Below are 66,907 nucleotides of genomic sequence, written 5' to 3' on the forward strand. Positions count from 1 at the left end.
AAAATACCAAAAACTTCTGGTAAATTTAACAACCTAAACATTGTTTTTACCATTGGCGAAACTGTAACAAAACAAATATTCATGCACTTTCAATTTTCTAAAATAGACAAGCTCCACATTTTCAAAACAAAACCGAGATCCCTTTTCGATGTGTAAAACCTGCTTAGAAATAGGGAAGGGAACTTAGAACAATTACTTGAGAAAGAAGTAACAGTCTTTTCTTTTTATTTCGTCATGATGTTCAATACTGAATATAAACATCTTTCTCTTCATCCGAAAGAAGGGTAAAAATAAACCTTAACAACGTCAGTTACTGATAGTGAAAGGTCCTCGATCATCGTCTTGAATCTTTATAATGTATCTAGAAAATCAAGGGAGAAAGAACTAAATGATAAACTCACAAGGAACACAACTTACTTGCACCAAAAGATAGAAAAATAGCATCATACTAATGCAATATAGCCCACCAAGATCTGCGAGGAAGCCCACTGCAAGTTGAACAAAACAATATTGCATTAATATGTACAAGTAGAGACTCGTACCAACACACCAAATATCAAAAGTGAAGTTGTCTAAGCATGGTGAGAAATCATAACATAGAATACGAGGACAATAATCAATGTAGCAGATAATAAAAAATACCAGACCGAATCACATATACACAAGCAAAGCAAATTACTCACCGGCACCGACTATATTTTGATTTTCAGACTCAATGATGTAAGAAGAAAGATAATTGACATATAATGTAGTGTTGATTAGTCCATTATTAGCATTCTCGAGTGAGGCCTGGAGCTGAGAGGACTCCCGCAAAATCGACCCCGGACGAATTCATGAAACAGGGGTTGAATTAGCCTCAGATCTTTTGCACTGCGGTATAGACGGGGAAATAAATTGAATATCAATATGTTTGTGTCCGCCCCTCTGAAAGTAACAGGGCTATTGTCAGAGTTGCTTCCATTCTTCATTGTGCCACTAACAAAACTCACATGATCACTCCTGATATGATCTTGCGAAGTTACATTGAACTGAAAACCTACGGCACTTGCAGGGCTGTTCGGGAGATCGACAAACTGCCATGAAACAGACAAAAAATCTTGATGGAGTCGGCAATTGCTGCACTTGAGAGTTATGGTTGGCCCCAAACTTGTATTGTGACATGAAAAGTTGAGAAAATCCGAAATAGGGGAAACTTTGTCTTGAATGAAGCCGGAACTTCCGGTGAGTAAAGTAGTAGGATGCCGCAAATTCGAGCAGCTCATACTAGAAACAGTGGTCATGTTAAATTCCATGTCATTCCTGAACAGAGCTAGGTCAGGTTCATTTGTCGCTCTCACGTTATGCACTTCAATTGTTCTCTTTGCGATGATCTGGTAAAGCAACCTAATATAAATCATGGAAAGGATGGGACAAACAAATCAAAGTATATTCATATATCGAAAGGGTTCTAAGAAAACATTCATGAGAATTTGAAAATCAAATGCTTGCGTCGAGAACATTATCCTCACTCACGCAGCAAACAGTCCAGTGAAAAGTATCCAGCTGGCGATCGAGAAAGTTCCACCAAGTTCCGTTTTCCGCTTCACAACCAACTTCTGGTCATCCTATATAAATGAATTAAACAAGTCAAAGCATTTGCAAGTTTATGCATCATGAAAGTACAGAAAAAAAACCATCCGTTATGAGAAAACATGTACTTTTCTTCTAGTTTCTGAAATCATAATCATTCCTTGGACATGAATTTCAAATTTGTCAATGATACACCCAATTCCAAAGTATGCAAAAGTTAATTACGTCGACAATACACATTAACGAGGGCTTGCTAATTAGCTAAGGAAAACCAATCCCGGCATCACCCCAATTTTCAAGACAATCAAAATCTCAACCAACTTAGTCACTTGAGCATGCTGCATAGTATACACGAATGTTGCTTCATCAACCCTAAATTTTTGTTGAAAGACCCATATCCAGCACATATTTGTATACATGAAAACACATTCACAAAATCGAATATGCACATGTATAACACATGCTTGTATCAGTCACTTACATACAAACATACAAATAACATTACTACATATACGAATTCACATGGAGCGTGGAAAAGAAAAGAAAAGAACCATTAACAATTGTCACTACAGACTTCTACACTAAAAGCCTCAAACTTTCAGCTTAAAAATCTAAAGTTGGAATTCTACAGACGCGAGTTGCCCTTTTAAAGGTTATAATGCATTAAAAGGACTAACCAGCCAATGCCTTGTAGCAAAGCAAACATCCAAGCGACTAATCCACCACCTAATCTTAAACCAAACATTTCTGCCATCACCAAGCTTTGTAAACCTCAAGAAGAAGCAAAAGAGGAGCCATGAAAGCAGCATCACTAGAGTAGCTTCCAAGAACACAGCTTGGGATTGAGTGAACTTCTTAATCGAATCAAAAGATATAAAGGTCTTGGGGAAAGAGAAAGCGTAGTAGTCAATCCCTGAATCAGTTTTGATAGCTGAACTTCCATCATAGGTGATGCATCTGTTGGATGAAACGTTGAGAAATCGACCGACTTGGCAGGCACAATGGCTGCCGTTGTACAAGATTGAGTTTTGGGGACAGCTAGACATTCCTACAGCTTCCAATTAGCATGTGCTGTCTGGAAATGAATGGTTTTGATATGGAGTTTTCAAGTTGATTGGGGTTTTCTGACAAAGATTTGGGGCAAAGTAAATGGTCGGAACTTGTTGTCTGGAAAGTTAAGGTGTTTGAAATCGTTTGTCTGTTTTTTCGGTTAAGAGAATCAAAGATGGAAGCTTTGAAGGGAAGAAGCTGCAGAAAAGAAACGAATGTTCGACACCATGTCCATGTGATGGAAGATTCAAAGGAAGACGAACCGGAAAAGTCTTCCTTTTCCCATTATATATTATATTATTTATATTTATATTCTTTTATGAAAGATATTATCAACAATTTGCTTTTGGAAAGCTTTTCTTCTCGAGAAAGGAAAAATAATTAAATCATCACGGGTGTCGGCCAAATTGGTTGCGTGGATTATTAGACATAATAAGGCCCATTGAACTCGTGATACGGGCGTGATAAATTCTATAAAATATAAGTTTTTAATAGATTTTGTCAAGTGAGTTTTGCCGAATAAATTTAATATATATTGAGAGACTCGTCACTCTAACATGATGATTTTAATAAAAAAATTATGTTTTGAAAATTTTTAAAAGAAAAGTAAAAAGAAAAAAATAATATTTTAATACCCACGGAACTCATCACACTGGTGTGACGAGTTTCAACGTGTATAAATTTGAATTTTTTGACCGTTAGATTGACCGATGTTCAACGTTCGAAATTATTTTAAAATTTCAACGAAAAAAATATGTTTTCCCTTTAAGTTGTGCACATCATCTTCAATCTCTTACACAACACACTTTTTTCATCTTCAATATCTTACACAACAAACTTCTTTCATCTAACCAAAAATATTTCAAACAATGAGCAACAAATTCTTCACAGTTATCCATTATGATGGTGAAATTCTACAAACTGATGTTTGTGTTGTGTTTAAGTCAGACATGCACATCAATATGATATTCCCTATAAATGTATCTTATCGCCAAATGAAGCAAAATATTGAGAGAAAATTTGGAGTTTCTGTTTCATGTTTAAGTTATCAGCACCTGATCTCCTCAAATCTAACGACATATGAAAAAGTTTAATTTGATGATGATTGACGTGTTACTGTTATGGTTGGACTTCATCAATCATCAAATAATAATATGGTGGAGATGTACGTCGAAACCACGAATGTAACTGATATTCTGACGTCATCAGTACCAGCTCGAAGAAGAGAAGAAATAGGACCCTCTGAACCACATGCAAGTTATGGTGATGATAACCTTGTTGGACGGTTCAGTGAAAACCTTGTTGAATTTAGCGAGGATGATGTAGATATTGTTCTGTTGGTAGACGATGACGACACACCATTAGTCGATGAGTCTGATTTTTTTGAGGCTGCTTCAGAGAGACAAGGTTTGGATTGTGAGGCTGATGTATGGGAGGCAGTTGTTTCACGATGTCAATGATTACAGAATACTCCAAATGTTTGGGCAAGGATAAACCCTCAACCTGAAATGTCTCACCATGATTTACCTTGGTATTATCATGCGGTTGCAATGCATGACATTAACTACGATGCTATGCGGAATCTATTAGGATCATCGGCTCACCCCATGGCGCAGTGGAAACAAAAATTTGACGGTCTTACCAGCAATCCAAATATGATAAACCGAAATCGAGAGGAAATTATGCGAATACTTATAGTGGGTTCCTTGAAATACAGCAAGGACAGCAACAACTAATGGTGGTGTCAATCGGTTCGAATCGTAAGCCTCCACGAAATCATGTCTCGGCCTCTACTCAGTTCACCCGATTGAGAGCAATATTTGCCTTTCCCAAAACTGTTTTGAGAAAAACGGCTGAAGATCATGTGTAAAAAAATGGCTGCTAGACCTTAACCTCCTTTTATATATCCAAGTTACCCTAACATATTAGGGATTTTTTATTTCAAATTAATTAAATATTTATTTAATTAATTTAAATTAAATATTCGGGATTATTAAGACATATATATATATATATCAAATATACATATATTAACTCTAGATATATTTTAGTAACATACAACAAATTACATCTTTGCTCATTTCAATCCTAGGGTGTGACCCTGTAGGTTCTTGTAACGTTAGTAGTATCTATTAGAACAATTCTAATATTACATACAATGAGTGATATCTAGCAATATATCATTGTCACCTAAGTTACAAGAAAATATGATTCGACATATCATCTTCGTGGTTAACTATTTGATGTATTACATCATTTTGTCCTTTATATCTAGAATAGGCACAAGTCTTGGAATAGTCACACTTATATAGCTCATATATTGTTTCTTGATATCTAGAGTAGACTTTAATTAACGAATAATTTGTGATATCTCATATCAATTTATATATGAGCATGGCCAATCATTTCTAGTCTCACTCAATCAAGAGGTATGTGATATATTTTCTATTATGTAGGAAGGACAAATCCTATCTTAATCATACACACCCACTACATATATTGAGATATATTTGATAACAGTCTTTATAGAGCAACCAGTTACGGATCATGTTTAACTGCATCAAAACATACAATAATATATGTTGAGATAGTATTGATCTCAAGTCTGAGGATCATACATATAGTCATCGCCATGAACAATGTTATGACTATAACATAATAATCCAAGACATATGCTCATGGTGGGTCAATCCAATACATTGTTCTCTAACAGTATAATCATGTATCAATTCTGACATCACTATGTCAATGACAACTCGTTGTCATCAATCAATAACATGTTAGTCTTAAGCGTATTATTATTGTACATACCCATATTAATACTTGACTAGGAATCTTTTAATAATAACAATTATGTTATTATATGGACTTTATTATCTTCTAGTTTATGTTAAATACATATATATAACTAAAAATAATATGATGAGCTAAGTTTTGATATAACAATTAAGGTAAAATGTTTTTGGACTTGAATTGAATTTATTTAAAGTTTTCAAAATAATTCAAAGTCCATTTTAAATTGGAATTGAGCAAAAATTGATTTTTGTACAAGTAATGTCGATACTGTTCTTTGCAATATCGATACCACATGAACGGTACCGATATTGTTCTTATGGTATCGATGTCATATGCAAAAGTAGTACTGATACCATCAAGGTAGTATCGATACTACCATGAAGGCTCAAATTCCAGAATTAAAAAATAGTACCGATACCAAGAAAGGGTATCGATACCATAGTGCAAAGTAGTATCGATACTCCTGAGACAGTATTGATACTACAAGGCTCCAACGGCTAGTAATGACTATTTAATTTGAATTTAACAAAGGTAGTATCGATACCCCATAGTGAAGTATCAATACTTCTAGTTCTGGGTAGCCTTATTTTGCTGAAAATTAATCCCCAACGGCTAGATACGACTTCAAACTCATTTTAAGCAATAAAAACAAGCTAAGGACACTTGAAGAAGGTAGAGAACACCTATCCAAGCAATCAAACACAAGAGAAGAGTATTTCATTCTTAGTTTTCTATTCTCTTGTAAATATTTTGTTCTTGTGAGCTAAATTCTTGTACACACCTACCTTAGAGAGGTTTTCTTGTTTATATTTCCTTTCATTATAAAGGTGTTTTGGTTTTAGCTAAGCCTGCTAAAAGCTAGGGAAAATGTTCTAGTTTAGCTCTTGAAAAACTAGGGAGTTGTAAAGGTTACTATTGATCATTGAAAAAGAAAGAACAAATTAGTGAATTTGTTAGAAAATCCTTGGTGAGAAGCTAAGGTAGTGGATGTAGACTTGGTTGAGAAGTCAAACCACTATAAATCGCTGTGCAAATTTTCTATCTTTCAATCTTCTTACTCCTTAAACACAAGAACCGACTCGACCCCTCTTGGCGAACATTTTAAGTTGTCGACTCAAGCTTTTGCAAATCCCAACATAATAGTGGCAATGCCTTTATTCAATAAGATCGGTAAATAAAATGTATCATTACAATCATCATATGATTGGTCTTTGGGCATACTCTAACAGAATCCTGAAATAGTTGATATGCCAGAGTTATGTGCTACCCACTAGGGTTCTTCAGACGAGCGGTCATTTGAGTTGGCTATTGGGTCTCAGTTTGAAACAAAAAAGAGGCACAACTAGCAATCAAGGAGTATTGCATCAAAGCTCATCTTCAATTCTATGTCGCAGAGTCGAATTAAAAGACTTATTTCGTAAGGTGTATACACCATGATGTTGGCTGTAAATGGAGGATACGAGTATCATACCTACAACGGAAGATGTTGTGGGAAGTCACAAGGTTCAATGCAGAGCATGCATGTACCATGACCTCATTGACACAAGACCACAAACATTTAGATTCATATGCCATATGCTCTTATGTGAAGTTGTTGGTGGAAAAAAATCCAAGAGTGCATGTTTCTGTGTTAGTAACATCCATTCCGAATACATTTGGTTATATTCCGACTTATTACAAGGCATGGATGGCTAAACAGAAATCAATTACCTTGTTGTATGGTGATTGAGATCAGTCATATAATGAGCTACCACGTCTGCTGCAAGCAATGAAGTTTTTCCTCCCTGAAACCATTGTTAGGTACTATACTCATCCTGTAGTCACGCTTGAGGGAGACGATATCCCTGGGAAGAGAATTTTTGGTGGCTTGTTCTAGGCGTTTAAGCTGGTTATTGAAGGGTTTAGATTTTGCAAACAAATGATTCAAGTCTATGGCACATTTCTGTATGGGCTCTACAGACACGTCTTGATGATAGTCATTGCATAAGATGGAGACAGAAATATTTTACCCATTGTCTTCGCCATTTTTAAAAATGAATCAGATGAAACTTGGAATTTCTTTCTCTCCAACTTAAGTTCTCATGTTGTCACTCAAAAAGGGGTTTATATGATCTCAGATCAGTTGCTTGTCTTGTTAAGCATAATTGGTAGATCTGAAAATAGATGGACTCCACCGCACGCATATCCTGCATATTGTATACGTCATATTGCGTCGAATGCAATAAAGAGGTTTAAGCAGAAAAATATCAAAAAAGAGATTATCAACATGGGTAAGTACCTTAGTATTTGTCATTAATTATTTATGTTTCATTAATTTTTTTCAATAACATTTAATTTACTACTTTTTAGAGTATGCTTTACTCCAACCAAACTTCCATGCATGGCTTAAAAATTTGAGAAGATACGGAGATAAAGTGTATGATGTTAAGGGTCGACGTTATGGCCATATGACTACCAACCTTGTTGAATGTATCAACTCAGTGCTGAAAGGGACTTGACATATCCCGATAGCACATATTGTTAGAGAGACTTACTTTAGGTTGGGTAAAGTATGGGCAGACAAAAGTGCACAAATTGATGCCATGATCAGCGATGGGAGAAATTAGGCTCCAGATTTAGAGAAGACAATGCAAAAGAATCAAATACACGCGACATCAATGTTTGTCCACAATTTTTCCAGACTTGATTCTGATTTCGTTTTCCAATCACTAGTTCTACCACATAAGGGAGGTAATTCTACAACATACACTGGTAATCTGAATAGATGATGGTGTGATTGTGGTCGATTTCAAGCTTTTAGGTTCCCATGCGCTCACGCTGTTGTTTCATATATGCACATCAATGTTGACCCATACTCATATGCTGATGACTGTTATAGCTTGCACACTATGTGCAACATTTACAGTTGTGACTTCAAATACCTCCCAAATGAAGCATAATGGCATATATGTACAATTTCTGAGGAATGGTTGCCAAATCCTCAATTGCGTAGGAAGTTACAGGGTCGACCTGAATCTAACCGAATTCATACCGATATGAATGATCCTCAAAGAGAGACATACTAACCCAAACTTTGTGGCCACTGCAGAGGTGAAGGTCATAACAGAAAACATTGTCCACATCTTCCAAAATATCGAGTTGGATGCCAAAATAGGCATTAAAAAATATTATGTATTGTAAAACCCCTATTTCCAAACTATTAGTAAAATTTGTTCTTTCTTTTTCAAGGATCAAGAGTAACCTTTGGAAAACCCCTAGTTATTCAATGATTATCGATACGAACTTTGTAATTTTTAAATAAATCTAGCCGTTTAAGACCGTTGGGCTGGACAATATCAATACTCCTCTTTATGGTATCGAGACTACTGTGTAAAGTAGTATCGATACCTATTTTGCATTTTGGAATTTGACCTGTTTGGAAAATACCGGTAGTATCAATACTACCAAGTGAGTATCGATACTTCTTTTACCTTTGGTATAAGTACCAAATGAACAATATCGATACTGTTATTTAATTGAAAATGGAGAAGACAAATTTATAATTGACAATTTAAAATTTAAATTTAAAACTTCTTTAAAGTTTTTAAATTGAGAATTTACTCAAAATTAATCATTTTGATAACTATAACTTCCCATTTTAATTATAATTAAAAATTTTGAATTTTAATGAGAAAATAATTAATTAATAAAGACAACGTCATACATAAACTAAAACCATACAAATCAATATTTGAACATATGTCATTTTTTATTTTTTACATCTCTCTATAATTCGATCTTCCTTCATCTTCTTCTTCTCAATTTCTATACTTCTTTTAATTTTTTCTTCCCTCTCAACTAGTCGTTTGTTACGTCGCTTCGGTAAATCTTCATACTTCTTCTTCTTCTCCTCTTTCATTTTCATTTTATTCTTCTTATGCTCCTCAAATATGTACTTTATTGCCTCCTTTTCCCATTCTTCATCTGAATAATAGCTTGAATCCGAATAGTCGATAGTCGATCTTCGAGTCGATGTTCTGAAACCCATAAATACTGTTAGCCAAATCAATCCCAATTTTTTCTCACGACCACATATTTGATATTCTCAATTTTTTGTCACTTCTCATACATCATAATCTTCACCCTAAGCCCCTAATTATACTAAAATTTTTAAAATAGCCGTTGGAACTTGTCATACTGACGTGACGAGTTCTAGTTATTTAAAAAAATATTGTTCCACAACGGTTACCCCAACGGTTTAATTTTTAAATTTATACCCGTTGGAACTCGTCACACCGGCGTGACGAGTTCCATGTAGTTTTTTTTTCAAATTTGTAAAGAATTTCTAAAAATTTGATATTATTTTTAACTTTGAAATTTTAAAAATTTACATATTATTGTTTTTAATTTTATTAACTACACTAAATATCAATGAAATTTAAACAATTATAAAAATTTTATAATTTTATAAAATTACACTTTATTTAATTATAATTTAAAAAATCAACAAATTTATTACTTAGCAAAGAATTTTTTATACAATTAAATATTGATTACAAAAACTTAAATAAATAACTTTATTACTTATATTTGTGCAATTCTTGCCGATGTCAAGGCGTGGTAGATGGTAATGACGTGGTGCTCGTTGTTTTCGTCGTGGTCGTCCACCTTTTTCATTTTCCTCTTCTTCCGATTCCGGTGCGCCGAACATTACTCCACCACTTTGATATACATCTTCGGGTGAAAATGATGGAGTACTCAAGGTATTTGATGTCATCGCCTCAAATTGAGATTGTCTGTGATGAAGAAGATGATCTCATGGACCTCTTTCTTCCGGTTCTAAGGAAAATTATTGTGAAGGTGGCACTTGATCCCACCCACTTCCTTCCCACGCCACTCGACTCTCCATCAATGGTTGATATGCACCATATCCACTATAACTTTCTTACGATGGATAATAATTGGCGGAAGCATAAGATGAAGATGATGATTTTTTCCATAATTTTCCTTCATTATTTCCCACTCGGACTGCTCCTCCGGCGTTGTCAAATATGGTTTCCCATTTTGCTTCATAATTTTGGAGGTTGGGAGAAACATTGAAATCAAAATCTTCGAGTTGTACCTCAAAACTATTAGGCAATCATAAATGTCTATTTTTCCATTGATGTATGAATGTAACATGCTTCCTCGGCCAATCTTCGGTATAATTCCTACGCGCATCTATTTTATGCAAATCGTCGATGTTATATATTGACATTTCTATCGGTTTGTGAAACCCAAACTATCGCAAAACTCTATCGACGGCATGGATCTCAACAATTGTGAAATGAAGCAATGGTGTTATGGCACACCATGTCTTCGCTCCTTCAAAGAAAATTGGCGGTAGACACCGTTGGATATTCAACTCATAATAAGGCATCCAATTAAGCTATCAAAAGTATTATGTTAGTATAATTAAACAATTAATATTACAATTTCAAAGTTAATGAAAAAATATTAAAATTTATTGCATGTCTACCGGCGATATCAATCCTCATCGAATATCTACTTTGGTTGCACCCGATAACATTATATAAGTTATTCAGTGTCGCCATCTAAAAAAATTACGTTATTTATTGTCATTTTCAAAATATTTAAATAAATATTATAAAATATGAAAACTTTAAATATATGAATTTACCTTGCGACGAGAGGAAACTCCATAGGAGCGAATGTAATAGGCGTCATAAACGGGAGACGATACCACGCCCATGATTGGAGCAAAACTAAACAACCCGCTACATCCATTTTTTTCCTCTAACGACTATGGTAGCCTTACATAGTTCACGACACAAAAACGCCAAAATTACATAACCCCAACTATATTGGCGACATACAACAAAATCCTCCATTACTGGAAGATATTGGGTGTGCACCAAATTGCCCGATTTATCCGGTAGCAAAATCCCTTCAATCAACGTCATAAGATATGCTCGAGTTGCATATATCACCTCTTACTCCGTTGATTGTTCACCTACTCTAAATTCTCTTTCCAACCACGTCATCCGTACCCGCAACCCATCAATGACATCGGTTGGAGACTCCTTTCCTAATAAATTTGAAATAATATCATTTACCTTATAAGTGTTGTGAAGCACCAATGGCATACCATTAATCGGAACGTCAAGTTGATACGCGACATCTTCCAAAGTTATTGTCACTTCACCACAAGGTAAATGTATGCTTTTCGGGTCTCCAACTCTCAATCAACGCTGATATCAGTTCTATCATCACCTTAAATCCGTGAAGAAATGTCACACCATATAATCCAGATTGTGAAAGATATATCATCATCCGCTCATATGGCTCTTCATTCGTCATTCCTCGATGACGAATAACTCGTTCTTTTCGCTACAATTTGAAAATCAATTATTTAATACAATTACATAAATAATTATTATTAATAATATCATTTCGTTAAAACTACAATGAAATAAAACAAATTAAATTTACCATTGTCAACTCTATCGACGAAATATGAACATCATTAAGACGTAACATTTCTTCTCTTGAGGATATTTCAACACAAAATCTTCAACACAAAAGTTTTTGTTCTCAATAAAATATTTGATTACAAGTGAAAAATCAATTCAACTCAAACATCTATTTATACTACTCTACTCAACGACTAGTTTTTCAAATTGAAAATAGTCTTTGAAACACGTCACACCGGTGAGACGAGTTCCATTGAAGTTTTTAAAAATTCGACCGTTGAACAACGGTCAATCCAACGATTAAAAAAGTCAAATTTATACCCGTTGGAACTCATCATACCGGCGTGACGAGTTCCGTGGGCATTAAAATATTATTTTTCTTTTACTTTTCTTTTAAAAATTTTGGAAAAAAATATTTTTTATTGGGGCTCGTCACACCGGGGTGATGAGTTATTCATTATATATTAAATTTATTCTGGCTGCGGGACACACCTGACACGGCCCATTAAAAATTATATCTCATGGAACTCGTCTCGTCACGCCAGCATGACGAGTTTCATGGACACTGTTGTAATTGTCGTAAATCCCAAATTAAAAGTTAGGGTGCCTTACTGTGGATTATTTGACCAATTTTGCCACGGGTGTCTTTATTTTTCTTTTTCTTTTTTATAAATAAATATATATTAAGGTAATTGGCCACTAACATCCATAGCTGGTGTGTTTTCTCAGAGTGAGGGAGGGCTAAGTATAGATGACTGCGTTTGATTTTGGTAGCTAATGAGGTGGAAAAGGCAAGAAAGAGAGGAATATAGATGTTTGAAAAAAAACTTGAATTATTTTTTTTAGATAAATTAAATTATAAATTTATTATTTAAGGATCTATCTAATATTTTAGTGGCAGTTTAGAGACAAAATTAAATATTAATCATTTTGTAAACGTTTGCAATTCAACGGATACGACAATGCAATGATCATTTTACTCAAATCAATAATGTTAATGTCTATTTTATTACAAAGCTGTCCTAATATCTGATAAAAATTGACTTTAGCCATGTCAGGTTGGGACCAATCAAGATGACCATCCCTAACCACTAATTTGATAAAATTATTGTTTCATATCCCCCTTATAATTATAAAACTTTAGAAAGTAAAATGCAACATTTCTTCTCTGTCTCTTTGGTTTAAAAAAATTCATCCAGTTCCAAAATTTTAGCTAACAAAATGGTTGAGGGCTGAAAGCAGTACAATTAATTTTAATTTTACTTCTAAATATATTTCTCTTAAAAGATATAATTATAAATTTATTAGCAGTTAACTAAGGTTAATTATTTGTCAAAACTCATAATCCTAATTATAATTATTAATATCATTTTAGCAGTTTATTTTTGAAATCATTTAGTCTTAATGATTCAGTTAATTAACAGTTACATTGATTAACAATTATAGTTAATAGTTACAAGTTAATCTAAACGCCCCTACTGTCAATGGCCAACTGGACTGGTAAACTACTATAATCAGTGGTAAATCTAAAAAATTATCGATTAAATTAATATAAATACAATTAAAAATTATTTAACATAATTAGTATATATTAAATTTTAATTTAAAATATAATAAAACTAGTATGTATATTTATGTTGAATCTAGAAACAAACATTTTGATTAGACTAATATAACTCTTTTAATATAACTTTTTTATATTTATGATAAGTAAAAATTAATATATGTTTAAAGATAACTTTTAATTATTTGATATTAAATATTTATATGATATTTATGATGTTCAAACTCAAAACATAAAAAAATAAAAATAATTTCTTTACTATACGTAAATATGCATGTTACATAAAATCAATATTGGCTCCCAATAACTTAATAATATGCTACTAAAACAATGTTCATACCCAATTTGTAACCCATTCATATAAATTCATTTGTTATTTATTATTTTAATTTTTATGATATTATTTTGTGAAATCTTTAAAATATAAAATTTATATGTTAATTAATTTGTTAAAGTTTATTATTATCAGAGAAAATTAGTTTAAAAACTATGCTGACAATTGTCCCCTCAAACAATATAATTTTTAGAAGAGTAAGGTTTTGTCTTATATAGGTATTGGAAATACAAACTCAAATAATGCAGATATGTTATGGAAAAATATGGCAAATTCCATCAGAGAGGTGGGCAAAAACACCAATGGGTTGTCGACAGGAAATGTCAAGGAACATAAAGAATCGTGGTGGTGGAACGACGAAGTCCAAACTAAGGTGAAGACAAAGCAAATTTGCTTCAAGGAGTTTCTACAATGCAATGAAGACGAAGAAAGATCGAGAGTTAAACAAAGATACAAGGAGGCAAAGCGGGAAGCCAAGAAAACAGTGGCTAAATCGAAGGATAAGGCATACAAGGAAATGTACAAGAGATTAGACACCAAGGAAGGACAAAACGGAATCTTCAGGCTTGCGAAATCCAGAGAAAATAGGAAAAAAGATCTAGGTAGCATTAGGTTTATTAAGGACAATAATGGTGTTCTTTTAGTGAAAGATCATGATATTAAGAGGGTTTGGGGTAGTTACTTCTTTGGATTGTTTAATGACGGTGCCTCTCACGATATAGATAGTACCGTTGATGGGTCAACCAACCATCATACTACGGCTAATGACTGCACTACAAGTAGGATTGGGTTTGAGGAAGTCAAAATGGCTCTTCGAAAGATGGGGAGGGACAAAGCTGTCGGTCCAGATCAAATTCCCATCATTGTGTGGTTGACCCTAGGAGAAGAGGGAGTTAAGTGGTTGACCAATATCTTTAATATTATTTTAGAGACTACCAAGATGCCAGAGGAGTGGAGAGAGTTTATGGTGATACCAATATATAAGAATAAAGGAGATCCTCAATGTTGTGGCAACTACAGAGGTATTAAACTACTCAGCCATACCATGAAGCTATGGGAAAGGGTGATAGAGGCTAGGTTGAGACAGGTTACTAGGGTTTCGGAAAACCAATTTGGCTTTATGCCAGAAAGGTCTACTACGGAGGCGATTCATCTACTTCGACGGCTTATGGAGAAATATAGAGAAAAAATAGAGATCTTCACATGGCGTTCATTGACCTTGAGAATGCGTATGATAACATTCCCCGCGATACGATCTGGAAGACCTTGGAAACGATACGGATCCCAACTACGTATATTTGGGCGATTCGTGATATGTATTGTAGATCTACTACATACGTCAAGACTACAATTGGCGACACCGAGGCATTCCCGGTGGAAATAGGACTCCACCAGGGGTCGGCTCTCAGCCCTTACATCTTTGCCTTGATTATGGATGACATCTATTGTGCGACACCAGACGGTGTCCCATGGTGTACGCTTTTCGCTGACGACATTGTCCTAGTTGCTGAAATAAAAATTGAGCTGAATAGTAGACTGGCTACCTGGAAGACTGATTTGGAAGAAAAAGGTCTAAGGATCAATATTGAAAAGACATAATATTTATGTTCAAACTTCAGTGGGAACCAAAACGATGAAGATGTAGAAATATGCATAGAATGATATGTTCTCTCTTCAAAGGATTGTTTCAAGTACCTAGGGTCTATGATACATAAAGATGAGGGTGTAGATGATGACGTTACATACCGTATAAAGACGGGATGGCTAAAGTGGAAGGATGCTACTGGAGTTTTGTGTGACAAGAAGGTGCCTCTAAAACTTAAGGAAAAATTTTATAGAATGGCAATAAGACCAGCGCTGCTGTATGGATCAGAATGTTGGGCAATTAAGAAGGATCACGTAAGGAGGATGGAGGCCGCAGAAATGAGAATGCTTCGATGGGCATGTGGTAGGACTCTGTGGGACATGACACCAAACTCTGCTATTAGGATGTCCTTGGGGGTGGTGCATGTATCCGAAAAATTGAGAGAGGGAAGACTACAGTGGTTTGGACATGTGCTTAGGCGTCAACCGTTGGATGCGGTCATGAGGGTAGAGTCGATTACAGTCGACGGTTCCAGAAGGAGAGGACGACCAAGGCGGAAGTGAGAAGACTGCTTGAGATCTGATTTGAAGGATTTGGCCCTTACCGAGGACATGACCTCTGATAGCAAAGTATGGAGACTTAAGACCAGGGTAGCAGAGTAGTGTGGGTCACAACCATAGGGTGTAACATCTCTGTCTTCTTTTTAATGCCTTCATAGTAATTTCCATGACTTCTACTTTTTATACGTTTCTGTCATTGAAATTTATGAAGGCTAAGAAACTAGGGTCACGGAGTACTGTTGCCTTAACTTAGCTTTTAACCATTTGACTTTATTTCTTCTCTTAACTTGCTATCGTTGATTTCTGTGTATCATTCTCTTCATGTTTTCCCTCTTTAAATTTAGTCGGGTCTTACGTTTCTGTTTATATGCAGAGATTTTTACGCAGAGATTTATTTGCAGGGATTTATTTATATATTTATTTATTTATACATGCATTGCATTTTATATTTACTTTTAATTTTCTAACTGCCGGAGGTCTTCCACGGAAGCTGTTCTCAACCTGGCGTTGGGGGCAGCCTACTGCCCTACCTCCCCCTTACCCCAATGCATATGGGAATAGGGTTTTGTTGTTGTTGTTGAGAAGAGTAAATTACGTTTTCTATTATTCAACTTTGCATGTGTTATTGTTTTATCATTAAATTTTAATGTTTTTAATATTTTAATTTGATTATTCAACTTCTAAAATATTTTCATTAGTGGATTTAATTGAACCCTTCAAGTCTGGATGATATATGTATATTACATATTAAGAAATATATGTATATTATATACGATTATAAAAAAATTAAATTAGAATAAAATAGTATCATGAGATTAAATATTTTCAATAAAATTTAAACAAGATTGCCTCTAAATATTTTAAAAAAAAGTTTGAGTTTTAAGAAATGATTCGTTAATTCAAATAACTCAATTATTTTTACTCGACTCGATCGAATATTCACCTCTTAAAAGAAATAATGAGATGAATTCGTTGATATTTTGAATGAAAACTCTTAAATTTTTATCACAAAGATAAAATTAAAAAAAATGAGATCAACAACACATGATGTCTATTTTATGTCAGCATAAAATCATTACCCTATATTTGATTTAACATGTGTGAATGAGTGACCAAAATGAAAGCAATCATAAAATTGAGTGATCAATTGAAATACTTTGAAGTTAGGTGATTGAAAATATAATTTACCCCTTCTAAAAGTTAAGAAGACAATTCTCATATCTCTCTCATGGGAAATGACCCGTGTAGGGCGTTCGAAAAAAAGAATTCCCTAAATAGTGTTCTTCACAATTTATTTCCCATGTATTTGTTACAATGCCTTACAAAGTTCCAAGATTTATAGGTGTCTTCAACCTTGGAAAGCCAAAGTCACATGGTAATCTATGCATCTTCAACTTTGAAAAACTGAAAGTCTCATGCAACTTCCATTAGAAAAAATTGAAGTCGCATTGTATTCTTGACGTCATCTCCTTACATTACAGTAAATACCACAGTTCAAAAAATAATTTGGTTAGAGTCCTATAAGGGGATTTTTTTTTCCGAAGCCCTACATGGGTGAGGAAGCCTGGCTCTCGCATGTTAAGCAAGCGCTTTACCATCTAAGCTACATTCCCTTTGCTTTAAAAGCCGAAATTATTTATTATAAATCATATTGTATGCTCTTGACAAACACCAACTCATTGAAGGGTAAACTGTGAAAATGGAAGAAACTTCAAATCTGTTTGTTGAAACGTTTAGAGTTTTTTTTTTAGGTTTGGGTCCCACCAGTTCTCTTTCCGTTGGGTTCTTGGTATGGTGAGTTTTTAAGTAAAACGTTTGTTTGATTATCTGAATTAATATCTTCTGTATTTACGTTTCTTGTTCCCTTGCTTCAACAATTCCCGTTTAATTTTCATGATTTATGGTATTTTATATGTGTAATGAGCTCTTGTTGCGTTTAAGAACTTTCCAATTGTCATAGTAGAGTAAGATATTCGAATATCTTAGTCATTGGAAATCTGGGTCTGCTCCATTTTGCTTGTTCTCCCTTTCTAAGTGCATACATTTATTAATGAAATATTGGTTCTTTGAATTCTATGGTTTACTTAGATGAGTGGAATTAAGGAATTATAAAACACCCGAAGTGAGCTACTACTCTTAGTTATATTAATGTTTTGACTGTTATCTCTAATATTCTGAATCCTATCCGATCTCGCTTGTATATTACCTGCACGTAAATCTCTAACATTCCTTTGAGGAAATGACTTCATGGCCTTCCAAAGTTATGTCTTGCCTTTTAATCCCTCGGTTGGCCCAATGGTTGCTTATTTTGTGAAGGACGGATTTTCTTTTACAATTTCTACGACTTTGTTAACTAATGGACAGACAACAACCGTGGAGGGCAGCCAGACGGTTGTCAAGGTGGTAGTTGTCCATGTTTAGAGTTGGAGGTCTAGTTTTGGTAGAGGAGATTTGCATGACTATTTATAATATTATCGACACGTGTCAATTGGGATTTGGGGATGTTGTGGCATTGGTCTTGATTGGACGTCCCAAGAAACGACAGTAAGGACTTAATTAGTCATCTGGTAAGGCCACTTGTGTTGGTAAGTGGCCACTAGTGAGTGTCCATAAGGTGTGTTCGCAAGGTTATAGACGACAGACACACATCAATTAACGAGAATTCGCAAGATACAGTTCGCATAACTCAGGATTCGTGTGAATCACTGGATTGTAGGTAGTGATATACCTCGTTACGGAAATACCACGCGGAGCGTGCTAATCCGTCGGTTTTGGTCGGCAAATACGGTTGCGACCTTCTTGGACAACTCCCATCAATGCCTTAAACCATTGTAAGGGTATTACTTGCTTTATCAGGCCAAAAGAAATCTCTTAAGTGGCGTTTGGTTCGTTGGAATCTCTTGGAATTAAGGGGAATTGAAATCCAATTTCATCACATTCTCATGTTTGGTTCATGTTTTCAAATGGGGAATTGGAATCCAATTCCATCAAGGGAGGGAAAGTAAATTACATCCATAACATGATGGAATTGAAATCCTTTGGAGGAGGGAATGTGAAATTTGACTATACTACCCTCATCAATCTTTTGGTATTTGGATCGGATTTTTTTAAAAAAAATCGGGATCGGGTCATATTTTTTTAAAAAAATTCGGGTTCAGGTCGGGTTTTTTTAAGTTTGATATTCGGGTTGGGTCGGATTTTTTTAAGTGTGATATTACCATGCTTATTTTACCCTCTTGCATATCCCTAAAATTTAAAGCATATTCTTCCCTCTTATTGTGGGAACGATCTTAAAGTTTTTTGACTTGTTTAGTTGGAGATCGATTCAACTTAATTTTGAAAACTAGAGTTTTAGGAAAATAAATTTGGAATCGTCATCGACCTTTGAATTAGGTAGGTCAAATACCTAAAATCATCTTTTAAAATAATTTTTAGAAATATTAAATTAAAATATAAAGACTGATCTACATTTAACAAAAGACATTTTGAAAAGGGCTGGGGAGTTTGTTACGAGTGGGGAAATGTGAGCATCCCACAACGCCCAAAATTAATACCTAACGATTGCACATCATCTTTATATTTGAAAATTATAACTTCGAATGATATTTAAATTATGATCATTTTCCTTAAAATTAAAATAAAAACAAAATTTTAAAAAGGGTATTCTTTTATACGAGCAATCCTCGGAAATACACTACTTGCCAGTTAAGGTGCATTTCCACGGATTCCCCACATAAAAGAATATTGTCTTAATTTTTGTATTAAATTAAATATACTTAATATGTAAAAAATATTCGAGTAAATAAGATGTTAGTTCGTACGAAGAATCCTCTAGAATATTCTCCTTGCTAGTTAAGACGTATTTCCCCATATTTTTTTACGAAATAACAATGTCTCAATTTTTTAGAATATATATATATATATATTTAATATTCCCTCAAATAAAAAATATAATTTTTTACAAATAATTCTCGGAGACACATTCATTGTCAGTTAAGGTGTATCCATAAATTATTCGTACAAAATAATATTTATTTATTACTAAAAATTACACCTAACAAGATACTTTAATGGCATATAAATATTGTGTAGAAAAATTCAATATATAAGAGAAATAAGAAAACCAAACATATTGTTTATAAAATCTATACACATGCTACGCAATTCCCCACAAGCCATATCATACAAAAAATGAAAAGTGATGTGTTAAAGAGGATCCCAGCGAAGACTATAAAGAAATAATATAAATATTGTAAGTTTAAATACAAATAACATAGTGTTAAACGAACATGTAAATGAATAGGAGTGTTCATTTTTCGGTTTTAACCGAATTAATCGATCGAATCGAATTAATTCGGTTAATTCGTCGAATTAGTTCGATCGGAGAACGGTTAATAATTTTTTTAAAATTCGATTAACGGTTAATTCAGTTCGAAATCAGTTAATTAACCGAATTAATTGAAATTAAATTTTAAATATATTATATATAATATATGGGCTCGGCCCAAACTATTTAAAACTCAATTAATAATTTAAGATCCAATAACTTTTAAACCCAAATCAATATTAATTAATTAAAAATCCATATAAATTTTGTATTTTATAATAATATATTATTAAAATTAATTTTAAACTGTTTTTTTGAATTAAAAAATATTCAATTTTTATATAAATTATAAAATTTTAAAAAAAATTGGTTATTTCAAAAATTAACTGAATTAACCGAAATTTATTCAGTTCGGTTAATATTTTAAAAACAATTCGGTTCGGTTAACGGTTAAAGAAAAAAAAGTTCGGTTAATTCGGTTAATGATAATTTGGTTCAGTCGGCCACCGTTTTAACCGAATGAACACCCCTAATTTTAGTCATCCATTCAATGGATGACTAAAATGTAAACAATATTAAATTTTGAAAACAAAATAGCAACCATAGCAGAGGACAAGGATCACATATATGAATAACACTAAATGTATGCACTGATACAAGAAATAAACCATAAATTATATATAGGACTAAAATGAAACATGCAAATTAAAAAAGGGACTAAATTGCATTCCATTCCAACTTAGAAGCATTACAAGTGTAATTGTTTCAGTGACTGAAATAAACAAGGATAAAACCTAAAGGATGGAAAAATGATTCTCCCATAAGACTACAAAAAGAGCTAGGGAAGGGAGTAAAACGGCAGCACTTTGTTGGTCACCATTAAAACCTAATTTAAAATTGAGAAAATCGCCTCAGTGACCAAAAATAAGTTATAATATACGATTTTAACCAACTTTTTTTGGATTTGCCAAAATGACCAACAAAATCGCAACGCGAAATAAAAATCGCAACGCGATCCCCAGAATCGCAAATCAGTTTCCAAAATCGCAACGCGATTCTTGAAAATCGCAATGCGATAGTCAAATTCGCATTGCGATTTTCCAAAATCGCAACGCGAATATGAAAATCGCAACGCGAACACATAAATCGCAATGCGTATCCGTAAATCGCAACGTGTATCCGTAAATCGCAACGCGTATGGGTAAATCGCAATGCGTATCCGTATATCGCAACGCGTATCGGTAAATCGCAACGATAATACATAAAATCGCAACGCGTATCCGTAAATCGCAACGCGATATTTAAAGCGCCATTATAATCGCTACGCGTATTTTATTTTCAAATTACAAAAACGAATATTAAGACAAAATCCCGTAATCGCAACTCATAACCTAAAACCTAAAATCACAACTCAGTCCCTCCATCTCTCACTCTCTACGGCGAAGAAATCCGTCCCCATCTCCGAAGATTTCCGTCCCCATCTCCGGCGAAATCCCTCACAACCATTCACGGTCAGAAATCCCTCACAATATTCAGAAATGGAAAATCAACCTCCGAGGGTTAGTTTTTTAATTATTTTTATTTTGAAATGTTTGCATTATTGTAGGTTTTTCATATTGAAACTGATGATAAGTTTACTGGTCATCTCAATAATAGATTAACCATTTCACTTAGATTTCATTTCGCGTTACTATTCTCTCGTTGCGATTTTCATTTCGCGTTGCTATTCTCTCGTTGCGATTTTCAAGTTAGTATTTGTCTTTGTCTTTGTTCTGTCTTTTGGTTGAAGTAATGCAATCCATTCAAGTTTCAATTTGCAGAAGAGTCGCAACGAGATAAATGAAAATCGCAACGAGAGAATGACTGTCGCAACGCGAAATGACAATCGCAACGAGAGAATCGCAACGCGAAATGAAAATCGCAACGAGAGAATCGCAACGGGAAACCAAAATCGCATTGCGATTTTATTTCGCGTTGCGATTCTCTCGTTGCGATTTTCATTTCGCGTTGCGATTCTCTCGTTGCGATTGTCATTTCGCGTTGCGATTCTCTCGTTGCGATTTTCATTTCAACCAAAAGACAAAACAGTGTTGCAAATTTTAGTTTCAAGAATAAACTACTACTTTTTATGTTTATTGTTTTTGGTATATCTTCACAGTGTAGTTTTTGGTATATCTAACTTGGTATGTTTATTATTTTTGTAGAAATTTTTTTCGGCTCAATTGACCTTGAGAAATAAAGTCAGCCTGGCCACTACAATTGCTTCGAAGCTTTCACCTGCTCAAAGACAATTGTTTGAGGAAACCTGCTTCGGGCCATGGCTGAGAGTACAGCATCCGGGTGGAGATGCTAATTTGACCCATTTGTGGCTTCAGACCATGACATCAAATCTACCCGACAGTATACAACGTGGTGAGGAAGAGATATGGTTTCATTTTCCACCAGCGTATACTTGCTTTGGGCGGAAGGAGTTCTGCTTAATCACTGGTCTACGATTCGGACACGATGATGTAGGCCGGTACACTCGTCATATCGCCCGCCCATCATGGTTATCCCAGGTTTTTCCGGATGAGTCAATGGAGAAGCCGAACCTACATGTCGACGACCTGAAGAAATTGTTTAATAAGAAAGCTGGTTTCACTCGGATGGATGACGTCGATGTTGTCCGAGTATGCCTTCTACTACTTGTGTATGCCGGCTTTTTAGGCAGAGAGGCCAGACAACCTATTCATCGGGAGCTAATAATATTGGTAGAGGACCTGAATGCATGGAATCTGTTTCCGTGGGGTTCGTATATGGAAAGCTACCTGGACTAAGTTGTCGTCTGCCTTTGATGACCGCAAAAGTTTGCGGGGCGATGGGTCCAATACACTTGTCAGGCTTTGTTTGGGCCTTTAAGGTAAGAATTTCTATAAAGTTTCTAAAATTATAATTAATTATTTAACAATTACTAATTTTGTTATTATATTGTTTGTAGATTTGGATATTCGAGGCTTTCCCCAGCATGCGTACATATGCAATAAAAACGTCAAATGATATTCCCAGGGCTATTTCCTGGAAGAGGAAAACTCTGTTGGATTGGGAAGACTTAATACCATATGCGACAATAAATAATGTAAGTTAACACAAATACTTTCATAAATATAAACTAGTTATTAATAGTAGACGTTTAACTTGTTTGAGTTTTTATATTTTAGGAGGCCAACATTCCATTACAAAGACTGACCCCACGGAGGAAGAGCTTGCCACTGATTGGTGGCAAGCTAGTCAGAGTTTTTTTGATGGCACGGATGATGAGCAGCATCCACTTCCTCCAATTCGAGAGCCATCACCTCACCTAGAGCCATCACCCGATAGACCCGACTATACACCTCTAGAACGAGAGCCATCACCTATCCCGTCACATCATCGAGCCTCTTCTCCACCATCACCTCATGATAGGCGACCGGCAAAGATGCCACGACTCCTATCTCCCTGTTCTCCACCTCCACCTCAACGGGATGAGTCAAGGGAGTTACGTGATGAGGTCAATGCCTTGCGTGAGGAGATCGGTACTCTACGCGATTTTCATTTCGCATTGCGATTTTCATTTCGCATTGCGATTCTCTCGTTGCGATTTTCATTTCCGCATTGCGATTTTCATGTTGGGATTTTCATTTCGCGTTGCGATTGTAATTTCCGTGTTGCGATAGTCAAATGCATGCCTAATAGTGATAACAACTGAATAACAAGAGTTGGTTAAGTCAAAATGGTTGGCCTGAGTCATTAATTCAACTGAAAATGTTAAAAGTTCACACATAAAATCCACATAATACAACGTTTGCATTTAAAAATCACCTAAGTTAACAGTCTCAAAAGGTGAAGCCAATTGTGATTGGGATTTTAAAGATGATTGCCTTTTGCTGACACCATATGAGCTTTGGATTTGATGAGGATCCATATTTTGGTAGAGGAAAAGATGATTTTGATGGCACTGGTGATCCACATGTCAACCTTGTATGACCACTTTCCTTGCACCGACTACATGTCGATCTCTTCTTCTCTTCACCCTTAGACGGTATACGATCGTGACTTTTTGGTCGGCCAGGTAGCCTTCTGTCCATGGCTGGTGGCAAAACTGTTTGTAAGTCATCTGGTATGTCCCACTCAGAAGGATGTGGAATAGGGTAGACAATCTCGGCATAAGTCTGTCGATAAACTTCTGTAGTGTAGCAATCCATAGCGTATGCGCTTGAATCATCTTGGTTTAAATGAAGAGCAACTTTTATAACATGGCCACACGGATAACCAGATGTTTGCCATTTCATACAACTACACGTCTTTGCATTTAGATCGACTAGCCCATTTAAGTTATTATCCAGTACTTGAAACAAAGTGTTTGAACATGGTTCAACTCTCCATGACGTTGACTTCACAACACGTTTCGTTATCTTTTTTTCAGTCCATGGTGTAACACGATGTTCCAATGTTCCTGTAAATTTAAATAAACAATACTTAGTAAAATATATAATATGATAAGTTACGAATTCAAAGAAATAATACCTGCATGGTTTCTTTTCTTGTAGTACCACTGTTGAATAGAGGCTCGAAAAACTCCATTAACATAGTAATGGGTAATTTCCGGGAATGACGACTTAGAGCGTTGATTGATTCTGCACTATTAGACGTCATGAAACCATATCTTGCTCCAAGTTGATGTACTCTTGACCATCTTTCAAACCCACATCTTCTAGTGTTTGAGCACACTGAGGCAAAACAGTCTTAAACAATTTATATGCTATTGAAATCCACTTCCCGATAAGCTTTTACAGCCTTCCAGTATGTCCATTTGTGCTTTTTTATACCAGCAGACCTTGATTTAGATTTCTATACAAATGAACACCACCAAAGTCCATGAAAAGCATCTGGGAAACACCTTCTAACAGTGTTGTCAATTGAGTTTGCCCTATCGGATATGATTGTCAGATTGCTAATAGGACCTATGCAATCCCTAAGATGCCCCATAAACCATGTCCATGAATCAGAGGTTTCAGATTTGCCAACCCCGTAAGCTATTGGCAATATCCCATTGTTAGCATCCATGGCTACTGCTAATAAGTTTACTCCAAGGTATCGACCTTTCAAATGTGCTCCGTCAACTATAATAACTGGGCGCATGCAAGTAATAAACGAACGAATCTACAAAATAATATACACAAGAAATATAATCATTTAAATGTGAAATGCATGTAACTAACAAAAATGAGTCAACAAAATTATATTGATTTACTAACCGTAGCACCAATGGCGATAAACAGCAACTCAAAGCGTCCATCTCTATCTGTTTTGATATGAGTTACCGACCCAGGATTTTTCAGCTTTAAATTGTGACAATAAGCCGGCAGTTGGGCAAACGATGCTTCTGGCGACCCCCTCAACAATTCCAAGGCATAACATTTGGCTCTCCAAGCTTGAGAATGATATACTAATCTTGAACGAGCATTCATGTCAGTCATAATTTCATGTCCCGATATACCCTGCCATTCAAAAACATTAACTCAGCAGAAAACCACCCAACACCTTTTGTTTGCCTGTCTATGGTGAGGAAAAACTTGGGTTCTTGAACATGTATGTTTATCAATAAAAGTCCTAACTTGAAACATTTTGCAATCTTTTATTCTCTTTGCAATCATACGCCACGTACAGTTTTTGTCAATCATACACCTTGTTTCGAAACGATCTTTGCTTGATTTGTTAACTTTTAGTTGATAGCCATCTTCCACACATTTCGTATATAAAGCTATCTTCAAGTCTTCCTTTGTATCAAAACAATCATCTTTCTTGATACGAATAACTTTTGTGTAACAATCAACTGCTTTCTTTATCAACTCTTCTTCCGGTATCTGAAGTAATTCTGGCATATTCCAGTTATACGCCCGTGGCATTTTCTTTTCTTCGGGGACTTTTTCTTCTTCTTTTCTTCGGGGGACTTTTTCTTCTTCTTTTTCTTCTTCAGGATTATATGAATTACATAATGGATGTTCAACATGTTCATTCACAGTCGTAACTTCCTCCTCATTATCATCAACATTACATTCTTCGGCAACGGCTGTTTCATCATCAAAATTCGGGTATTGACCAATATCAATATCATTACACGCATGGTCTGTTTTTTTCTGAAACATCATCAAAATCCGTGTATTGACCAATATCAAAGTCCGGATATGACCAAGACCAAATTCGAATACTGACTAGTACTCACAATTTTTCTGTTGGCTCATCATCGTCTAACTGGTCAATACGAAAACCGGAATTTGGTGCTGAAAGTTGATTGGGATTGGATTAGAGAAAGGTTGTGGGTTTTTGAGAAAAACTTAGTTGATTACTACCCGCTACTGACCCAACAATACTACTTCTAGGTTCAACAACATACAGTAACATCATCTTGTGAAACCCTAATGTAAGCAATGAATCGTTCAACATCTTCATTGCGGTTAACAAATAAACTTTACCATTTCTCTGATAAGATAGCCTAAATCCACTTAGGGGCTCTAAATTCAATTTATTTGAAACACGTAGCATTAGAGTTTCATAAGTTAACTTTTGTAAAGACAATTTTAGTTGAAGATTCATGGGTAAAGGCATATATTGTAAAACACCATGAACATATCCCATGACCCTCCAAAACACAAATCTATCCAAACATGATCAACATTAGATGATTTCATGGTTGTAAATTAATTTACTAAACAGACGAGCTGCGAAACTAAAACCTGTTGCCGGATTGGGAAGGATGTCGTTGGATATAGAACGGATGTCGCCGGAGAGAGTGATAGATGGAGATGGAATGAGTTGCGATTTAGGGATTTAGTTTATGATTTCAGTGTTATATACCCAAAATTTCAGTGTTGTGATTTACAGATTCTCGTTGCGATTTACGGATTATCGTTGCGATTTACAGATTCTCGTTGCGATTTACGGATTATCGTTGCGATTTACGGATACGCGTTGCGATATACGGAAACGCGTTGCGATTTACGGATACACGTTGCGATTTACGGATACGCATTGCGATTTATGTGTTCGCGTTGCGATTTTCATATTCGCGTTGCGATTTTGGAAAATCGCAATGCGAATTTGACTATCGCATTGCGATTTTCAAGAATCGCGTTGCGATTTTGGACACTGATTTGCGATTCTGGGGATCGCGTTGCGATTTTTATTTCGCGTTGCGATTTTGTTGGTCATTTTGGCAAATCCAAAAAAAGTTGGTTAAAATCGTATATTATAACTTTTTTTTGATCACTGAGGCGATTTTCTCTTTAAAATTTAACCTAAAAACTAAACTACCCATTTGAATGCCCTCCCCGCCTCTCTTCATCTGTAAGCCACCATTCTTTAATTTTTCACTTTCTTTGAAGAGAAGATGGAGACCACGACCACCACTCCATGGAAAATCTCGACGATCAGGTCTTTTTTGGGTTCTACGATGATGACCCAACAACGAAGAACGGAGCTCGAAGGTTCTCTTCGGCGTCAGAACCTCCACGAACCAGGTAACCTACTCTTAATCCCACTAATTTCCTCGAGATTTATACTAGAGAAGAACGATACCTTCGAAAAGGAGGCCCCTTATTTTGCTTCGTGTTTCGCCTCTGCTAATCCCGTTTATCTCTATTTGTCTCTCTTGTCCGATGCTCTCCTTTCTCTGATTTTCAATTCTTCAAATGATTTTTTGTCTTGGTTTTTGGATCTAAATGGATTTCCATTTTAGAGTGGTTCCTTGCTGATTTTTGGTTGCCCTCCTTTTTGTATTATCTCCTCTTTCTTTTTCATTTGCTGAATGATCTCCCCCTCTTTTAAAAGCTCTTATTTTTTGGTATCTGAAAACCCTCTCCCTTTTTGATGGATGAATCCTCTTATTAAACGACCCCTCGCGAGGATACTACCCAGCACTAGAGAGGGTTGTATGGCCTCTGCAACAAACGGTCTGGCAGAGGGTACCAAAGGGGGGCCTCTAATTGATGATAATGTTATTTATGTTCTTCTTTTCCATATGCTTGTGTTTTCGAGTTCTAAATGCAGCTTGTGATAATCATGCCCTCTATTGGATTGAGGATATCTTTCTTCGTTTCTTGGACTGGTGTGATGAACATGGAGAGTATATTTGATGATCTTTGCTGTTTTTTCCCCATAAAATATTTCACAAATAGTGAAGCTAAGGGTGTACTAATACATTTGTATCTGTCCTTGTCTGTGTTCTGCCCCTGGTTATCCCCAAATTATGTCGGTCCACTTGAAAACCAATCTATTAATTACTAAAAGATTTCAGTTGTTCGAGTTCTATTTGATACCTTGATTTAAAATTGAAATATTCACCAATGAAGTTGAATCTGAGCAATCTGTTATTCCCCCTTGAGCATGAGAAGCTGCTTGAGAGAGATTTCAAGATTTCACCTTCAAATCCGAATAATATGGAGGTAACATAAAGAAAACGGGGAGTATTTTCTACATATGGTAAACAGTCAATTATTGTTGCATGCAATAATTACTTACATGTTTGATTCACAGATGCCTGCACTAGAAGTTGCAAACTCGGAAACACAAAGGTATAGAATTTTGCCTTGTGCATATGGTTCAATGAAATTCTAAATCATTTGATGATGGCCCGTACCTCGTGAAATCCTGTTTAAAAGGAATCTAAATTGTCTACTCAAATGTACGAACGCTGAATAAGTTTTGCCTTTGTATTATGTAGATGATCATAACGACAAAAACATCCAACAACTGGAACCTTGGACATGGCAGCTAGCGAATGTCATGTCTTAGGGGAAATGTGCAGGCAGCATCGCTGTGGATAGACTTAAGTTGCTCGATTGAGTATCCTTTTCTGTAGATATTCTGTCGGAATCGCCGACCTAACTGCCAGGTCGTTCCGGGTTTAATAGCAGCACTCAAATTGTTTTATACAGTTTTGCCTTGTGCATATGGTGATGGCTTTTTGGTGGGACAGTACGTATATCCCAAAATTAAAGCCGTAAAATCAAGTAATCGGACAGGTTTCAGTCAGATCTTGTTAAGTTGAGTAAAATCAGGTACAAGTTAAGTTAGGTCAATTTGATGGTTTGACTCGGATCAAGTCGGGTACAAGTTAAATCAGTTCGGGTCATTTTCAGGTTAATTTGACATCAGATTTAGATTGGGTTCAAGTCAAGTCATTTACAGTTCAGATCGATGTCAGTTCAGATCAAAACAATTTAGGTCCGAAGCAGATAAAGATTAGGTTAATTTAGGTTTAGGTGGGTTTCAATCGGATCTCGTTCAAATTAGGTCACATCATTAATAGATAAAATTTAGGTCAGATGTTTATCGAATACGGATTGAGTTCAAGTCGGATTATTTTCATTTTTGGATTAATTATTTTGTCATTTTTTGTGATTGTTAAATTGTAAGTTGTAATTGTTTATTATTTCAATTAAATTACAAAAAAAAACATGGATTAATTTGTAAAAAATATAAATTTAAGGATAAATTTGAAGAAATGTAAGATCACAAATAAAATTTTAAAATATAAATTAAAAAATATGTATAGGAAAGAGATCAAATCAAAATAAATTTAAAATGTGAGGTTAAAAATAATATAAAAAATGATTAAATTATATCTATTTAAAAAGTTATGGACCAGTTATAAAAATATAAATAATAATTAGTCAAATGAAGATGCAAATATAAATTTAAGGATTAAATTAAATACATATAAAAGTGAGACTTAAAATTGAAATAAATTAAAAATCACAAAAGGATGAAACCAAAATAATAAAAAATATAATAAATTGCATTCATTTAAAAAATGAAAAAAAACATTATATATATAATATAAATTTATATATAGTGTATATATATATAAATTATATTTATATTATAAACTATATAATTATTATAAGCTATATATATAAACTATGTTTATATAAACTATATATACAACAACAACAAAACTATATTTCCATATGTAATAACGTAAAGGGTAGGTATGGTAGTAGACTGTTCCAACGTCAGGTTGAGAGCAGTTTTTGTAGAATACCTTCGGCAGTCAGAAAATATATAAACTGTAAATTTTGATCTTATAATTGGTAAATTTAGAGGTGGTAAAAGTTTTAAGAGAATTTTGACAATTTGATTTTATAATTTGGAAATTTTTTAGGAAAATTTTCAGATATGACGAGAAGGTTTAGTACTGGGTTAATTAGGCCCTCAATCCTCCATCAACAAAAACTTTTTTATTTTTTTATTTGATTTTTTTTCCATTTTAGTCATAGTTTAATTGTAAATCATTTATTAAATTTTTAATTCAATGCGATTTAGTCATGTATATAATTCTAATTATTTTTAATTTTCCCTTCTATCTTTAATGTGCATAATTATTAAATGTTAATGTTAATTTTAGAATCTTTTATTTTAATCACTTATGTTTAATTATATATGTAGAAATTTATGTATATACTTATATATATATATATATATATATATATATATATATATATATTATTCAAAGTGAGTGGTGAGAGAAATCCTTTTAAAAGAAATATTTTTTTTGTGTGTGATTTTTTTATTTTATTTGGGAATTTAGAGGGAAATTGAGAATTTAGAGGGAAATTGGAAAATGTAGAGGGAATAGAAAATTTTGGGAAGTAACGCCAAATATAGTGTCCAACAAGATATTTTGGGTTAATTAGGCTCATGCTCCTCCAAAATCATCATTTTTCCACTTGTATTTGATTTTTAATTTCTTTCATTTTAGTCATGGTTTAATTGTAAATATCTTCTTAAATTTTCAATTTGATGCAATTTAATCATGTATACATTCTAATTACTTTTAATTATATATAAACATATATATGTATGTATATAAACTCTATATGTATAAACTATATAAAATATATAGTTTATAAATTATAATTTATATTAATATAGTATATATATGTATGTATAACAAATATAAGTAATCTATAAATTATATATAGTTTATAGAAATACTATGCACAAACTCTATAAAGTAATAGAATATATAGTTTATAAAAACCTTAAATCCTAAACACTAAATTGAGAACCCTAAACCACCAACCTTTAACCCTTAACCCTTAACCCTTAACCCTAACCTCTAAATTATATATGTAACTTATAGTATATGTATGTATAAACCATGTATAATATATATAAACTATATATATATATACCTATATATATATAAACATTATAAAGTAAATTACTTATATAGTTTATAGAAACATTATGCATAAACTATATAAAGTAATAAAGTTTATAGTTTATAGAAATCCTAAACCCTAAAATTTAAATCATAAACACTAAACCCTAAATCATAAACCCTAATATAAATGGACTAGCACTAATGCAAATAGACTAATTTTTGGGTTTTATTATTACTTATTCATAACAACAAAATAAATGGGCTATTAATGTGAATTAACCTAACATGAAACTAAAATACTAATTATGCAAATGAAAATAATATGACATGTACTACTATTTATGAACCATATAATATGCAATGTGACATACTAATTATTTAACACCTAATTAATCATGTTTTATATAATTTACATTTAAATAATTTTATTAATTTTATTAAATAAATTTATATAATATGTATGTATAAACCATGTATAATATATATAAACTATATACACATACACATATATATATAAACTATATAAAGTAAATTACTTATATAGTTTATAGAAATACTATGCATAAACTATATAAAGTAATAAACTATATAGTTTATAGAAACCCTAACCCCTAAATCATAAACCCTAAACTTTAAACCATAAATACTAAACACGGAACCATAAACCATAAACCCTAATATAAATAGACTAGCATTAATACATATATATTTGTAATAAAAGAGTGGGCTTATGTATTGGGCCTATGTAAATTGATGTAAATGAACTAGCACTAATGCAAATAGACTTATTTTTTGGTGTTATTATTACTTATTCATAACAATAAAATAAATGGGTTATTAATGTGAATTAACCTAACATGCAACTAAAATACTAATTATGCAAATGAAATTAATATGACATGTACTACTATTTATGAACCATATAATATGCAATGTGACATATTAATTATTTAACACCCAATTAATCATGTTTTATCTAATTTACATTTAAATAATTTTATTAATTTTATTAAATAATTTTATATAATATGTATGTATAAACCATGTATAATATATATACACTATATATATATATATATATATATATATATATATATAAACTATATAAAGTAATAAAATATATAGTTTATAGAAACCTTAACCCCTAAATCATAAACCTTAAACCTTAAAATTTAAACCCTAAACCCTAAACTCTAAACTATAAACCCTAATGTAAATGGACTAACACTAATATATATATATATGTAATAAAAGAGTGGGCTTGTGTATTGGGCCTATATAAACTAATGTAAATGGATTATCACTAATGCAAATATACTTATTTTTGGGTTTTTATTATTACTTATTCATAACAACAAAATAAATGGGTTATTAATGTGAACTAACCTAACATGCAACTAAAATATTAATTATGCAAATGAAATTAATATGACATGTACTACTATTTATGAATCATATAATATGCAATGTGGCATACTAATTATTTAACACCTAATTAATCATGTTTTATATAATTTACATTTAAATAATTTTATTAATTTTATTAAATAATTTTATATATTTATGTATAAACCATGTATAATATATTTAAACTATATATACACACACACACACACACACACACACATATATATATATATATATATAAACTATATAAAGTAAATTACTTATATAGTTTATAGAAACACTATGCATAAACTATATAAAGTAATAAACTATATAGTTTATAGAAACCCTTAACCCTAAACTTTAAACCCTAAACACTAAACCCTAATATAAATGGACTAGCACTAATGCAAATAGACTTATTTTTGGGTTTTATTATTACTTATTCATAACAACAAAATAAATGGGCAATTAATGTGAATTAACCTAACATGCAACTAAAATACTAATTATGCAAATGAAATTAATATGACATTTAGTACTATTTATGAACCATATAATATGCAATGTGACATACTAATTATTTAACACCTAATTAATCATGTTTTATATAATTTACATTTAAATAATTTTATTAATTTTATTAAATAAATTTATATAATATGTATGTATAAACCATGTATAATATATATAAACTATACACACACACATATATATAAACTATATAAAGTAAATTACTTATATAGTTTATAGAAATACCATGCATAAACTATATAAAGTAATAAACTATATAGTTTATAGAAACCCTAACCCCTAAATCATAAACCCTAAACTTTAAACCATAAATACTAAACACGGAACCATAAACCATAAACCCTAATATAAATAAACTAGCATTAATACATATATATTTGTAATAAAAGAGTGGGCTTATGTATTGGGCCTATGTAAATTGATGTAAATGAACTAGCACTAATGCAAATAGACTTATTTTTTGGTGTTATTATTACTTATTCATAACAACAAAATAAATGGGTTATTAATGTGAATTAACCTAACATGCAACTAAAATACTAATTATGCAAATGAAATTAATATGACATGTACTACAATTTATGAACCATATAATATGCAATGTGACATATTAAATATTTAACACCTAATTAATCATGTTTTATCTAATTTACATTTAAATAATTTTATTAATTTTATTAAATAATTTTATATAATATGTATGTATAAACCATGTATAATATATATAAACTATATATATACATATATATATATAAACTATATAAAGTAATAAAATATATAGTTTATAGAAACCTTAACCCCTAAATCATAAACCTTAAACCTTAAAATTTAAACCCTAAACCCTAAACTCTAAACTATAAACCCTAATGTAAATGGACTAACACTAATATATATATATATATATATATATATTTGTAATAAAAGAGTGGGCTTGTGTATTGGGCCTATATAAACTAATGTAATTGGATTAGCACTAATGCAAATATACTTATTTTTGAGTTTTTATTATTACTTATTCATAACAACAAAATAAATGGGTTATTAATGTGAACTAACCTAACATGCAACTAAAATATTAATTATGCAAATGAAATTAATATGACATGTACTACTATTTATGAACCATATAATATGCAATGTGGCATACTAATTATTTAACACCTAATTAATCATGTTTTATATAATTTACATTTAAATAATTTTATTAATTTTATTAAATAATTTTATATATTTATGTATAAACCATGTATAATATATTTAAACTATATACACACACACACACACATATATATATATATATATATAAACTATATAAAGTAAATTACTTATATAGTTTATAGAAACACTATACATAAACTATATAAAGTAATAAACTATATAGTTTATAGAAACCCTAAACCCTAAACTTTAAACCCTGAACACTAAACCCTAATGTAAATGGACTAGCACTAATGCAAATAGACTTATTTTTGGGTTTTATTATTACTTATTCATAACAACAAAATAAATGGGCAATTAATGTGAATTAACCTAACATGCAACTAAAATACTAATTATGCAAATGAAATTAATATGACATGTACTACTATTTATGAACCATATAATATGCAATGTGACATACTAATTATTTAACACCTAATTAATCATGTTTTATATAATTTACATTTAAATAATTTTATTAATTTTATTAAATAATTTTATATAATATGTATGTATAAATCATGTATAGTATATATATATATAACTTATATATATAAACTATATAAAATAAATTACTTATATAGTTTATAGAAACACTATGCATAAACTATATAAAGTAATAAATTATATAGTTTATAGAAACCATAAACCCTAAACCCTAATCCCTAAACTTTAAACCATAAATATTAAACATTAAACCCTAAATCACAAACCCTAATATAAATAGACTAGAACTAATGAATATATATTTGTAATAAAAAAGTGGGTTTATGTATTGGGCCTATGTAAACTAATGTAAATGGATTAGCACCAATGCAAATTGACTTATTTTTTGGTTTTATTATTACTTATTCATAACAACAAAATAAATAGGCTATTGATGTGAATTAATCTAACATGCAACTAAAATACTAATTATGCAAATGAAATTAATATGACATGTACTACTATTTATGAACCATATAATATGCAATGTGGCATACTAATTATTTAACACCTAATTAATCATGTTTTATCTAATTTACATTTAAATAATTTTATTAATTTTATTAAATAATTTTATATAATATGTATGTATAAATCATGTATAGTATATATATATATACTTATATATAAACTATATAAAAAAATTACTTATATAGTTTATAGAAACACTATGCATAAACTATATAAAGTAATAAATTATATAGTTTATAAAAAACCTAACCCCTAAATCATAAACTCTAAACTTTAAACCCTAAATTTTAAACCCTAAACCCTAATGTAAATGGACTAGCACTAATATATATATATATTTGTAATAAAAGAGGAGTTGTGCATTGAGCCTATGTAAACTAATGTAAATGGACTAGCACTAATACAAATATACTTATTTTTGGGTTTTTATTATTACTTATTCATAACAACAAAATAAATGGGTTATTAATGTGAACTAACCTACATGCAACTAAAAAGTGGGAATGACCCATGAGGCTTTACTGCCATAATAAATCAGCTATCAATATTCCTCGCGAGTCACAATCCTGTTCAGTATGAGCAGACAAAGCATATTGAAGCTGATAAACATTTCATTAAGAAAAAAATAAACATTAGTCTAATTTGTACCTTATTCATCTCTACCAAGGATCAGTTGGCAGTTATGTTCACGAAAGGGCTCAAAAGGAAAGTTTTTCAAGAAATTCTAAATAAGTTTGGAATTAAAATATTCATTCACCAACTTGAGAAGCAGTATTAGAATCGGCCATGTAGAAGTTTTATTTGTTTAGAGTCTTTTATGATACGAAAGGATAAGCCTTAGGAGTCTTTGTAATCTCTATCTCTAGATAGAATTTTATCATTAACAGAAAAGTTCTATTAGAAGTCAACAACTCGGTTCATTTAAATTATGGTGATCTCCTAAATTCAATAATATGATTTCTCTTTCATTACCACTTTTCTTCTTACCCTCTCCTTTGATTTATTTCCTTAGATTACAACAACTTCAAACAACACATTTCGAGTTGAACTCAAGCTTCTCACCATTTGAACTTGATTCAACTCAATTAAGACCCAAAATCAGATAAAAACATCAAAGATCTAGGAAGAAAAAGCCATGTAGACTACCATCATCAGTTCATCAAATCAAAGATCTAGTGATAAAATAACCCTGCCTAATCCCCACCAGATAACAACACCAGTGATAGATCACATTCTAACATTAAAAATATAAAAATTCATGCAAAAGCAGGATGAAGAGGGTAAGCTTACTGAAATGCAGCTTTTGTCTATCTAGCAGCAACATAATTAACTCTCAGCAAGGCATGACCTACCACAAAGATCACATTCAAGACTTTTGGGTACAACTCTATGGGTAAGAAAAGAGTAAAATTTTGATCAAGAACAGAACATTTCCACACTCGATTACTAATTCTAACCTATCATAGTAAAAAATAACATAAAGTTCATAAATCCAATCCCACTTGTATTAAAATGAAAACTAACATCAATCAAAAGCATCTGTTCAATCCAGCATCCCACAATAAGTTAACCAAACTAAGCCAATCTTTGAATACACTCTTTTAGCTTCTATCAACATGCACAATTCTCATTCTTAAGCATAGTTACAGAAACTCACGTACTTGGTATTGTTCTAAGCTTACCTACCACAGGCCACCAACATAAAAATGCAATATTTTTTTAATATTTCATAAGAAACAAATTATTGAACCATTGAAACAGGCCTATACTACTATATGACAAGAATCTCATATATATACAAACATTTCATTAGCATAAAATGAAGAATATATCTCCATCGTCATCGTTATACTCAAGATGGATTAGGATATATATCATCGTCATAATCATAATCATCATCATAATCAAGGGAGGTATTATAAAAGAAATTAAACTTTTTTTCAACTAATTACCGTCGCTACTAACATCGCAAATAGTTACAGAACAAACGAAAAGGAAAGGAAATAAGGAACCAAACCCAGATTTCAAAACATCCCCAAAAAGCAAAATATTATGCAGAACAACAAATTTATTTATTTTCTAAGGCTGCCCCTAACACCAGGACGAGGCTTGGAAGACTCGGCAACATAACTAGCATGACGATCCACAAGCTTCGACTCTTCAAAAGGGATCTTGGGGTGTTTAGCATCATGATGAATCTGCATCGACTTCAAATCTGGAGCCGTTGTTTTGCAAAGAGGACACTCGTATTTGGCATGCCCACCTTTCTCCACCCCAGAGCGGTCAGCTAATCCGGCTTTGCCGCCGCCACGGTTGGTGGTGGCAGCGTCGACCTTGGCGGCGATTTCACTGGCCGTGTGCTTCTTGGGCTTGGCTTTTCCTGTCATGATTGATTGATTGATGATAATTATGAAACTGAAGAACCAAAAAATCTCAGTTATTAAGGGAGCGTTTGTTGTTTTATTCGTTGGAGTTTGGCGTGGAAAAAGCGCTATGAAAACGTATGGGAAAATTGTAAACGGTGCGTTTGATAGTACTAGTTAATATTTACTCTATTTCGTTTTTCAGAAATAACTTTTTAGCCCCTCAAGTCTATCAATTTACTCATTTTTAGTTTGAGACTACAATAGTTGAGATTATAAACAATTATTTTTGGGTAAACAATGCGAATAATTCCCTTTATTTTTGGTAGAATTATCTTTGGTAACTAATTTAAAAATTAAAGGTATATGGTACTAAATTTATCGATATGTTCGATTTTAATCTGTTAAAAATATTTTGATATTTCTATATAACAAATTAAGTTAAATGAATTTTAAGATTGTGCAATAAAGGTTTTCTAAGTATATTCGATATAATTATTCGAATATCAAAACATTACTCTAAATCTTTCAAAAATCATTTTTAATCCTTACTCAAGTGTAAAATTAAGTTTTAATCTTAAAACAATTTCAAAATAATTTTACAAAGTATTTCGAACCATTTCAAAGCCAAAAATTCCAGATTGCTTAGAGGGAACCGATTCCCTCCCAAGGGGGTACCGATTCCCCCCTTAATGGTTTGGCTCCGAGAATTCCAGTATGCTCGGAGGGAATCGATTCCCCCCGATTCCCCATAGGGGGTACCGATTCCCCCCACGCTCCAAGCTGTTTTATTAATTGTTTTCACACTAAAACGGCTATATTATCTTCTCTAATCATCCCCAACGTTCAGAAGTGATTCAAGGTTTATTTAAGCAAGCTTAGAAGCCATTGATAAAAAACAAGAAATATCAAGCAACTAGAATCAAGAGAGAATCAAAGAGAAAGCATCAAACCTCAAGTTTGAGTATTTCAAGCTTATTTTTCATTCAATATTCATTTTGCTTTCAAGAACACTTATTGTGCTCAATTGTATTCATTTTTGAGCGTTCTTTTCTTTGTTCTAGAATTGTGCAAACAATCTACCTTGTAAGGATTTCCTTGTAAGTTTGCAAAATTTGTATTGTTCTCTTTGGGAGAGAGTGTTCTCAAGAATTTGGGGTATAGTTCTTGAGGGTTTGTACGGTTACTCTTTGTCCTCAAAAGAAAGACAAATTAGTGAATTTGTGGAAAATCCTTAGTGTGGATAGCTAAGGTAGTGGACGTAGACTTTGATTGAGAAAGTCGAACCACTCTAAATCGTTGTGCAATTAGTTTCAATTTTCTGCAAAAGCTTCCACCAAAATTTTTATTACCAATTCACCCCCCTCTTGGCCGATTCCGTCAATCGATTAACTCAACAATTGGCATCAGAGCCTAACTCATTTGAAGGTTTAATCGCCTCTTGAGTCAATTCGGGAAGAGTTACATCGATAATCAAAGTCATCAATGGCCACTACTTCAAACTTCGAATCCGGTCTCGATTCGATGCCCGTCAACAAGCCTCATTTCTTCAATGGGGCTAATTATGCCTATTGGAAAAATAGGATGATGTACTTCATTCAAGCAAGTGACATGGGAGCATGGAATGTCATAGAAGAAGGATATTTCAAGCCTCTCACTCATCCAAGATTATGGAGTGAAGGAGAGACAAAAATGTTCCAACTCAACTCTAAAGCCATCCATATCATATTTTGTGCTCTTGGACCAGATGAATACGGAAGAGTTTCATCTTGTACAACCGCCAAAGAAATATGGGACAAACTTCAAGTCACTCATGAAGGTACCGATAAGGTAAAGAAATCTAAAATTAGTATTCTAACGCATAGCTATGAAAATTTCATGATGAAACCAAATGAAGATATCAAAGATATGACGGATAGATTTTCAACGATTGTCAATGGTCTCAAATCATATGGAGAGAGATCATTTCAAATGAAAAGCTTGTGAGGAAGTTAGTATACTCCCTCCTAAAATCGTGGCAATCAAAGAAGACGACAATCATCGAGTCTAAGGATCTAACATCCTTAACTCTTGAAGAGCTAATCGGTTCACTCCTCACTCATGAAATGATGCTTGAAGATGAGGTAGACCTTGATAAGATTGAAGAGACACCAAAGGAGAAGGATAAGAAGAAAAACATTGGAGTTACTCTCAAATCCACAAAAAATGAGAGTGATTCAGATGAAGATGACGATGACGAGGAAATGGCATTGTTTGCCAAACGGTTCAGAAAAATGATGAGACCTTACCGAGGAAGAAAATTCAAACGAAATGAAGGCCTCAAAAATGAACCAAAAGAGAAGGACCCGATCATTTGCTATGAATGCAAAAAACCAGGGCATGTCAAATATGATTGCCCACAATTAAAGAGAAAGGGTCAATCAAAGAATAAGCACAAGGCTCATGTGGCTACATGGAGCGATGAAGAAGGTTCCGATGAAGAGGAACAAGAAGTAGCAAACTTGTGCTTAATGGCATTCGGGGAAGATTCTAAGGTAACCTCTAACTCATTTGATTTTGATGATTTATCCTATGATGGGCTATTAGAGGAATATAATGGGTTGGCTTCGGATTATGAGAAATTGTTTTTAAAATATAAAAATGATGTTTCAAAATTGAAAAATGAAAATAAACTCATATCCAAAACCAACAACGATCTTGAAAGTAAAATCAAAGATTTGCAAATCAAACTAGAAGAGTTTGAAAAGAAAAATTTAGATTTGCAAAATTTACTTTCAAAGGTCAATGATGATCATCAAAAGAAAATTGATGATCTTAAAGCTTCTTTTGATAAAGTTGGAACAAAACGTTTTGAAAGTGGAGAAAATTCAAAATCCAACTTTGTTAAAAAAAAGTTTTAAAAACTACAATCATAGAGGTCCCCAAAGAACCTCTAATAGAAAAATTGTTAGAAGTATATGGGTTCCTAAGGAGTTCATTACTACTAAAGATAAGGATATCCTACACAAATGGATACCTAAGGGGACTAGGATTTTGGAAACTAATGAATATGGACCCAAAAGAATTTGGGTACCAAAAATTAGAAATTAATCTATGTTTGTAGGAAAAGGAGCATTGCTACAAGGCACGGGAAACAAATTCAAACTCATGGTACCTTGATAGTGGATGCTCAAGACACATGACCGGAGACAAAAACCGGTTCATTAAGCTTAACGCCAAAAATGGAGGAAAAGTGACTTTTGGTGATGATTCAAAAGGTTACATTGAAGGTATTGGTACTATCGGTAATACCTCTTCCATACAAATTAAGAATGTTTTATATGTGAATGAATTAAAGCATAATCTATTGAGTATTAGTCAATTTTGTGATAAAGGATTCAATGTCATGTTTGATATTAATGGTTGTAAAGTCATTGACATTGCATCTAATCAGATTATGCTTGTTGGTCATAGAATAGGAAACATATACATGGTGCATTTAGATTCTATTGATATGACTAATTTGTGCCTAGTGGCTAAGGATGAACATGATAGTTGGTTATGGCATAGAAGACTAGGACATGCTAGTATGAGTGTTTTGCAACGGCTAATTCAAGGTGATTTAGTTCGAGGGTTGCCTAAGCTTAAATTTGATAATGATAAAATATGTGATGCTTGTGCTAACGGAAAACAAAAGCGAGTTTCTTTTAAATCCATTAATGACGTATCAACTAGTAGAGTATTACAATTGATCCATATAGATCTTTTTGGGCCAACTAGGACTACTAGCTTGGGTGGAAAACAATATGCATTTGTCTTGGTAGATGACTATTCTAGATATACTTGGGTTCTATTTTTAAGTACTAAAGATGAAGCATTAGAACATTTCATCACATTTTCAAAAATAATCCAAAATGAAAAGGTTACTCTATAACTAGTGTTAGGAGTGATCATGGCACTGAATTTGAAAATCTTGGATTTATTTAGTTTTGTAATTCTAATGGTATTAGCCATAATTTTTCAGCACCTAGAACCCCTCAACAAAATGGAGTTGTTGAGAGGAAAAATCGAACTTTAGAAGAAATGGCTAGAACCATGCTTTGTGAATATAATTTGCCAAAATATTTTTGGGCGGAAGCCACAAATACCGCTTGTTATGTTATAAAACGAGTAATGATTAGGCCAATTTTAAAGAAAACTCCATATGAAATTTTCAAAAATAAAAAGCCTAACATTAGCTATTTTCATCATTTTGGATGTAAATGTTTTGTTTTAAACAACGGAAAAGAGAACCTTGGCAAATTTGATGCTAAAAGTGATGAATGAATTTTTTTGGGTTATTCCTTAAATTCTAAAGCTTATCAAGTATTTAATAAAATAACTTTAGTTGTAGAAGAGTCTATACATGTTGTTTTCGATGATAATCCCCTTCCGAGGAAGGATTCTTGTGTGAATGATGATGTAGGTGTTATAAATACAAATGACGTTAGACATGACATTGGAGAACCATCATCAAAGGAAGAAACGAAAAATAAGGAAACTCATGATCCTCTTGAGAATCCAACCATTGAAGAAATGGAAGTATCTTATCCAAGAGAGTACAACTATGTCAAGGATGGTGAAATTATAGGTGATCCATCCAAAGGGGTAACAACTCGATCTTCTCTTAGAAATATTTGTAATTATGTTGCATTTATCTCATGCATAGAGCCTAAGAATATTAAAGAAGCATTAAATGATAAACATTGGATTATGGCTATGCAAGAAGAGTTAAATCAATTTGAGAGAAGTAAAGTATGGACATTAGTTGAAAGGCCTAGTAATAAATCTACTGTAGGTACTAGATGGGTATTTAGGAATAAGCTTGATGAGAGTGGTAATATAATGAGAAACAAGGCTAGACTTGTTGCTCAAGGGTATACTCAAGAAGAGGGCATAGACTATGATGAAACATACGCTCCCGTAGCTAGGATGGAAACAATTAGAATGTTACTATCATTTGCATGTTTTCATGAATTTAAATTATATCAAATGGATGTTAAAAGTGCATTTTTAAATGGTTTTATAAAAGAAGAAGTGTATGTGGAACAACCTCCAGGTTTTGAAGATTAAAAATTTCCGGATCATGTTCTTAAATTGACAAAAGCACTTTATGGTTTAAAACAAGCTCCAAGAGCTTGGTATGAAAGATTGTCAAATTTTTTAATTGAAAAAGGTTTTTCAAAAGGGAAGGTTGACACTACATTGTTTTTAAAGCATAAAGGTAAAGATTTATTAGTAGTTCAAATTTATGTTGATGATATAATATTTGGTTCTACTAATGATGTTCTTTGCCAAGAATTTTCCAAGCTAATGCAAAGTGAATTCGAAATGAGCATGATGGGGGAGCTCTTATTTTTCTTGGGACTCCAAATCAAGCAAAGAAAAGATGGCATCTTCATCAATCAAGCTAAGTACGTCAAAGATATGCTCAAGAAGTTTGGACTGGAAAATGGCAAACCTCATGACACTCCAATGAGCTCTTCAACAAAGCTTGACTTAGATGAAGGAGGTAAATGTGTAGATATTAAATTATATAGGTCAATGATTGGATCTCTACTTTATCTAAATGTAAGTAGACTGGACATTATGTTTAGTGTTTGCTTATGTGCTAGATTTCAATCATGCTCTAAGGAATCACATTTACTAGCTGTTAAGAGAATCTTTAGATACCTTAAGGACACTCCTAGTTTAGGACTTTGGTATCCTAGAGACTCTAGCTTTAGCTTGCATGATTTTTCTGATGCGGATTATGGAGGATGCAAATTAGATAGGAAAAGCACCTCCGGTACTTGCCAATTCCTTGGAAATATGCTGATTTCTTGGTTTTCAAAGAAACAAAATTGTGTTGCATTATCTACCACTGAAGCCGAATACATTTTAGCTGGTAGTTGTTGTGCACAAGTTTTATGGATGAAACAACAACTTTTTGATTATGGAATTGAAGTTGGTACCATTCCTATCAAGTGTGACAATACTAGTGCTATTTGTCTCACTAAAAATCCCATCCAACACTCTAGAACTAAGCACATTGAAATAAGACATCACTTCATTAGAGACCATGTCACTAAGGAAGATGTAGTTCTAGAATTTGTTGATACTTTGCACCAATTAGCGGATATCTTTACAAAACCTTTAGCCAAGGAAAGATTTTGGACACTTAGGAGATAATTAGGTTTAACCAACTTATCTCACTTAGTGTTTAAAATAATTTTAGCACTTTTAAGACTAAATGAAAAATGCTAATTTTTAATTGCATTCATTGCTATTAGTTAGGGGTAGTTTATGATTCTTGATGAAAAATTAATTTTATGTTCAAATATCGTTTAAAGAATAATTTGATTGTTTGAACATGATTAATTTTCAATATATGAGTTGCCAATACCACTAGAGAAAATTAATTTAGCATTTTGTGTGTTTAAAATCGGATTTTAGCATTTTGGTGCAGAGGGAATCGATACCCCCATGAGGGAATCGATTCCCCCTTTGAAGGGGAACCGATTCCCCTTTTGAAGGGGAACCGATTCCCCGCTGGGGTTCTGGTTTTATCGGGCAGAACCTCATTTTCTTTGCTCAAACCCTCTTCTCTTCACGCTGTTTCTTCCCTTTACTTTCTCAAATCTCCATTCTTGCCTCAAATCAACGTTTTTAATCGAAATTCACTTCAAATATCATCTTCTAAACCTGTTGGAATCATCAAAAACATGCAAACTTCATCTAATCCCACTCAAATCCGAAATCCTTCAAGGTATTTTTCCAAAACTTCTATTTTATCAATTTATGAACATAGAACTAGTTTTAATTAGTTCTAGGTTGAACTTTAGATCGGGCATTGAGTGTTTAGTGATTAGAAACTAGGTATTACAACTAATTTCATCAAAAACACAAGAATTTTTCAATAATTTTGAAATTTTCGAAAAAAAATTATTTTCAAATTATTGTGTTTTGATTGAATTATGTTGTTGAAACTATACATATATTGTTTCTCAAAATCGTATTTTTCAAAAGTTTTCAAAAACCTTTCCCATTAGGATTGATTTAGAGAACCTTGAAATATTGAGGACTCAATTGAGTTTTGGGATTGATTGAATTGCATACATGTATTTTCTAAATTGCAGGTTATCCATTATATTCCGATTTCCTAAACCATGTCTAATCCTAAACGTGCTAGGTCGTCATCTAGTCGCTCATACCGTCAACTAAATCCATCTCCAAATCCTCCTCATATTCCTGAAAATCCAATTCCTAATCTTAATCCCATTGATCCTATTTTGACTATCCAAAATTCGTACTTTAATCATCCTGGTCCTAGAAATCATCGTTTTTGGTATTATCAATATTTCGACTCTTACAAAATTAGAGAAGAACGTATTCCTTCTCGTCAAGCTATGTTAGATATTAATTTTAAATATCTTCCTCTTTTACAGGAGTGGAAATTTGATAAACTTTTTGATCTTGAACCCATTGTCTACCATCAACTTGTTCGTATTTTCTATTCTAATGCTGTTTGTGTTAAAAACCGAACTGAAACCGAAACCATAGGGATTTGTTCCTACCTCCTAGGACAATTCTTATATATTGACTCGGCTTATATAGCCAATGCATTCGGATTAGATAATGATGGTATTTCAAATGAGAAACAAATTTTAGGATCTCGTTATAAAAGAAGGGATAGTGCAAGTGTCTTAGACCTTCATGAACGTTTTCTTCATCTAATGATTTCTTGGTGGTTTCGACCATTCGGAGGTCGTTATTCTACTCTTAGAGCCTTGGATCTTTGGTGGTTACATTATTTTAAAAACGGTATTAAAATAAACCTACCTCAGATTATTTTTGCTGAAATTGTTGAAACCGTAAACCTTGTACCTAACAAGAAACTCTGTTCATCTCTAGTTTACGGTTGCATTTTGAGTAACCTATTTTCTAAAGCCGGACTTAGAGTTGGTCTAGATGCCTCCTTTCCTCTAAATAAACAAATTAATCTTCTTTCCTTAACGAGAGCGGGATGGATAAAGGATAAGGAAATCGGTGAATGGATTCGATTGTCTGAACATACTCCGAGAGCTAGTTCTTCACGAGCTCAACCAGAAGCTGACGATGTTCCCGAGCTTCAACAATTAATGCGAGACATCGATGAAGCCTAAGATGAGCCTGAGCAGCCCGAGGAGCAAGCACAACAAACGCATCAAATGCCTCCATATTTTCAATCCTTTATGGAGACATTCGATTTCCGATATGCTACCATGGATTCGCGCTTTACTTCTATAGAGTCCCATTTATCCATAATGGGAGCTCAACAATTAGAAATTCTTCGGGAGATGCGTGCAAACAACGAAGCAACCAACGCGCATATTAATGAACTCACTCACGAAATGGCCGCTATGCGAGCTCGTTTTCCTCCTCCCGATCCGGATGTTTGATTCTATGCTTAGTTTTAAAACTTTAAACTAAAAGATTATTGCTTGAACATTTTGAATATTTTGGAATGTTTGATTTTGAGGATTGTTAGACTTTGGATTTGTTTGGACGTTTGAGCTTATATATTTGGCTTAGTTAAATTTATTGCATCATTTACATCATTTTAGCAATATGACCAATTTTGCCATGTCACATTAATTATGAATATTGATTATGAAACTAATGACTAACATTTCTCTTGATTGTGATTTTTAGCAGCTTAAACTATATTCAATTGGCCAAATGATTTCAAAACCTTGTTTAAATTCTTTACAAATGTCTTTTTAATTTAACAAAAAGGGGGAGAAGTGTTAAATGTTTTAAAAGAGGAGTAAGTGTTAAAGTAAGGGGGAGTAATTTTCAAAAACGTCGGTTTTTGATTTCAAAATCTTAAAATTACTAAAATGTTTTGTTATATCAAAAAGAGGGAGATTGTTGAAAACATTTTGATATTTCGATATAACAAATTAAGTTAAATTAATTTTAAGATTGTGTAATAAAGGTTTTCTAAGTATATTCGATATAATTATTCGAATATCAAAACATTACTCTAAATCTTTCAAAAATCATTTTTAATCCTTACTCAAGTGTAAAATTAAGTTTTAATCTTAAAACAATTTCAAAATAATTTTACAAAGTATTTCGAACCATTTCAAAGCCAAAAATTCCAGATTGCTCAGAGGGAACCGATTCCCCCCTTAATGGTTTGGCTCCGAGAATTCCAGTATGCTCGGAGGGAATCGATTCCCCCCCAGGGGGTACCGATTCCCCCTGTGTAACGGTTGAAATATTTGAATTTTACACTTAGGGAATCGATTCCCCATAGGGGGTACCGATTCCCCCCACGCTCCAAGTTTGTTTTATTAATTGTTTTCACACTAAAACATCTATATTATCTTCTCTAATCATCCCCAACGTTCAGAAGTGATTCAAGGTGTATTTAAGCAAGCTTAGAAGCCATTGATCAAAAACAAGAAATATCAAGAAACTAGAATCAAGAGAGAATCAAAGAGAAAGCATCAAACCTCAAGTTTGAGTATTTTAAGTCTATTTTTCATTCAATATTCGTTTTGCTTTCAAGAACACTTATTGTGCTCAATTGTATTCATTTTTGAGTGTTCTTTTCTTTGTTCTAGAATTGTGCAAACAATCTACCTTGTGAGGATTTCCTTGTAAGTTTGCAAAATTTGTATTGTTCTCTTTGGGAGAGAGTGTTCTCAAGAATTTGAGGTATAATTCTTAAGGGTTTGTAAGGTTACTCTTTGTCCTCAAAAGAAAGACAAATTAGTGAATTTGTGGAAAATCCTTAGTGTGGATAGCTAAGGTAGTGGACGTAGACTTTGATTGAGAAAGTCGAACCACTCTAAATCGTTGTGCAATTAGTTTCAATTTTCTGCAATTAGTTTCAATTTTCTGCAAAAGCTTCCACCAAAATTTTTATTGCCAATTCACCCCCTCTTGGCCGATTCCGTCAATCGATTAACTCAACATAATCCCTCTCTGTTAGACCTGTAAATGAATTGAACGTTTAGCGAACCGTTCATGAACCGTGCGGCGAGAAATTTGTTTATGCTCGTTTATTTATTAAATGAACGAACATGAACAAGATTTTGCGTTCGTTTAATTAAATGAACGAACATAAACAAAGGGCTCGTTCGTTCATTTACGTTCGTGAACGTTCGATTATATGTTCGTTTATGTTCGTTCATTTATGTTCGTTCATTTATGTTCGTTCATTTATGTTCGAACAGAGGGCAAGTTGAATATGCTACGAAGATTATTGAAGTTGTTTGGATTTTAAGAAGATTGCTTTGTTGAACAAATTAACTTTAAGACTTTATTATGTTCATATAGCTTATTTATGATTTATGTAAGTTTTTGTCATATTCGAACAAATTAATTCTAAAGTTGCATGTTATATTAATGAATTTTAAGTTGTTATTCTTGTTGTTTACTTTTTTTTACATTTATTTGTTGTGTTCGAATAAGTTTTTTTTTGTGTGTTTTTGTTGTTCGTTTATGTTCGTTTATTGTGTTCGTTCGTTCGTGTTCGTTTATGTTCGTTTATTATTTAAATGAACAAGCTATATTCCTTAATGAACGAACATGAATAAATTTTTGTTTGTTTGTTTATGTTCGTGTTCGTTTATTTATTAAATGAATGAACATGAACATATCTCTGTTTGTGTACGTTCGATTCATTTACATGCCTACCCTATGTTAATTTTCATTCACCCTTTAACTGAAGTATTACGTAGTAATTAAATTTTAAAAAAATCACGTGCTCTCCACCTCCTCCATTAATCACGTGCTCTTCTTCTTCTTCATCATCAATAACACCTTCACCATCTTCATCAACACTTCCCAGTTCCCATTCATGAACCTTGGATTCATCTCATTTCTTCCACATATGCTTTCCAGTTCTAAATTCCACCACCCACATGTTCAACCTAAAACCAAATGAAGTTGTACGGGGAACTCTCCTTGGTGGATGCAAGGTTCATAAAAACATTGAACTAGCCGAGGAAGCTACCAGATATCTTGCTCAACTCGATCCTTTTAATGATGGATATTACTTTGTTTTATCTGATATCTATGCTGATGCTGAAAGATGGGAAGATGTAATAAGAGTAAGGAAGCTGATGAAAAACCGTGACGTGAAGAATGGGAAGTGTTGATGAAAATGGTAAGTTAATGGAATGAGAGATGGGGAAAATAAGTGAGCAAAAGTTGAAAAGAAATTGGTCCGTTTTGGAATGCCCATTCGGTATAGTTGAAGCCGAAGTGCCAGTTGAAAATAAGGACCTCAACCCCAGTTAGTATGGGTAAACTCAGAGTCACAGTCCTTGTTAGCCATGCTCATCCTCCACAAGTTTTCTACCATTACGCCAACACTAGTTTTGCGATGAAAAAAAGATTTTAAGCTTTAATGCTTTTTGGGATTGAATGGACAAGTGGACGCGTTTATATAGAGATGGAAATCATGTTTATATCGAGATGGCAGCAATCTGCTGAATTACAAGACAACAAGTAGGTCATTCGAAGAAGAAGACATGGGTTTTTAGATTTTTTTTTAATAATTTTTTAGTCCTAGCCAATTGTAGCTGGTGAGTTACGGATTTGTTTATTATTTTTCATTTGTCACGTAATATTTTTGTTAGAAGGTCAACGGGAATTATTGGTAGATAGGTTAAAATTGAATTGGTCGATAATGTTAGGGATTAAATTTGAACGGATCGATAACGTTAGAAATTACGTATTCTTAATTTTTAAATTATTGATAATTTAAAATTAATTATTTTATTTTTCTTATCATATCTTTTAAAAAATTAAAAATATTAGAAATTACAATATTTCATTTATAACATGTAAAATATAATAGAATTTATGTTAAATTAGCATGTCATTATTGTTTTGTCATAGATCAATTTAACTTATAAAATGTTGGCTCAATCTGTTGGTTCTTCCGGGTTAAATTCGTCTTTTAATTATGAATATTTTCGAATCTCGATGTATTTCGGATGTTGTTAGTAGGAGTGTAATTCGACTCGAAAACTCACGAGCTTAAAATTTTCAAGCTCGACTCGAACTTGAAATCCTGAACTGAAGCTCGTGAGTAGCTCGAAATGAAAAAAAATCTTAAACTTAACTCGATTGAAACCTCAAACTAGAACTCGAACATGAACCTTAAATACATGAAAATTTTATTGTATTTTTAAAAAAAATCAATAAATAATTATTAATATTATTAATAATTTTTTTGAAAAAATAAAAATCTTAATATATTATATTTTCAAGCTGCTCACGAGTTTTTCTAGTCGAATATCAAGTAGCTCGTTTCGGCTCGTTAAGAACTAAAGTCGAGCTCGAGTCGAGTCCATTTGATCCGAGTATTTATCGAGCCTTAATCGAGTCGATCTCGAGTAACTCACGATCTGTATCGTCTCATTTACGGCACTAGTTGTTAGTCACTGACGTTAATTCCGGTTAATGATATTTGGTTATTTAAAAAAAATAACTTATAAAATGTTATGTATATCTTATATTTGAACCTATGTACTAAATCCCCTTCTTTACTAATTTAATATAGCACTATTAACTATTAAAAAAAATATAGCACTATTCAAAAAAATTTAGTAAATGGTGAAACATTCATAAAAGTGGTGAATATATATATAAGGGAATTATAATTATTTTTTAAAAAAAGTTTATAGTTAAAAAATAATTTTTACATAACATAAACTGGACCTAATTTCTCAAGAATTTAAAGTTTTGTTTAAACTTTTTAATCTTCATTTTATAGATTCAAACCATCTAAAAGCTTAGATATTTAAACTAGTAATTTCCCTAGTCCAGCTTCACATTATCACATATTATCTAGGTTAGTTTGATTGACACAGTTGAATTCTCAATCTATGTTCATTGTTTGTCTCAAATGCATTGTCAGCTACGGCCTAGAAGCTGACATAGAATACAAGGATTTAGAACCCTCTACCTTTCAACATGTAACCCCTAACTTCAGAAAAGCAAAGTAACTTGGATAGCTCGAACAGCTCCGGTCGAAGGCCCGGTTGCGTTGCCCTATGGTTAAGATTAAAGCAGTTTGTTCCAATGCATGTCGGCCGCCTTTATCTAGGGCACCATATTTTCATCATCTGCACGAACTTGGGTGTCGTTTTCTGTATTTGGAATTTTGGATCGTCTTCTGATGGTAGCACCCCATCTTGACCATTTGCAAGACATCTGCATCTTCTTTAGCCTCCTGTCCATTGTTTTCATGCACATTGTTATCAGTTCCACAATTTTCAGCCACCGCTGTATCATCAACTTCCATTGCCTGGTTTGAGGATATTGGATTATGCTCACTGTTTTCCTCCTCGGATGTTCCCGTTAATTGTTCGGAATAAGCCATGTACTGATACATGGATCGTCCGTGGAGAATTAAAAAGAATGTGAAAATCTGAGGGAGAGGGTGTTTGGAATTTATGAAAGACGCCACCGGGATAGAAAGTTGCACATTATGGTAATTACCAGACCCTAGGACTCCCACCTCTTGTGGTGGTTGCATGTCATAAAAAAAGAATTGAAAACGCTAAAAACCAAATACAAACATAAAGGATTCGATATATCGACGAACACAGGGACTTGCCTGTTGTAATTGATTTATCCTCCCAAAAACTATGTTGGCCATCTCCTCAACACCAGTTGCAAGAATGCAGACAGATATCCATGAACACCAATTACAACTGTGCTAATTTACAGTTTTAACCATGAGCCACATAAATAATGATAACTAAAAAACACTTTATTGAGAGGTAAAATCAGCAATAACTAATCTTACTTGGCGGAGCAATAAAATCGTATGGAAGGCATCGTCTGTTAATAACATCACGAATCAGAAGCTTCTGACCATTGTAAGTAGTGAAGATGGAAATTTTATTCGCAGGGTAGCCAAGCAATCGCAAGTATATATAGACACTGACAACATATTCAGCTTCACCTTCATTTTGATAAAACCAAGGAGAGGGAGCAGACTCACCTCTCCAATGGTAGTCAGGTACATTAATTGGTAATCATAGGAAAATCCAGCATTTGCTCTATGGAAGATAGCTTCCTCTTTCACAGAAGGAAGGTCCCCCAAATCCCGGTACCTCCGGTTATAAAGTTGTGTTATACTTGGCCTGGCTTTACCCTGAGCATTAAGCTCAATGTAAGGAATGCCCAGTCGAACAAACCTGGTAAACAAACTTTGATCCATATGGCTGTACTTTTGGAAAGCCATATTTTTCACAACAGGGGGAAGCTGGTGATGATCACCAATCAATACGCAGCGTTTTAGTTAGGGTTTCAAATCACGGTCGCGTTTTCGGTTATTTCGGGTTTACCGCGATTGCGACCGTAGCGGGCCATATTGGGTGCTATTGCGGGTGGAGCAGGTATATAGGAAGACAACGCTATTGCTATTTCGTGGGTGCTATCGCGGTCGCAGAATGCTATTTGAAATACTGGTTTCAGCCGCGCATAACCGTCTTCTTGCCTTTGGAGTAACATTGGGATGTGTTGGAATTGTCTAATGAAGCTCAATCGATCAACCGGATAATTGCCAAGAGGGGTTGAAGTGTATTTGAGAAAAATTTAAGGATTAAGGAGATTTAAGAATGAGAAAATTGATGCACAAAGATTTATAGTGGTTCAACTTTCTCAACTAAAGTCTATATCCACTACCTTAGCTCCTCACCAAGGATTCTCTAACAAATTCAATAATTTATTCTTTCTTTTTCTAGGACAAACAGATAACATTTACAAAACTCTATCTTTTCAATTATCTAAGATAGAACCACTCTTCTTTTACAAAGGATAAGAAATGTAAACAAGAAAACCTCACGACGTAGGTGTTTACAAAATTTAAGCTAACTAAAACACTAATATTTACAAGAGAAAGAAAAATAAGATTGAAGAACACTTCTCTTGTGTTTGATTGCTTGGATATGTGTTGGTTAACCTTCTTGAAGTGTCCTTGATAAGTTCTTAATTTAGTTAATATTTAGCTTTTAAATTACTCCTTAATCATTGGTTTTTGTGGCTTAATTGTTCGTTTTGGTTCATTTTCTATGCATGACATTAGATTCTGGAAATTGAACTAGATGGAAAGAATTCTGCTTTTTTTTTTTTTTCGGAATCGAAGCTGGATTAGCATGCATGAATTCGGGCATGAAACATCTGACGAGACGATGATGTCAGCACCTATATCTAGGTTCTGTGTTAGGATTTCTATTTCTTGAACTAAGTTAGAGCAGATGTAAGAATGGGTGGAACCGGGGTCTATCAATGCGGTAATTGGTAAAGAAAAGATCATAAAGGTACCTGATATGACATTTTTTCGCATCGCAATCCTCTTTGGCTCGCACTGCATATTGTCGAGAGGCCACTCTAGGTTCGGCTCTAGCTTTTGATCTAATCGTCTTATGACTCTGCTGCCCAAACACAGTGCCACCTCCTCTAGCTAGCCCTCGGCCTCTTTGCACTAATGGTGTCGATCACTGAGTCACCACTGATGTTGCGCCTTGAGCTCCTAGGCAGTCTCAGGCGAAATGGTCGAAGGAACCGCAACTATAACAACCTCCATACCCCAGCCAGCATGTCTATGGGTGCCTTTTTTTCGTACCTAGAACATGGGGTAAAGGTGAACCCTCCAGTCGGATCATTAGCAACAACCCCATAAAATAAGTTCAGTAGCCTCTTCATCGACTCGAACTTTATCTAGTCTTGCCTCCATGACTCGAACTCTGCCCAATCTTTTAGGACCGTACTGTCGGGGGTCTCGACAAACCCTAACTGTATCTGGCCTTCTTGGTCAAGGCCTGCGATGGCCTTGCTGACTCAGTGGCACTCTTGACCTGTCTTGCACCCCCACTGGACTGCCTAGTCTACCTATCTATGGCTCTCTCAACTGCATTGGCATGGTGGGACAGCTGAGCAAATACTCTAAGAAGGGTTAAAATGTCTCAACGAAGGCCTTTTCTAAAATGATAGTAGTGATGTTCCTCAGTCAAGATCATCTATACGACATACTTACTAAGTCGGAGAAACTCTAGCTCATACTTCACCACTGAGCGGTCACCCTGAGTCAAGTATAGGAACTGCTCCATCAGGCCATTGGTATGGATCTGTCCGATATACTTCTCTCTGAATTAGTGAGGAACTGCTCCCAAGTAGGCATCTATGGCTCCATCGCCAACTCTACAGTCTCCCACCACTCTATCGCGTTACCCTTAAGTAGGGAGGTGACACATTCTAAGTTACCCGCTGAGGTTAGATGTAACTGTTTGAGGGCATGGAGTGCCTCTCTGAGCCACTAATCCGCTGCGATAGGATCATCATCCTCTGAATTGAAGAACTCGGTGGTCTTATATCGACGGAGTCGCTCTACTAGGACTCTTGGGGAATGGGCACTGGCTAAGTTGGAGGTACTGGTAGGGGAGGTAGTGCAGCTGAAGAACTAGGGAATGACCTAACTATCCGCCTAAGTACGGAGGTGAGGTCCCTAAAGAAGGTAGCCTCCTCGACCGCCGCATCTTTTGGATCCTAACGGTCGTAGGTATCTGGGATAAATACCTCACTGTTATTGGGTAGTGGTGAGGTATGACTCTCGTCTTTGTCGTCCTGGCTATAATATGGGTCGGTTGCCATAGGGTCTATCTGAAATTAGAAAATGAAGGGATTTATTATCGTCATTCCAGTCATTTAAGTATTCTGGACTCTCTAGAGGCATGTACATATACAAACACTGACTAACTCCAACTCACAGGTGCTATAAATGACTAAAACTAGACGCTTTAATACCACTAAATGTAACACATTCCGAACGCTAAGCTTACAAGCTCATTGCCTCACTAAAAAATATACTATACTATATATATTCACTAAATGAAATGGCGAGTGGTACATGTATGAGTATACAATTATTGGACTACTAATTTGTGGCTGGCATCATGGTGTGACTAAGGGATTCTACATCTTGGAGCTCACGCAGCCCTTTAGCACTACCGAAGCACCATCAGGTACTCTTGGGTGAGATCAGAAATTCTGCATCGGAACGTACACACACAAACTTACTCTGTCGGGTCTTGGGGCATCTAGTGCACATTCGACTATTGTAGTGTCGTGGCACTGACTGTTGTATTTATGCAAAAAAGAACTCGGGTGTCCTGATTGTTTCTTGAGCGTCAAACAAGGCTAGTTTTATGTAAATCTAGCTATTTCAGTTTCTATTGTTCTGATATTAATTATTGTTCTCGCTTGAAGTCTTATTAGAGGATATACTGAAGTGTTGGGGTACCTCGAATCTAATTCCTTTAAAAACTAGCCTTTTTGTCTAAAACATATTGAAAATATCGATATTAGCCCAAGAGTATCAATACTCCTACAAAAGTTTCGATACTTTCTACAAGTATCAATACTTTTAAAAATTCTGAATAGCGTAGTTTAGGTACTTTATGGGAGTTTTGAAACTATGATCCAAAGTATCGATACTCTTGCCTAGAAACTCACTAGTTTGCCCAAGAATAATAACAAGTTTCGATACTATTCCTCTAGTAGCGAAACTCAACCTGCAGAGAGCATAAAATTTGTGCAAAAACTCTTATTCTACTATCTCAAATACCTTAGTGAGGCCCCAACCATTATTAATGTTTTATGAAGATACAAAGAAGCATAAATAGGGCTTTAAACATGTTTATAACTATAAAACATGAAATCTACCATGAGAATGCTTCAAGCTTATGCAACCTACTACATTTCATCTAAATGACTTACATATGGTATAGTTGAGTCAAGAGTGAGTTACCTTTGATGTTATACTGCTGGAAACGTAAAAGGCTTAGCCCAAAGTAAACTTTTCCTTCCCCTTAGATTAGGAGTCTTCTCCAACCTCTTGCACTAAACAAAACCAAATGCAAGGGTTACTAACTATTGCTAAGTATTAAGGAGGGTTTTAAAACACTTCCTAAGGCTAGAAATATCTGAAAAATGGGTTGGAACCATTTAGTTTTCTTAAACCCTTCTAAAACTCATTTCTTACAACCATGGCCAAAACTTGATCTTAAGGTCTCAAATAAAAGATCAAGACAAGAGGTGTTGATTCTGATTCTTACATTGGTTTGGTGAAATAGACTGAAACTAAACCAAAGCTTCAACCTTTTCTCAAGAGATGGATCAAGAAGAGGAAGAAAACTTGGGAAAAGAAGACAAATATGAAAAAAAAGAAATTGGAATTTAGACGGTGATATCACCAAATTTTAATGGAAATTAGCTTTATTTTTTAATAAAGGTACAATTGATTCCTGGTCCTTCCAATTATAACTGCAAATTAAAAACACTCATTTTATTCACTATTGGGCTTACCTCAAGCCCAAATCCTCTTTAATTTGGGTCAAGACTTCCAACAAGCTAATGAATTAAACCAAGGGCCATCTCGGGTTAGCTCAATACTTCTAACCTAGGATTCAGGGTGTTACAATCCCATTCACCTTCAACCACATATTTTGTTGAAGATGTTTGAGTGTTTTGCATTGTATCCCATTAACCTCCAACCCAAGTTGGCTGAGTCTCGATTGAAGAATGATATGCAAGATAGAAACCGAAACTACCCTAAGATATATAATAATAATCTTCAACTGTAGATGCTGAAGGAGAAAAAGAATACATTTATGATTTCTTCTTGGACTTGGGTAATCTGGCCTGATGTTGTTCCCAATCTCCCCTATGTTGTGGTGTTATGATATATGGTTTCCCATTTGCATCGTAATTTTGAAGATAGGGAGAATGATCAAAATCTAGGTCTAGCGGTGTAATCTCGTACCACAGATAGATGCCATTGATTCTGTAGCTCGATGTAGTAAGCGTGCTTCATTGGCCAATATTTGGTATGTTTCCATACATATCAAATATGTGGAGTGCGTCCATCTCAATAATTTGTGTAACAATCGACTGATGCGTTGCATATTATCGCAATACTCTATCAGCAACGTGTCACTCAACAATCGCAAAATGTAATAACGGCGTCGCAATACACCATAAATCGGACCCCTAAAAAATTACGATGGTAATAACTGGTAAATCTCATCATCAACATATGGAAGCCAAGAAAACTATAAATATTAAATATCAAAGTTAATATACATAAAGTTTTAAAAAAATTAAAAAAATAATAAAAGAACAAATGTTTTTTGAATTTCAACAGACGATGTCAATCATCATCCGTATATCTTTTGCAGTGGCATCCGACAACTTCGTCTATGTTATTTTATGGCGCCATCTAAAATATTTAAAAATAGAAAAAAAGATTAAAAGCATATACAAATTAATTACGTTAATCAAATTTAAAAATAAAGTTAAAAAATTACCTTCCAATAAGGGGAACTCGACCAGGCCTATTATAATCGACGTAAAAAACGGGAATCAATACCAAGTCCACAATTATAGCAATATTAGACAGCATCCTACATCGGCTTTTTGACCCCGCTCGATAATTGTAGCCTTGCAAAGCTCCTGGTATAGAAAGACTAAAATGGTCGAGCCCCAACTGGTATTGCGACACTCAGCGAAGTTATTTAATATTAAAAGATACTTAGTGATCGTCAAATTACTGGATTTATCTGGTAATAATACCCCTCCGATCAGTTGGAGAAGATATGCTCGGGACGCAAAAATAACCTTGTCCTCGGAGAGTCGTTGGTCACTTGGAATTCAAACTCCAACCACGTCATCCGTACCCGATAGCCATTGATGAACTCAGATGGTGCCACCTTTCCTAAAACTTCGTAGACCAACGTCGTGGGTCATAATTGTTTCGCCTCACTGCGGAGCTCCATTCACAAGAACACAAAGTTGGTAAGCAACGTCTTCCAAATTAATCATTGCTTCACCACTCGGGAAATGTAAAGTGTGTGTCTTGGGCTGCCAACGTTTGATAAGAGCCTCAATCAACGTCGAATACATTTTGATGCCACATACAAATATGGCTGGAAAAAGAACTGGTTGCTGAAGATATATCAACATCCATGGATGCGGATCTCTCGCAGTCATCCTACGCTGATGAATACTCCGTTCTTCTTCCGGTCGGAGTTCAATTGACGAAATATGGATGTTGTCGAGGTGTAACATGTATGCTTGGGAAGACACTTTTCAGGATTTTCACTGAAAGTTAGATTTTCATAACTTTTTTTTGGATTTAAGGTTAATCATAAACCCCTTTTTATAGCCCCAATTCCAACGATTATAATGCAAAAATTTTGAATTCGAAGGAACTCATCACCCCGACGTGACGAGTCCACTTAAAAATAATAAATTAATGACCTACGTAAGATCCACTTATCCGAGTCTATTAAAAAATAATATTTTAAAAAAACTCGTCACCTCAAGATAACGAGTTCATCCGATATTGTAATAAATAACGTAGAACCCTAATTAAATTCTAGAATGGGTAAAGCCCTAAATTTTAAATCTAAAAGCCCTATCGGGCCAAAAGAAATCCTGAATTATTTTCTTGTGCGAAAACAAAGGAACAGAACGAGGACCCTATAAACCGGTTTTTCTTGAATTTAAAAACCAAAACCCGGTTTAAACTTGGCTCCTCGGTACGACTTTACGCAACTCTTATTTATTTCCCTTGTTTCACCTAAAGAATATCACAGTTGGTCTTCTCTTTTAGGCTCTGCTAGGTTTTGTCATCTGAATGCTAAAGCTATGGCAAAGCTTCATTTCTTTTATTATCTGTAATACATTTTCTTTTCTCATTTCAGATCTGAAATCTCCATCCCTTATAATTCTGTAAATTTTCACTGATTGTTTTTTTTGGGGAGGATTTGCAGGATGGTAAAAATGTGAATATGGAGGCAGCTATCGACCAGCTTCTTAATAGAAAATGACAATGTACCTCAAAATCTCCAATGTTTAGTGCATTGAGTACTTCAGATAAAATTCTTACAACCTCGAAGTCTGGTCCCATCTTTTCATATTGACCAGCAATATCAAAATCACATTGATAAAATTATCGATATCTCCCTTTAGATGGGTTATCCCTCCTCTAAACTTTATCTATGTGGTATCTTTTAAATGATGTGAGACCATTCATGGCCACGTACCGAGAAAATGGAACTGTTAAGTCATATCGTAGAGAACAAAGCTCTCCACCCTGTAAGCAAATATAACAAAAAGTTGGAGCAAAAACTTAATAAACCATACATGTCACTTCTCTTGATAAATAAGCCATAGTAAACAAATTTCTAGGTTGCAGATCAGAAAAAATATGACTTTGTTCTAATGGATCAGTTCTTACTAACCTGGTCTGCAAGATCATAAATTAACTTTGAATCCTCCCCATATTTCCCGGTAAGAGTCTCCTTCAATTCAAAGGCAGGAGTATCCAGGGCAGTGGCACAATGCCTCTCAAAAACCTTTGTTATAATAGAAAATGCTTTCTTTCTTATTGCCATTTGTTATTTTGCAAAATCACGAGTACCCTAAAAAAATCAGAGAAACTTAAACAGACTACTGAAGAATAAGGCATAAGAATATAGCATTATAATTGAAGTAGACTATTTTTTTCTTAGCTTTATTTTATAATATCAATGAAGATAAACCAACCACGACGCAACTGCCATATTTCCTAGTTTTAGTTTTAAACAATATTTTCAACAAATTATGGTTGAAGCTAATAGGAAACAAGAGTCATTGTTCCGCATTTTACCTTCGGGGTCTTGGGGATTCTTCTACTTTCATTGCTCTCCAAAATCTCTTTCACCTTCTTCAGCAGACCATCAAAATCTGGACTTTTTGGATCTAAAAATGATAAAAATTCTACGACTATTTTCTCTAAACCGTCCCCCTTACTCATCAACCTATCCTTAATCATCTCGACAATTAAATTTGTTCCCCTCCCCAGCAAAACCTTCTTCTTCTTTTCAGCTTTCACATTCCCTCCGTCAGCCTCTCCTCCTTTTTCACCATTCTTCTCATTCAAAACCTCATCGCCCTCAACCACAAAAAACGCAGTGACAGCCTCTCATGCAACAATTTTCCACACAATCCCCAAAACCAAATCCACATCCTTCACCAACTTCACATAATCTTTCTCCAGCTCCGCGTCCACTGCCAATTTGAGTCCATTTCTCAAACTTTCCTCACTTAAACAGTCCTTTTCAAAAATACCCTTTAAACCCTCGATGCTAATTGAACCCAAATTCAATCTCACTCTTTCCAAACTACTCTGCCCTAAATTCTTCAACTCAAAGCACAGATGCAAAACTTTCCCCCTAACTTCTGGCCCGAATTCGCAACCACTCGAATAACAGAATGCAAACTCTTAACCGCTTCCCTCACATTTCCATAAACAACAAGTATCTTAGAAAATGAATCCGTATTAACTTTATCATCACCTTTATTAGAACTAACTGCCAATTTGGAACCGTTAAGTAAGACCTTGATGTCGCTAGAAACTCCGATGTCGTATTTGGCGACAGATCCATCGCCAGGATCGGTCAAGTCGAAAGCTGATAAAGGAGCCCTAGCGGCCTCACAGGAGAGGGCGGCAACTGCCACGGCGACGGTGGATAGAGCTGAGGATTTTTTGGTCTATGAGCTTGCATAATTCGAGCAACGATGACATAGAGGATCCGCCTCGGTGTCCGCCCACGACCGTGGGATTTTTGAGAAAGCGAAATGTGAAATAACGGCGGATATGGAAGTTGTGATGCAAAATAGCTGTTGGCGTTTTATTAAGGCTCTACGGTTTTAGCCTTTGCTGGTTTTTTTCTTCTATATTGCTAGAAACATGAATATGCATTTAAGTTTTAAACTTAAACTTAGTACTAAATTTTGTCTGCCAGGAGAAGAATTATGTTAAATAATATATTTATATTTTTTTGAATAAAATATATTTATAAAATTAATTAAATTTAGTTTAATTAATATTATAATTAATATTATATGTACAATCATAAAAGGCTTAAATGTATCATTGCTCATTTTATGCAGTTTATATCGGGTTACCCTCTGACATATTTTTCATTACATTTTAACTCGTAAAGTTTAAATCGTTATCTCATTTTGTCTTAAATCGTTAACTCTGTTAAATTAGTAAGGATAAATTATATATTTAATTACTCAATTATTTTAGCGGTTTCAATTGGTCATCTAACTAATATTATTTTTCAAAAACATCACTAAACTTAAATTTTTGTTCCGTTTTGATCACCTAATTCGATTCGATTTATTTTTAAAATTTATAATTTATAAAAACTCATTTACATCATGGTAAAATTAATATATAAAAATTTATTTTTATCTTTTTAATACATAAAATATTATAATATTATTTTTTAAAATTATGAGCACTTATCATTTATATATCCATTAATGTTTAAATCTGACCGAAATAATTAGGGGTGTTCAAAACTACCCAAACTGATTAACCCGACCCGTCGATCCAAACCCGAAAAATACGAGTATCTGATTACCGGTTACTCGGACTTAACGGACCGAATCACGGGCCAACAAATATACTACCCAGAAAACCGAATATCCGAAAACGTGGGTATTTAATTTTGAACACCCCTAGAAACAATATGCCAAGTCTCTAAAATTCATATATATATATATATATATATATATATATATATTTCAGGTACAGTTTAACGGAATGATGACATTAAGACCGATTCTGAGTTCAAAGAATAACTCATCATACTCTTCACTTTTATTCATTCAGGAAAATCTAACAGAATGAAATACTGCAACGAAAAGCATGCGAAAACGGTTGTTCACTCAAACATGAGTGGAAGGGTGGGAGTCCAACTCATAGCAATAGTAGTTTCTTCTTTACTAATGAAAAAGGAAGAGAAATACTACGTATTAATTTAAGATTAACGAATGGTGACAGCAGACCAGACTATTAAAGAAGCAGAAACGAGATCTAAAATCACGCAAAAGCTGTAATACGAGTCAAAGATTTGATTGAATCTAAGACATGGCGCGAAGCTCAGAAAGATTTGAGGAAGAATTGTTCATTTTTGAAGAAGGATTATATGGGAATCAAAGGCCTGATCAACTTAGAAGCTTTATTCTACTTATTTTCCACAGTGTACCAAAGTAATAATTATCCCTTTTTTCTATTGCAAACCCTTTTTATATTTCCATTTGTTTGTTTGCCTTGATTTTGATTGGGGTATTATAATGGTTTTTGAAACATTGTAGTTGGATTATGCAACTATGGATGAAAATGAATGTCAAGTTTTGCAGTGCTATGATAAGATTGTTTTAGCTCTCAAATATATTTGTCAAAACTATGAGTGGGATTTTACAGTTTTCTTTGTTGCTCTCTTTGCTGTTGAAGCAAATTCCCAGCTAACTAAAGGATGAACATTATAATTGAATATAAAATATATTATAGTATATAAGTGTACTTTTTAATTAATTTTAATTTTAATATTATAATATTTAATGTGTTAAAAGATAAAAATGAATTCTTATATTCTGCTATAAATGATTCTTATACATTACAAATAGGGATGGAAAACGGGCGAGTCGGGTGCGGATACCCCCTCCCCCATCCCCATACCCACTTAATATTTTTCAATCCACCACCCGTCCACCACCCATGATGGGTAAAAATTTTCAAATCCACACTCGCCCATGCGGATACATTCTCAAATCCATCCCCACACCCACTACCCAACTGGAGACGTACATGGCTAGACCCGCCTGACAGCTAGGGGTGTTCAAAAAAATCTGATCCATTGATCCAATCCAAAAATTCGGATATCTGATCCGTTTTTCAACTTTAGGATAGTTCGGATCGGGTATCTGATTTTTTTTGGGATTATCGGATCGAATACGGATCGATAAAAAACCATGTTTGGATTATACGAAAACCCAAAAAAAAATTTGGGCTATATTCGAAGACCAGAGGAGGTTTTCGCATAAGGCGTGGGCATGACTTATTCATCTTGAGCTAGCGCAGAAGAAGTCTGCAGTTAAGGCATGGGCACGCCTTACCAGTTCGTACAACCCTAAATTAGGGATACGAAGTTACAAGGGTAAATGAGTTTAATGACGGTTGAAAGACTCTATTGAATCATTCTTATCTTTAAAAAATGATGAATGTATTCAAAACCCCTATTTTGGTGGGATTTACTTTGGGGAAACTTCCTTATCTAGAATAGGGCAATCCTTATCAAAATAACGAAGTATTGACTATTGGCCTTGTATCTTAAATAGAACTAAGAGGATTAAATCTGAAAACTGGAGTATTCACTTTACGACAAATTAAAAGCGACCTTAAACAACTTCGATGCAACAAACAAGATTGGGGAAGGTGGTTTTGGATCTGTGTATAAAGTGACATACAACTCTACTACCCGTAGAGGAGACCAGAGTAAAGAAGAGAAAGAAGACGTACCTGAATGAACTGGAGACCAGAGTTTGAAACTTAGAGAAGAAGATCTACCTGAATATCGACGCAATAACCAGCAAACAAAACACTAGAGGTTTGAAAGAAAAAAATTGATTCATAAACTTATCCCTAATATTTGGTTAAATTATAAGTTATATTCTATACAATATTAAGATTTATAAATTAGTCTCTAAAATTATACCTAAATTCATAATGGTCCAAAATTTAATGGATATTTAGTGGGAGAGCGGATGTGGGGCGGGCGGATGCGGAGCGGGTAAGGTCTCAAACCCATCACCCACCCACTACCCGTGACGGGTACCACTTTCTAAATCCATACTCGCCCACTACCCATGACATGTACCACTTTCTAAATCCATACCCGCCCACTACCCACTAAAGTAATACCCATCCCGGCCCCAATTAGAGTGGGTATGATGTACAATCCATGAAATTGTACCCGTTTGCCATCCCTAATTACAAATTTGAAAAAAAAAATCTAATCGAATTAGGTGACCAAAACAAAACAAAAATTTAAGTTTACTGATGATTTTGAAAAAAATAATAGTTGGATGATCGAAATGGAATAAATAGAATAGTTGAGTGACTAAATATGTAATTTACCCTTACTTTTTTCAACATTGACGATTTAAACTTTAGAGGGCAAAATGTCTTGAAAAATACTTTAGGAGACAATTCGATATAGATGGTATACTTTAGGGGGCAATGGTGAATTTATACCAATATAAAATTAAGAGTAAACTACACAAATGGTCACTTTCATTTGAATTTTATAAACTTATGGTCACTGGATTAAAAAATATAATATATGGTCACTTTTGTTTTGTTTTAATTAAGATGTTTTCATTTACCTTATCGACCTTTAAATATTTAGTCACTTAGACTTTAACAACTGTTAATGGATTGGTGACTTGACACAATAATTAAATAAAATAAAAAATATATATAATTTCTACGTGGATTAAAAAAATGATGGGATTACTTGACTGACCGGTTTGACTTCATTAAACTAATCTAACCCTTGTAAATGGTAATCAAATTAAAGGGGTAGAACTTTTCAAGGCTTGATAATCTCTTAGAGTTCTTGAGGTATTCATCATCTCTTGATATTCTTTAGGTAAAATCGGAAGTTCTCAAAGGATAATGTTACATAGTTACGGTTCTTTGTTTATGGTGCTTAGGGTTGATATTTAGGGTTCTTTGTTTAGGGCACTTTATATAGTTAGAATTTTTTAATTGATTGAAGTCTTTTTATGTGGGTTTGAGAAGATGTTTGAAAAGAGGCTTCGCAAGAAGGGGATAATGTAAAGGAATATCATAAGTCTCTATTTTTATAGTATTTTGTTTGTATGTTCTATTGTATTTAAATCATAACACTGTAGTAAAATGTTTGTTTGTATGTAATGTTTTATCTAATGCAATAAACTATTTGCTTCTTTGAGAATATGAAGTGCTATGTTTTCAACTATTTTTTATTCTTATATCTATAGTTTATTAGTTTTGTTTTGTTTGTATGATATGTTTGTATACCTTGTTGGTTTGTATACTCTTATATGCTTGCATCTAAAGATTACAGTTGACTTTTATGTCCACTACTATTAAAATACTTTATGTTTGTCTGTCTACTTTTATTATTGGTTTTTATATTCGCTATTATTAAAATACATTATGTCTGTTTTTATTGTTGACTTTTATGTCCACAACTAGTAAAATTAATGTATGCTTAGAAACAAAAAAAATAAACTAATTCAGTCTTATGTACTGTGGAGGTCTTGATTCAGACAAATTTAATGTTGTTATTCATTATGGTAAGAATTTTTCGTTTTCGTATATGATAAAGTACACTTATAAATCTATTGCATACTATGATATTGTTGATTATGAGAGCTTCTCCATGTTTGATGAATGTGATATAATAGACAATTTAGGTTTGGGTGGTCCTTTTGAAGTGTATTAATGAGTACCATATGTTACTTTAACTAAAGATTCCATCAAGCCATAACGAACTGATTTTGATTGCATTGCAATGGTCAGTAGACTGCCTTAATAGATATATTCAAATTTATCTGCTAAAAACATGATTGTTTTGAAAATATTGATAGAGGAGAAAAAGTAGAAATCGAGGAAATATAAATAAATGAAGAAATTGAATATGAAGATGTAGAACAATTTGAGGTTAGTGATATTGAACAAGGGTTTGGTGAAGGGAATACAAAGAATGAGAATATAAGAATTAGAGTTAAACGAGAAATAAATGGTTTTGGACCCAAAGGTGTGAGATTGAATCCCGAGTCAGAATCATATTCTAACAAATCTGATGAACTTTACAATGATCATGAATCTGACTCATATGGTCCTAAATTCCCTGAGTTTAATACAGAAACTAACATGCTCAATCCTAAATTTAGAAACTCTTTATATTTTTTAATAGAACTGTAATCAAGAAGGCAATAAGATAATACGGGAGGGTGAATAGGGTTTAACTAAAGCTTAGGGTTAATGATGCCAAAAGGCTTCAAGTAGTTTGTAAGAAAAAATATCCATGGAAATTATGGGCAACCCCAATGAATCCTACAGATATTAGGGACCACACTTGAAAAATAAAAACTGTTATTGACTCTCGTAGTTGTTTGAAGGTAATCAGTAATATGACTATCACAGCTTGTTGGTTGGTAAAATATTATATAGAAAAATTTATGACATATCCTAATTATGTTGTAAGATCACTCAAAAGGAATGTCTTGAAAAATTTTGTGACAACAATATCACTTGCAACTTGTGGTAGGGATAGGAATGAAGCAATTGAAATGATTGAAGGAAATCACAAATGGCAATATGCAAGGATTTATGATACTTATATGAGTTGTGGACTAAAAATCCTAGAAGAACTACAAGTTGTTATCTAGATTGTAGATTATTTTTAAAAATGTATGTTTGTCTACAAGCTTGCAAAGATGGTTTTAAAGCATGTTGTAGGAGGATAATCAACATTGATGGCTACTTTTTGAAAGGTTATTTTCATGGTTTTTTGCTTATAACAATAGGTATTTATGTAAATGATGTCATATATCCCATTGTATATGTTGCAATGGAGAGTGAAAATTATGTATATTGATTTTGCTTTTTGAACATACTAAAAAATAACTTGGAGTTTGACAACTCTTATAACATCTCTTTCATGTCTGATAAACAAAAGGTAACCCCTTGAATTTTCTTTATTTTGTGTATTTATTTAATATTTATTCACTAATCGTGTTTTTTTTTTGTAATGTAGGGGCTTATGGAAACTATCAAAAAAATCGTTCCTAATGCAAAGGCAATGGAATGTGTGAGACACATGTATATTAATTTCAATATCATTTATAAAGGAAAAACTCTTAAAAATGATGCATGGAAGGTTGATCGAGCAACATATTTACGAGAGTATGAAGATGAAATGATTCAATTAAAAGCTTTGTCTGTTGATGCCTATAATTGGGTTAAAGAGAAGAACCCAATCCAATGGTCTAGATCACACTTTGCCACTAGGAGAAAGTGTGATATGCTCCTTAATAACCTCTGTGAGTCTTTCAACAAGGTACAATTAATAATTTTTTTT

At 33.6% G+C, this 66,907-nt stretch overlaps 1 protein-coding gene, 1 long non-coding RNA gene and 2 pseudogenes across 2 annotated transcripts; 1 reads left to right on the forward strand and 3 right to left on the reverse strand.

Moving 5' to 3' along the window:
- LOC120145548 overlaps positions 1 to 2,874 on the reverse strand; it is a 4,878-nt pseudogene extending 2,004 nt beyond the window's left edge.
- Positions 2,875 to 27,588: 24,714 nt separating this feature from the next.
- Positions 27,589 to 29,605, forward strand: LOC120145233. Its single transcript, XR_005518111.1, has 3 exons — positions 27,589 to 28,696; positions 28,788 to 28,825; positions 28,975 to 29,605. It is a non-coding gene; the product is annotated as an uncharacterized LOC120145233 (long non-coding RNA).
- A 7,795-nt stretch (positions 29,606 to 37,400) lies between these two features.
- Positions 37,401 to 37,983, reverse strand: LOC120144982 (protein METHYLENE BLUE SENSITIVITY 1-like). The gene has a single exon (XM_039158903.1). The coding sequence runs from the start codon at positions 37,884 to 37,886 to the stop codon at positions 37,572 to 37,574; it is 315 nt and encodes a 104-aa protein (XP_039014834.1). The 5' UTR covers positions 37,887 to 37,983; the 3' UTR covers positions 37,401 to 37,571.
- A 20,652-nt stretch (positions 37,984 to 58,635) lies between these two features.
- On the reverse strand, positions 58,636 to 60,609 carry LOC120145683 (annotated as a pseudogene).
- Between the last annotated feature and the right edge of the window lie 6,298 nt (positions 60,610 to 66,907).

The sequence above is a fragment of the Hibiscus syriacus genome, unplaced genomic scaffold (assembly GCF_006381635.1).
Source record: "Hibiscus syriacus cultivar Baekdansim isolate YM2019G1 unplaced genomic scaffold, ASM638163v2 tig00110893_pilon, whole genome shotgun sequence".
NCBI classification, from domain to species: Eukaryota; Viridiplantae; Streptophyta; class Magnoliopsida; order Malvales; family Malvaceae; genus Hibiscus; species Hibiscus syriacus.

What these genes read in the sequence shown, in the direction of transcription:
- LOC120144982 (XM_039158903.1), bottom strand. Translation starts at nt 37,886, where the DNA reads ATGACAGGAAAAGCCAAGCCCAAGAAGCACACGGCCAGTGAAATCGCC.